The sequence below is a fragment of the Xenopus laevis genome, chromosome 3S, assembly GCF_017654675.1.
Source record: "Xenopus laevis strain J_2021 chromosome 3S, Xenopus_laevis_v10.1, whole genome shotgun sequence".
NCBI classification, from domain to species: Eukaryota; Metazoa; Chordata; class Amphibia; order Anura; family Pipidae; genus Xenopus; species Xenopus laevis.
The window spans coordinates 80,467,291-80,539,379 of record NC_054376.1 but is presented as its reverse complement, the minus strand read 5'-3'; the positions used below and the strand labels follow the sequence as shown (position 1 = coordinate 80,539,379).

Genomic DNA, 72,089 nt, shown 5'->3' with positions numbered 1-72,089 from the left:
AGGGGAAAACTCGATAACATTAAGGGGCCGATTCACTAAGCTCGAGTGAAGGATTCGAATGAAAAATACTTCGAATTTCGAAGTATTTTTTTGGTACTTCGACCATCGAATTGGTTAAATTCGTTCGAATTCGAACGAAATCGAGCGAATCGAACGAAAAATCGTTCGACTATTCGACCATTCGATAGTCGAAGTACTTGCCCTTTAAAAAAAACTTTGACCCCCTACTTCGGCAGGTAAAACCTACCGAAGTCAATGTTAGCCTATGGGGAAGGTCCCCATAGGTTTGCTAATCTTTTTTTGATCGAAGGATTTTCCTTCGATCGTTGAATTAAAATCGTTCGAATCGTTCGATTCGAACGATTTAATCGTTCGATCGAACGAAAAATCCTTCGATCGATCGATCGCAGGATTAGCGCTAAATCCTTCGACTTCGATATTCGAAGTCGAAGGATTTCAATTCGAGGGTCGAATTTCGAAGTATTTTTAACTTCGAAATTCGACCCTTAGTGAATCTGCCCCTTAGTGAAAGTCCGAATCTTATGATTTTTTCTGATTTTTTTCCAGAATCAATCGATTTTTTGGGCTTTCACTTGAAAAGCCTGGCTTTTTTTAATTTTTGCCCAGAACGTCAGAAATAGTTGGCATATCAGCTTAATCCAGTGCAGACCACTGAAACTTCCAAATAGGATAGGGACCTTTTCCATTGACTTATATACATCCTCTGCAGGTCTGAGATGGAGGATTTTTGGATTCTGACTTTTTGCAGCCTCGGTGTATAATAAATCTCAAAAAAAAAATATGTATTTTTTCCACTAAAAATTTGCATTTTATAGTAAAAATACAAAATTTTTTTAGTTTTTGTCATTCAGACTATAATAAATAGTAGGTTGGAACCTTCTTTTTTAAGGAAAAATGATGCCAATATGTCCGACCCCACCTTATAAAGGGGAAGAGATGCCAATATGTCGGACCCCACTATTTAAAGGGGAAGAGATGCCAATATGTCAGACTCTTCTTTTTAAAAGGGAAGTGATGCCAATATGTTGGACCCCACTTTTTAAAGGGGAGTGATGGAAATGTTGGACCCCACAATTAAAGAGCAAGTGACTCTTGCCCAGCATGTATAAAATCCCATTGCCTGTGTACCCACCAATTAATGGGCACTTACTAACTACAGCAATATATTTTACCAGTATCTTTTACACCTTCTTGTCTTTCACAAATAATTTGATTGTAAAAGTGATCATCTTTAACGCAAACATATAAAACACGAACCATTTTGAAGTGTCATTTTTTTACAAATTAGATATATAATATAATAATAAAAATATTATATAATAATAAATATTAAACAAACCTTTAAATGTATGTATGTAAGTAATCATATATAAATAAAGCATTTATATAAAATTTCCACAAGAAATAGAAATAGTTACCCTAGGCCTCTAATATCCCCCCTTGACTGCTAAGGGGTAGCACTTTAGAAAGGGTTACGAGGTTGCCAGCATGAATTTATTTCATGACACTTTATGCTCCCCGACACACAGGTTAGGTTAACAAGGCACGGTTCAGTCTGAACATATTTATTGTATAAAAATCTTAAACATCAAAAACAATACTTAACCTTTATGACATTTGTAAACATATTTGTTGTCCTTTTTCTCAACAGCCACAGGATACATGAGATTAGTGCTAGGCTTCTGATTTAAGCCCTTGTGGGCCAACCATTGTTAAAGTGCATAGTATTACAACATTTAGTTGCCTTTTAAGACTTAGACTTGCATTTTGGAAAGCAAAGGAGAAGAAGGATATTCAGGAGCTGCCCAGTGAAAAAAATAACACCACAAGAAGGAGGAGATGGCATTTAATCAGCTGCCCTTATGCTCAGTGCTGGGTTGCAGACTTGGGCCCTGGAGGAGCATCATTACGTAAAGTACATAGTAATGATAAACATATTGCATTTCAAAGCAGATATTTGTTTCCCCTGCACATTATATTGTAAAACAGAGGAAAAGGATTTAAAGCCAATGGCCCTTTAAGTCAGTCATTGAACAATAAGTGAGAAGTAGCCATGTCAGCAAAACACAAATGTGCCTTTTAACATACAACCTGCCCTTAGGTTTACTTAATACAATAGGCATACATTTAATAAGTAAACTGCAGTTCAGGAAATTGTGTTACAGCAAATGGAATTTTTTACTTTGGAAAAAAATGCAAACTTCATTGCATGGTTAAATAATAATACTAACAATATTTACCTTCAGACTGTATGGGCAGCTCTTCAATATCTACACCTCTTCTCCATAGGCCTGCTCTGCCTCTGCAGGAGACTGATGGGAGGCCACTCTCCTCTCTCTGTCTGTGGGTCCTTGTCGCTGTGCAGCTGGGGCTTGAGCTACAAGTTAACGAAAGGAAAAAAATGCTTAACAAGGCTTTTTATAATGTACAAAACCAGATATGTGTACAACAGTCAGGATTATACATTGTCGAAAAAAATGATGTCCAGAAATTAACATTGATTCATGTGTTCTGACATAACCACAAAAATGCAAATTAACAGCTGTAGATTCTCTCATACAGTTTAGTGGCATGTTGGGGGAACTACTACTAGAAAGAGTAATATGTTTTATACAAGCTGAAATCAATCACTATTAGGCCAGGTGACCTCCAGCAAGGGCACCTAGAAATTCTCCTCCTTGTCCAATTCCTCAGTAGCCCTTCCACTCCACACCTTCCACCTGTTCTGGCTGTGGGCCCAGATGCCCATTTTAAATTTTTTTGGGCAGTTTGCCACGTACTGTATGCCTCCTTCTCCTTTGCTTTCCAAATATCTCAGAGAGAACTACTATCAAACCAGAGGCATTCAGCATTTTGCTAAATCTAGTTTCATGTTATAGATTAAGTTCACATTTTTGTTCCGGCCCAAATCATTCCCACCTACATGAACTATAAGGATCCCAGGTTCAGGAAAAAACAGGAAACATGAAAAGGAAGATCCAGTTAAAATTTTCGAATTCCTCAAATTTTTTGCAGTTTTAAGAGTAATTTCCCAATTTTATCCAGTTAATAATCAGAAAATATCGCACAAGTGACCTTGAAAAATTTAGATATATCAGAAATAAACCACAAAAAATTCAGATTCAATGGATAACATTTACAATAAAGTCGTATGAACAACCCAAATTTATCGTATTTTTTTATAAATAAGGGTCAAAAAATTTTTTTAAAAATACAAAATTTTTTAATTTATTTGGAATAAATATCGATATAAATAACCCTGTAAACTTAGTATTTATCGTAAACTATTATTTACACATTATTCCTTTTTATCTGCTTATTGCCAAGCATTAAGACTGTACTGTACACCATTGTATAAATAAATAAATTGGATACAATTGTTCTCTATGAGCACATCTGCACTTTATCATGTTCTTTAGCATGTTCTTACTACTATCATATCACAATGATACACCGTCATGTCTGACGTTTAGCATTATTTACTTAACAAGTTACATAGCTGATGTGTTACATTTTGTTTTTGTGGAAAGTTCATTTTGCACATCAGTAAATTTGTTCTACAGAGAACAGAGGATAAAGGAGAATATAAGGGCATATGGATGGGTTGTAATACTGCCATATGCAATTTCTTCTCTTTGAAAAATGGTTATTGTAGAGAGAAATGCCTCCAATTCTCTACCTTGCTTCAAAATACCTTTTAATCAGATGGGCGAGTTTATAATATTTTAAATAAACAAGCATATACCTAAAGGAACATTATGTTGATGCTTTTCATGCTTTTCAAGATCTGATATTTTATTAGTGGCCCTTTCATTATTATCGATTGCCATTCAGGATTTATTGAATATCAGCTTTGCAAGCAAAAGAGACTACTCTCAAATAAGTTTGGTTCCAGGTTGTGTCTGCTCTTGGAAAAGAGTTAATGTGATCCAAAAGGCAATTTTGTGTGTTTTATGCCATCAGCGACACCCAATGGATTTTCAAAGGGAGGTAGAATTAAAGTGATACAGGAGGTAGAATAAAAGTGATACGGGAGGTAGAATAAAAGTGATACGGGAGTTAGAAGTTGCGGAATTGTTGAGGAAATTCATTGTCCTTTCCGAACAGCAAACATTTAAATACCTGCTGCTCGGATGAGATTAAGTTATTCTGCTACATTTTCCATTTATTTCTATAGTTCGTAAAAAAAAAAGTTTGAACATACTGAAAATTGTATTACCATCCAGATAAAATGTTGTCTTTAATGCTTTAAAATTGATTAACTGAGCTGTTGGACTGAAGAAAATCACCTATACCTCTGAAGTGCAAGGATTTCTAGTTATATGGTATTAAACCCCCAGAGGGCTGCACACAAGGAGATGTTTTAACTTACAACTATCCCTTACAAGGTGAAAGGCTCTCATATATGCATGAATTTCCAGCTAACGCTGATATATATTACAGCAAAGTATTTATAGATATTTAAAAGCTTAAATTTAATTTCTGAATTTTGAAGTTTTATTTCTTGGACAGCATATTGCAGGTTGACAGCAGTCTTTTCAAACAGGGGCAAACTGTTAGAAAACAGTAAGAGAAATATATTTCTGTAGTTTCTGCTATTCTTCTATATTTATTTTAATTTAGTATTTCCACATTTTGTTTAGCGGCTTAAGGAATTGACTTTGTTGAACATGTATTTTTTCAAACAGCTTTGAGTAAGATCCCCAAATCATCTGAAAAATGGATGCTCGGCTATGCTAATCTAAGAAAACAGACTTGTCAAAGCAATGATGTAAGCAATTACTTTTCATTTAAATTAGTGGTGTGTTCATTCAAAATATTCCTAATATAATGCTAACAATTCTTCTCCCTCTTTCCCTGCTAATTCAGTCCTTCTGCACAGCCATAAGGAAATCCACACCAGGTATTTCAACATCACCTTGGCTCATTCATTGTTTCTGATGTCAAGAGGCAATTTAGTTCAAGGTTGTTAAGAACATCCCAACAGGTACCTATTATAAAGGCTGGTATGAAAATGCATGTCGTATTGATATGTCTTCTATTTAAGGTGAATATCACAGGTTTTCTCTGTCAATATTCCAGGTTATTACAGGCAAGTGCTATGCTTGTTGTAGATTAGCACTAGTGGATGTGTCCATGGGATAATTCTTTTGAAATTAGCAAGCCTTTATGGAGCAAAGTCACGAAAGGGCGAATTTTCGCCAGCAAACAATCTGTGACACTTTGCGCTACGTCGCCAGATGAAAATTTGCTAACACTATGCTAATTCACTGAAATGCGAAGATGTGTCTGGGCAGCTGAACACTGGTGAAATTTCGTTAAGGTTAATTTGTCAGCACAAGCATTTCATAGTGATCTTTCACTAGCATTTATTTCTGCCTAGCGAAACTTCATTAGTACTCTTACTCAATTTGAATAGGATGGGTACATATAGGTCTTATATATGTTTTTATTAGTGATGTTGGTGCAAATGCTTGAAGTGGCCACTTTTTATTAAAAATGTCTAAGGAAGCATAATAAAGACAAAAGAGATCCTCTAATGCCCTAGAAATGAACCCATCCTAAAACAAATGTGGCATGGGATATGATGTCACTGACATAAGATTGACGAGGATGTAGCTTCACTTTATCAGTTTGCCAGGTCTAAGGTGGTGAAGGGAACTCTGGCGAAGATAATGTTCTGTAAAATTTGCACTTTAGTGAATTTACGGAGTAACAATCAATCACCTGAGCAAAAATTCACCTGGCGATAGGGCGCGCAACTGCGATAGCAACGGTTTCTTTCCCTAGTGAATTTTCAAGTATGCCTGTTAGTAAATTGGCGATGTTCCTGCCAATGATATTTCCGGTGAATTTTTGCTAGCGACAGCTACTTTGCCCTTTAGTAAATCTGCCCCTATGTATTGGTTCCTGACATAGGGTTTATGGGTCTCAGCCACCGTCCATTATATCTTTAAATATCCATTATATACAATACCGTAAAATAGGTGCAATATTTTATCACTGATTTTAGGTGCAATGTTTTATTACTGATTTAACTTTGAAACAGTCCTAACTGTTAAATACAATGATAAGTCATGTTTACACAATTAAATGGTTAGACAGATAAAAATGACCCAGATTCAATGAACCAAATATATACAATTTTAAGTTAACTTTTACTGGTTTAATGCAAACAGAATTAGGGGCCCATTCACTAAGTTCGAGTGAAGGAATAGAAGGAAAAAAGCTCGAATTTCGAGTAGTTTTTTGTGCTCCTCGACTATCGAATTGGCGTAAATTCGCCTGAGTAGAATGATTCGAATAGATCGAGCGCAAAAACGCTGGGACTATTCACTCATTCAATAGTCGAAGTACTGTCTCTTTTAAAAATACTTCGACTGCCTACTTCGCCACCTAAAACCTACCGAATTGCTTTAAAAACCTATGGGAAAGTCCCATAGGCTTGTTTTGTAAGTTTTTGATCGAATAAAAAGGCATTCCTTCGATCATTTGATCGAATGAAAATCCTTTGATCGAATATTCGATCGTGCGACTATTCGCCGGGCAAATATTCGCCCATTCGACTATTCGCTGGCGCATAAATTCGCCCCTGAATTGCCTATTCGATTCTATTCCCCAGTCGAATTTCAAGGGATTTAACCCCTCAAAATTAGACCCTTGATACATCTGCCCCTAAGTGTTGGATAAAAATAGCTGGTAAGGGTTACTAAAAAGTAACAGCGATTTTCAGAAGCTGCTTTCTTCCTGGTTTCTTCAAAATAATATTTTGTTTCTTTTTAAAACAGAGTGGCTAGATCTTAATGAGAGATAATCAGAGGTAAATGTTAAATTGTTAATTTTCTTCTCTAAATCTATGCTATACCTACCAGGAATAAGTACAAGCATGAGCAAACAGTACTCTCAACTTCATATTGTAGGTGGCAGCATATAAAATCTACAAAAACTAGACAATTCAGTTTTCCCAACAGCAGCAGAGGCCGAGAAAAAAATCAAAAATACACAATAGACCTTTCCTTTTTTGCCCACTGAAAAGTCTCGAAGAAGGATAACTGCAATGATTGTATTTTTATTTGTTAATTTTTTAGGGAGTGTGTGTCTATGGGGGCAATTAACATTCCTATTTTTTCACAACTTAAAGTTTTTAGAACTTCACTCTAACTAAGTAAATGGGCCCCTACATGTAATAAAACTACTTACTGAAAAAGTCGTTATGTTTGCTCCAAAAGATTATCACACCTTCAAGCGCAATTAAAATTCTCAAATGCGCAATTTAAATTTGCAATGTAATAACAGTTTAAGGGACAACATTACATTGTGAGATGTGGATTTTTATTCTTATTAGTGTGAATTGTTTTGCTCTTTGCGACTTTCATTACATTCCCCCGTAAGACTGCAGATTCATTAGACAAGCAAGTTGCATGAGGTTAGTAAATTCTTCATGTGAGGTAAACTTTTACTCAAAGCACTTCCCACCAGGTGACTTCTTTTAAAGAGAATAATGTAAACCTCAAATAAAGGAGAAAAATAGATACAGTCTATTTCAGCGCTAATGATACAGACTTCATGTATTTATCATACAAAAAGCATTTGTCAGGCTGATATTAGGAATCTGGTGTAAATCTCTTAAACCATATATTCAAGACGTTGGGAGTAATTTTGATTTTAATGCTATGTACTTTAAATTTAAATATATTGTACTGCTAACATCCTACGTTTCCACCATCTTATTAAAGCTGGAAGAAAGGTAAGATATTCATCAAAATGCTTCACTTCACTTTTCAGTTCCTGCACAAAAGGAAGACATTGAAATAATTTAAGTAGCAGGCTGTGCTATGTGGGAAATTATTGGTGTGATCACATACAAGTCAGCTATTTGTATTTAGTGGGAGAGGCTATTATAAAGAAGAAAAGCCATAGAAAATAATTGCAATTCTTCCCCTGTCATTGAAGAGTTAATTGCATGCTGTATTTCAATTCTGTTCATTTAAGAAACAGATTAAATGTTTCTATAAAAATCTTAGTGTTTCTTGAAATCCAAAAATGGATGTCACCAAACCTGAAATGAAGGAAAATGAAGAACAACCACCTGCAGATATTTCTGGGTAACCACAGTGCTAGGCCAAGTTAAATAATGTTTGACTTTTGGAGTGCTGTTTAAGAATAAGTAGTTGATAGCAACTAAAAAAAAGGCAAACTTTATTCTAGCATAGTAAGTGCATTTTATTACTTTTTCTTAATGTAGAAACATGTTGTCTTTTGACATTTTTCTCCTTTTTAGTTAATACATTTTCTTATACATTTTTAATGCAATAGAATTGCTCCAGACAGTGTTATAATTAAAGTGTAAATATAGAATAACTTAAAAAGGTGTTTGACATTTAAGCATATGTGTACATTGCTTCAAAATTATATCGCATCACCATCGGTTGTTATTTTAAAGCAAAATAATCAAAGGAGATTAGAAGAATCAGCAAATTATGAATAAACATATTTCAATTTACTTCTCCCACTTTATTTAGGCTCAGAAAGAGCTAACAGTATATATTTGTAATTTAACATTTCTTGGAGCTGTGTTTAGAATGCACTGCCTTACCAATATTTTATGAATCCATTCTCAGTTTGTTCTTTTACACCTAGTTTCATTTCACATGAATGTTTTTGCAAATAAAATATATAAAACAAAAGTATTGTAAATTATTCATGTAGAATCCCCCAAAAAAGCAATCCTGCTTAAGCTTTGGAAGTAGAAGTTATCATTTACTGAATACGTGAAAAAGTTATAAACATATGAGGGAAAAACTACTCAAAACAAACAGTTTTACAACAATAGTTTTCAAAATTGCTGTACTTATTTTATTCTCATTTGCTACCTTATAGTAATAGTAAATAGTAATAGTAAAATAGTAATATATAAAATATATATATATAAAATATATAAAATAGTAATAGTAAAAAAACTGTTGCTCCAATTTTTTGTTTGTAGTGCTATCTATTAGTTCCACATATTTTTGTTTAGTCTAAAATGTGTTATTTAACTGTAATAGTAATTGTATGCTGCAATCTGTTTTTTTCAGAATGCAGTTTGCAGATCAGCAGTGAAATTGGAGTGAATGACCTTATTATAATTATCTCTTTATTTAGTTTGACCCCTGTGTAAACCAGCTAAAGGTGGCCATACAGAGGCAGAGTAAAGCTGCCGCTACTGGTCCGATTCGGCAGCTTATCTGCCCTTGTGTGGGGACTTCCGATGGCTCCCCCCGGTCGATATCAGGCCAAAAAATAGCCTGATATTGATCAGGCAGGTTTGATTTTTCCTGTGATTGAGAAACACATTGGCTAGTTGATGCAGTCCTACTACCCGTCGGTGCCCATTCTCTTTGTTGCAATCCGATTGTTTGGTATTAGTGCCGAATGTTCGGATTAACCCAATATCACCCTGAAGGAGATAGACTCTAGCGGTACTTTGCTCCCTAACACCTGGCGAATTTGCGCTCTGGCTACTGGACGTAACTATGCAAATTCACTAAGATGCGGATTTTACTGAACGTTACCTCTTGCACCAGACTTGCCTTCGCCACCTCAGACCAGGCGAAGTGCAATAGAGTAGATAGGTCTTCCTCCAAATTTAGTTGAAAAACCAAAAAACGCTGGCGTCTTTTTATTTTTTCAGGGTGATAGGCTGCAAAGAGCATACATTTTTTGGGGGGGAAACCGCTTCCCCCCTACATTTCCTAACATATGGCACATAAACTATACACTGGATTCATGTGTAGAGCAATATAACAACTCCATTTTCTTTTATTAGGGTTTCCCAGGCTTGTGTAGTGTAATGTATTTGCTGCAACATATACGTCCATTCAACTTTAACTTCCTGCTGTATGCAAATTAGCCAACTTTGCCAGCATTTGGCACCCTGGACGCAACTTCGGATTTTAGTGAAATAGCGTTGTCCTGGCGAAGTGCTGCAATGTGAGCGAAGCCGTTGCTGGCGAATTTTCGGAGGTTAGTAAATTTGCCCCTATGGTGCGACAAATTTTAAAACGCACAACAATTTTTTTTCACCCATTAGCGTCTATGGGCATCATTGCGCAGCCAAATTTCACCCATTACTACTCATAAACAACCTGATATTAAAATTATTGCTATTTTTTAAAGTTGCTCTTGAAGTTTGGCTAACATTAAACTGAATTAATTGTCAGTGTGAAGCATGAATACAATTCTCATTGGGTACCACAAGCTAGCAGGTTTACAATAAGGAGTCCAAAAAGATCATGAGGGCTCATTTACAAGCGTAAGTGCAGTGTGCTAAGTACAATTTGAGACGTAAGTCATCTAGTGTTTTCTAGATATTTCAAGTGGTAATTCAGTACTTTTCACTATAATTACAGTGTAATTGGGGGGGTGCAGTTATTTTCAATGCAAAAAAAAAAAAATGCATCAATTGCACTGAAAACCCTTGTTATCATGTCATTTCCGGCACAAGGCATGATAATGTCGTTTTCGGGACAAGGCATCAAAATGATGTCTGCATGTGATTGGGCACAGGTATGTTACATCCATTGATGCAGGTGACTATGAAAACTCTGGAGATACTGCCACCATTGAGGCTGCAAGTTACCCCAGCATCAATAGGCATAGTTGCACACAATTTGCAGGGGTATGCAGCAGCACTAAAGCCAACTATGCAGACGTTTAAAGGAGAAGGAAAGGTAAAAACTAAGTAAGCCTTATCAGAAAGGTCCATGTAAATATACCAGTAAACCCCCAAAGTAATGCTGCTCTGAGTCCCCTGTCAAAAGAAACAGTGCATTTCTTTCCTTCTATTGTGTACACATGGGCTTCTGTATCAGACTTCCTGCCTTCAGCTTAAACCTCATTGCCCTGGGCAAGAGCATGCTCAGTTTGCTTCTCTCCCCCCCCTCCCTTCTCTACTGTAATCTGAGCCCAGAGCAGGGAGAGACTCAGGCAGGAAGTGATGTCACACCACATTAATACTGCAGCTCCTATCCTAAACAAACAGAGAGCTTCTAGAGCTTTTTACTCAGGTATGGTAAAATATTCTACAGAATAAATATAGCATTCTAGCTTGCACTATTGCAGCTAATCTATTGGCAATAAAATGCCTCCGTAGCTTTCCCTTTTCCTTTAGGGAGAAGCTTTGGATACAAGTATCTGAGTGTAATGTGTGTTCTCCACAATTACAATAACAAAATGAGGGCAATCCTGCAGGAGTTCCTTTGTTAAAGGGATACTGTCATGGGAAAAAATTTTTTTTTCAAAATGAATCAGTTAATAGTGCTGCTCCAGCAGAATTATGCACTGAAATCCATTTCTCAAAAGAGCAAACAGATTTTTTTATATTCAATTTTGAAATCTGACATGGGGCTAGACATTTTGTCAATTTCCCAGCTGCCCATAGTCATGTGACTTGTGCCTGCACTTCAGGAGAGAAATGCTTTCTGGCAGGCTGCTGTTTTTCCTTCTCAATGTAACTGAATGTGTCTCAGTGGGACATGGGTTTTTACTATTGAGTGTTGTTCTTAGATCTACCAGGCAGCTGTTATCTTGTGTTAGGGAGCTGTTATCTGGTTACTTTCCCATTGTTCTTTTGTTTGGCTGCTGCTGATGAAAGGGAGGAGGGTGATATCACTCCAACTTGCAGTACAGCAGTAAAGAGTGACTGAAGTTTATCAGAGCACAAGTCACATGACTTGGGGCAGCTGGGAAATTGACAAAATGTCTAGCCCCATGTCAGATTTCAAAATTGAATATAAAAAAATCTGTTTGCTCTTTTGAGAAATGGATTTCAGTGCAGAATTATGCTGGAGCAGCACTATTAACTGATTCATTTTGAAAAAAAAATTTTTCCCATGACAGTATCCCTTTAATAAGGTGCAGCTAAATGGCTTTACTGGCATCTCCAGGGTTCCCTTGCACCCTTAGGCACACTTGCTTATGACTCTTGATGATAAACCAGGTGCAACACTGCAGAAGTATAAGGAATGTGGTTGGATGCAGGTACCTTTACTCAAAACGTTGCTTTTGTTTTAGCATGACTTCACTTGCACTTGTGTTTGTAAATGAGCCCTATAGACGTTAAAGCTATACTGTCATGGGAAAACATGTTTTTTTCAAAATGAATCAGTTAATAGTGCTGTTCCAGCAGAATTCTGCACTGAAATCCATTTTTCAAAAGAGCAAAAAGATTTTGTTATATTCAATTTTGAAATCTGACATGATAGACATGATGGGGATAGACATATTGACAATTTCCCAGCTGCCCTCAGTCATGTGACTTGTGCTCTGATAAACTTCAATCACTCTTTCCTGCTGTTCTGCAAGTTGGAGTGATATCACCCCCTCCCTCCTCCCCCCCCCCAGCAGCCTATTAACAGAACAATGGGAAGGTAGGAGATAGGAGCTCCCTAACACAAAATAACAACTCCGTGGAAGATCTAAGAACAGCACTTAATAGTAAAAGCCAAGCCCCACTGAGACTGATTCAGTTACATTAAGTAGGAGAAACAACAGCCTGCCAGAAAGTAGTTCCATCCTAAAGTGCAGCACAAGTCACATGACTGGGGCAGCTGGGAAACTGACAAAATGTCTAGCCCCATGTCAGATTTCAAAATTGAATATAAAAAAATCTGTTTGCTCTTTTGATAAATGTATTTCAGTGCAGAATTCTGCTGGAGCAGCACTATTAACTGGTGTGTTTTGGAAAAAAACATGTTTTTCCATGGCAGTACCCCTTTAACGATCTTGGCAGCATTCCAAAACTATGTTTTCACATTTATGGAAAATACTTTTTCTACATAAATCTAATGTGATAAGGAAAAAGCCTTATTGGTATTTGCACTTGTTCCATGACTGGAGGCTTAAAAGTATCAAGAGTTACTACAAAGGGGAAAAAATTATCTGGGCCTCTTTACTTTGTAACTATCATGGTGCCATACATTTGACCCTGTTTATCTCCTCCTAGGAGGCATAGTGAAATATGTCAACATATTGGGGTCAACAGACAAAATACTAAGAAACACAATTGACACTCTTTATATTCTTGCATTGGATATACTTATGAACAAAATATTCCTATCTAGGGACACCCACAACCTACTGTAAGCTGCTCAGTAGTCATTTATTGAGGGGAACAGCATTGAATCTCCTCCAACCATATTCATTTTTTCCAACTTTAAGCCCAAGACAGATACAAAATGAGTACATTGTAAAGAGGACTGTACAACTTCTGTACTGTCCTGTGACCTTTATACAAAATATGAATGCTAGAGATGAGTAAATGATTCAGGTTAATAATATTTTTATTATGGTGCAATATAAAAAGACTACATTATTCTCCATTAAAAGCCTGGTGAACACAAGGATGTCTATGAAGGGGACAAGTTTCAGATACCACCCCCAGCAATACTACTCCGCATTATAAGTTCTCCTTCTGCTTCCACTACAACATCCATTCAAAAATTAATTTATAAAAAGAGAGATAAAAACTGGCAGAAAACACAGATATGGCAGTGATAAACACATAAGAATACACTGGAAAAGTGACAAAATAATTGTATTCTGAAATGTAAGGAAAAAAACAAGTACCCCAGTGTACTCCACTCTGTAGAGCTTGTCCTTCATTAGAAGAGGTAACACCAGGGCAAATACATTTGTTTTTGCAATAGAACTATTCTGATTATATATTTTAAACAAGACATTAAACATGTAAATAGAATCCTTGTTAGCATGGCTTGTGTTAGATAATTGTATGTGTTTTGCAAAAAAAAAAGTTGATTACAGTCTGATTCTCTTTATTTTAATAGTTGTCACTAACAGAGTAACTAGGAGTATGCAACAAAACTGCAACAAAAGAACTGAATGAAAAGAAAAATCTTCTAAATTTTGTAGGCTGTGCTATTGCAAAAAAAAAGAATCTGTATGTACAAATGTAGCAGGCTAAATTTAGCATGTCTGATACCTGCTTGGCATGTTTTCACATAATGCATGTGGTGTTTAGGGTGCACGTGGTATAGGACCTGTTATCCAGAATGTTTGGGACCTGGGGTTTTCTGGATAACAGATCTTTCTGCAATGTGGATCTTCATACCTTAAGTCTACTCAAAAAAATCATGTAAATATTAAATAAACCTAATAGGCTGGTTTTGTTTCCAATAAGGATTAATTATATCTTTAATTATATCTTTCTCTCTATTATTACAGAAAACTTGATTCTTTGCATAAAATAAAATGGAGTCTGTGGAGACGGATTTTCCATAAATCGGAGCTTTCTGGATAACAGGTTTTCCGATAATAAATCCCATACCTGTACATGAATTGTGGTAAAATTATGAATACTCTGAATTCTGTTTTATAGCAGGCCATTATGCCAAGTCAGCTCATGAGAACATTTTTTGCTGCTGGAAGTATTTTACTATCAAGTTTTACTTAGCTCTACAAAAGACACATAAAACTATTTTTACAGTGTTGCAAAAGGCCCTTATTTGATTATAGGATTTGTTTTTTGAGTGGTACTAAGTTTACACAGTAGCATTGCTTACAAAAAAATTGGCCCGCTAGCAATATATATTTATTGTCATCTATGTATCCCTATTTACAGTATAACTAAATTAAATTATATCCATGGTCCTAACATATGTAATTTAGATGTGCTTCCTGTATTTATTACACTCTATGAGAGGTACATTTCTGTCGGTCTATAATAAAGAGGTACACAAGAAAGTTAAGGTACTTTATTAATACAGATGTGGAAATCAATTCCTTGGTACTAGTCAGTCATCCTTTGGGCCCTTTTAGCTGTGCTGGATAGCTTACTGGTTTGATGATGGTGAATTGGGATTTCTGGCTTTGGGAAATGTTCCTATAGACAAAGAAAAAGGAAACAAGTCTACCCATAGGTAATATGATTATAATCCAATAATAAAGTATATTGGATATTCATTAAAGACATTTCTGTTTATATTGTCAAACTTTTCATGTTGCATGTTACAAATGCTGTCTATAACTGTAATTACCATTAGTACTATCGGTTTCAAGTGAATTAGATCTCAGTTTTATTGACTGAAGGCCTAACCCTACATTAAATTGGCTTCAGACTCTGCATATTACCATGATTTTTTTTACAATCGATAAGCCAAGGTACATCTTGAATCTTCTTCATAGCTAACTCTTTAATATGTCCAAGGAAATATCATTAGGCTTTATTCCAGCTCAGACATAGGTTGTCATAAAAAGCAAGGCAAGGAGGAGAGCAGAATATCCACAGGGCTTTGTGATTTTTAGCAGAAATGAATGTGAGAAAAACCCCTCCCATCTAGGTAAAGATTAAACAGAAACTTCATTTCCATGAATGAATGTGTGAGATAATGACAGAAAAAGATGTGACTGAAATAACTATGGAACTTGCAGATGTTGTTTAGCAAGACAGAAAACAGTGGGGTTTTACTTTCCTTCTTTATATAATTTATCTATCTATAAATAGATATACAGTTTTACTCAAGGGCTATGAATATCTTGTAAATAGTGCTAAGTGATATCATCAGTTATAATTGGTGCCACATGTCTCGATAAAACTTGCATTGTAAAAATTAATGTACTCCCTGTTGTAAAATAGGAGGATATTTGATATTTGATATTTGGAGGATATCCCCGACTGTAAAATATAAGAATATTATAGTCAAGAGTGCTGTGACCATATAAATGCTTAGTGCTTTTATACAGATAATTATCTTTATCTCTGTAATGTACAATAGTTTAGAAGCCTTACAGGCAGTACTGCAGGTACTGCAAGGTCTGTCAATCCTTTAAGTACCTAGAACTAAAAGGGATAATTATAAACTGCCACTAGAGGGGGTATTCTCTTTTCTGCTTATCCTTGCAAGGTAATAAAGACTGACAATGCTAATTGGGAAAGAGCCAGAATAACTGAAGTATGCAAGCACACCTGGCAGATTGTGACTGTGTAAGGGACAGCGTTGACAGAAAAGGGAACGTCCCCTTGGAGAAAAGAGTAAAAAGTCTCTATTCAGATCAGTGCAGCATAGTCCCCATTGAGATTCCTCTGCTTACTTAAGGCTGGATTTGATAGAAATGGTTATGAAAAAGATTAATTAATGAAGAAATTAATATTATTTCACGTCTTTGGTGGCTGCTTTGACTAGAAAAAATAGACTCAATAACTCCACGCAGAGACAGAACAAATCCAGGCTCGAAAAGGGGGAATTGGGAATGCTTGCCAGATCAGAGCTGAGTGCAAGAGAACATGAAAAAACGGACGAGGTGTAATGGTTCTGTTGAAAGTTCTCTTCATTTCTGTATGTCGATAATTATTAACTGAAGTTGCACCCAGTTCACATATCTAAAATAGGCTTAAACGGAGCTGAATATTATTTAGAAAATTAGTAGAGGCTTTGCTATAAACTGATTACTCTTACAGGAATGGGATTTATTATCCTGAATGATTATATTGGGGTTTTCCATATTTTGGATCACCATATCTTAAAGCTGCTACAAACATTTCAGCATTAAATAAACCCAAAAGGATTGTTTTGCAGCCAACAGGAATATATGTAGTTTAGTTACCATAAAGTAAAATGTACTATTTTATTATTACAAAGAAAAATGGAATTGGTAAAAATTTTAATTATTTGCTTAAATATAGATAGACTATATAGAGACTATAGAAAATGACATGCCTGTATTTCAGAGCTTTCTAGATAATATGTTTTAGGAGTCAATGCCTGTATTAACCCTTCGTATAGCAAATATGAAAGTTTCTGTTGCTAGGAGGTATATCCTTGCTGCACATGCTGACTGTGGGCAACAGTAGAAATTTAACCCCTTTGTTGAGTTGTTGCGTTGCCTATAGGAGATATTTTGGCACAAGTTCTCAGAACTTATACACCTTATTCGCCAAGCGTTCCTTTTTACTTTCCAGGCCTGTTCATTCATATCTCGTCACCTGCAATAAAAAGCTAGAAGTGTGCAGAAAAATTCACATTTTCTTATTTCTGTTTAATCTTCCAGTTGCATTGGTTATTTATAGCTAGAGACATTGCAATATGCAGCTACTAAAAATTTAATCTGACAAATATATCATTTTGATCAAGTTTGCTTGTTTCAGTTTTGACAGACTTTGTAGTTAATTGAAATTCTTTTTCAGAGTTCTTTGAAAGCACAGTTTGTATGCAGTCCTAATACTTCACTTTTCATTATAAAAGGATCGTCCTGTTTTTATTTATATAATTGATGCACTTGTTTATTTCTTGAATTAATTGACCACAATAAGGCTCTTTCCTATTTCTTTTTGCATTTTTTTGCTAAGCATCAAACCTTCATCATTATTTCTGTTATGGTCACATTTGTTTATTTTAGTCTTTCTGGATTTGAAATTGAAATGCTTTTGCCTGTCATTTTTTTTAAAGCGTTCTATGACTTTAAAAGCATGGTTTCACGTTACCCTTACTCTGGTGTATTATGGCTGAACAATGAAAGGTTCCTTCTGATGCAAAAAAATACACATTCATCTGAATAAAAATACCAAGAGAATAATGCATCTGATATAAATAGTAATAACAATAATAATATAATTCTGTATGTTTTTCAGGCCTTATAAATGCTATCACCTGCATTTGTTAAACCTTTGAATAGGATGCCTAATTGTAAAAAGGGCCAAGTAATCAAATAAATATTCAATGTGGACAATTTTCTTGTCAGTGAATATTCTATTTGCAGCGAATTGTACCATCATCTAAAAATGGATCTCGGTGATGACCCTTGTCATATGAAGTGTTCATTTAAGTCACTTTGTAGATCATTTGATTTCTAACCCAGATGATTTCCTTGGTATGACAGTGGAAGTAATTTTCTCAAGTAAGTCCTGTACTTTTCCCCCATCACAGGAAACTGCAGCTGTCAATCTTCCAGAGATTCTGTTATTGTGTTAGTAACCCATCCCTATCTTAGTGCTACTTGGTGCACAGAGGGGCACTCAGTGTTATGTCAGGGATAAATCATTATTATGCAGTATGGCATTGTTTTGGCCACATTCTATTACCAAGCTTGTCTTGTCCTTATAAATAAGGTTTCAGCTCAGTGTTTGATGTATCTTTAAAAACATGGGGGATGAACAACAACAAAACCAAATATTACACTTACAAAGGAGCAATGGATCATCACTGAAGAGTAAAACTGGTTATGCCCACTAAAATGAATATGAAAGCTTTCTAGCTTGCAATGATATGATCTAAGTACATATATTGGATCCAAGGTGTTCTTATTCTTCAATTTCAAGTATCATGCTGGTTTGTCTCTATCAAAAGTCACTTTTTACTAAAGCGTGTTGTTCTATCCGGTCAAATCCCTAACCTTTTGGAGACAAGGTGAAAGCTCAAACTTTTTGTAAAGTATACCTATTCTTTATTAAAATATCTAAGATGATTTATTCAGGCAGACCATCATCTACTCATCAGCAGGAGAACAAGGTAAGGAGGAATTATATCTTTTCTAGCATAACACTTAAAGTGCAGCATTTTGATCTAAGAGGAAGAAACGTCCCTTTGAGTAAAATAATAAAAAAAAAGCCTCCTGAACTGAAAGTTGTTACAAGAGAGACCTCTTGTGGATAGAATATGCATGTATTCGAGCTGTTCTTTGTTGCATTATAAGGAAGGTCGGCTTTTAATGGACAGTGTCTCATTTATGTTAAAAATCATTAAAATATTGTTCAGGTACTAGTCTATAATGTGCTATAGAAATGTTTCTTTAAGAAGTATTGCATACAATTACTGGATGTAAAAGAAAATGTTACCCTTTGTATTGGCTTCTTTTTATTTAATATTATTTTTTATAGCTTCTCTGGAAATTGTTTTAATGTACACTACATGCACTAGGTTGGCCATGTAAAAGAATGAAAATGGAATTGAAAAGAAATAAACAAATTGTACTTGAAACGTAAGGCACTGTTATCATGATAAATAAAAATTGATCACAAGAGTTTATTTAAGATTACCAATACCAAATGCATTTTAAGCTTTGCTGGTTAATTACATGATGTAGCACACTCAGGCCTTTTGTAGGAATGTACAGACACTAAAGATTGTTTTGACCCCAAAACACAACATCATGATAAATGTAAGTTGTTTGAACACTTGAAAGAAGTCTCTACTTTGTTTTGTCCGGGTAATTTTTTATTAAATAAAAAGCAAATTTTTAAAGCACAGATCAATATGTTTTTCCTTAATCAGATTTAGTGTACACACATTCACTTGGCAAGATCAAACAAAACTGCAGCAATGCAGAATCCATACCAGCAATATTTGTTTTAATATGTAAATAAGTAATGTATGTGTAAATATATATATATATATATATATATATATATATATATATATATATATATATATATATACATATGTATTTTGAATCAATGTGAGAGTGAGATCCAGTATGCCAATAACCAATTGATTTTTGCTACTACATTTATGATTTTTTGAAGTAATTTAAGACTGATCTGTCTGTCCAGGATAAAATCATCTGCCATTGCTCAAACAAATCTCCTGAGCCAGATCCACCATGCAAAAATATGTAACTATTATAACTAGTAAGATATGACGAAAGAAAGCCTCTCTGTGTGCTTGACTGTTTTTATAGGCACGATAGTGAATTGACAGGTAAGCACAAACACACACCACACGGTTCTTGTCTGATAAAGAAATGGATTATAAGAGTAAAACAAAAAAGAAACAAGCTACATGCAGTTCCATACAAAAGGCAGAAAACTGCCAATCGAGTATAACAACAAAAGGTCTAAAATGGATTCAGAAAAAACACTTCCTTGCTAAAAAAAAAAATAGATATGGTATGCTTTAATTGTACCAAGGGATTTATATTTAAGGTACAAGCCTATGTGGTAAATTCGGTATCATTGCTGTAGACTGTGACTAAGTAATCTAATATAAGTACAAAATATAAGAAGTGCCGTCTAATAATCTAATGAAATGCAACATATCAAATTGTATTAGCCACATGTTATCATAATGGAAAGAGTACAAAACCGGGTAAGTAATGCTAACTACTCGATTTCAATGACTGGAAAAATCAATGCACCTGATTGACACAAATCAACGCACCAAACACAGCAACCAAGCCAAAAAAAGGTAACCCAACTCAGACACAAAGGCACAGGAACAACCTGTGTTAAATTTGGTGAAGCAAATTACAAAAAAAACCCTTATCTGGAAAACCCTTAGGTCTTGAGCATTTTGGATAACAGGTCCCATACTTGTACTTTAATTTGGTTGGCAAAGTGAATAATTATAAAGCAAGTGACTAGTTATTGATTTAAGATGGCCAATAGATGTTGAGATTTTTAAAAGATCCGATCCTCATCGCGAGACCACGATTTTCTCGGTACGAATTGACCATCAACTAAAAAGACCAATTTGCCAGGAAAACAAAGGGGAGCTGCCTGCTTGGCCCTGCAAACATAGACAGATTGCACTGGGACCGTCAAAGATTTTTTGACCTGGCTGATCAATTTCCTGACAGATGTCGGCCGAAAAATTGTTAGATGTATGATCATTCGAATCCCACTAACCGCACGATAATTTCGAAGGATTGGTCGGACTTCCCTAAAATCGGTCCTTCGGCAAGAAGAATCGTTGCATCTATGGGGAGCTTTACTGGGTATTTTTGTCTGTCTCTTCACATAAGGCAAATACTGTAACTGAGAATAACTTAGAGGCAGGTCTGGACTGGCAATCTGTGGATTCTAGCAAATGCCAGAAGGGCTGCTGTAAGATGAAAGAGAGAGTCACTATTAGTGGGCTGGTGGGCGACTATTTGGGCCTCCAAAACTTTAGAGTCTATTTTGATTCCCAGTGCAGATCTGGAAAAAGTCAGACAGAAGCACTGATGAAAGAGGAAAGGGAACAAAAATTAAAACAAGCTAATCTAATAAGATTAATTTTTTATGTGTTAATAGCTCTTGAAATTCTCTTGTGCTTATGCCAGGTATGCTTAAAGGAGAACTAAAGCCTAAATAAGAAGTAGGGCAGAAATGTTGTACATTATGTTTTGGCTTCTGTACCAGCCCAAGGCAACCACAGCACTTTAGCAATATGGGTTCAAGCACACTGGCAGATTAGGGGAGATTTAGTCTCCCCGAACTGCCTTCCGCCTGCTATAATGAGAAACCGCCAGCGCCAATGCACTAGTGGCACTTAGATTTCCGAAGTCATCCGAAGTTTCCTCGTGAGATCACTGCTCTACAGTGTACTAATTGAACAACAGTCTGTCTGTCTGAAACAAAATACTACCTGCCACTGCCTCTCCTCTATGTTTGTATGAAACTTGATAAACAGTAATATCACTGCTTTTGGGATGGGCTGGAATTTTGGATATGTCTGGATATTGCACTGTGACATTATTCTTCACTTCAGGGTCATTCTATTTAATTTGTCTTTGAACTTGGTTATATTATGCATTGATACGTGTAATTATTATATACAGTATATATTTTAATTCAATGAAACATGGTGATTTAGGGAAAATATACATATATACTAAATTATTATTTAATACATGTTTTTATACACTGTTATATGCATACGTTTTATTCAGTGGAGCATTGTTATTCACTTAAAGCTGAATCTGCAATGGAAAAGCTAACCTAATATTTTTGAGTTACTCAGAAATTCAACTTACACAAATGGGCCTTGCATTGGGTGGAATAAGTAGTTGGTGCACACATCTCTATTTATAGCTCAATAGTTCCCTAAACCTTTGCTTCACAAACTGCATTAAAATAAAAATGCATAAGAGGTAGACATGAAAAAATGGACAGTATGAGACTTTGAACGACTGCATTGCATTACAGTAGAAAGACAAAGCTCAGAAAGCAAAGCATGACAAAGAGGGACATCATAAACTGGCAGACTACCTGTGAAAAGGCTTTAGAAAAATTACATGAAAGGCAACACGGTGACTGAAAGGTTGCTACGCTGGCTAATTTAAGATGTATGACAAAAAGCAAGATTTATGTGAATAATGGTGTAAGAGAGGAAATACCTGTGAGACATTGAGACGTCTCATGTAGAGATGCTATAGGATATAGAATTTAAAAACTAGTTAACTTTATTCACCCTAACAGGTTCTTAGTTCAAAATGCTTATCAAATAGTTACAGTATATAAATCAAGGAGGGGCACTCACAGAACAGGCTCAACAACTTTCTCAGGTGCAGGCAAAAATGTTTTAGTAACAGCAGGATTGCATGCAACAATCCATTCCTATAGCAATACATTTTCTGGAAAAAGGGGAACAACACAGGGTAGATATATGGCAAGTTTAAAATATATACCAAGTTTAAAAGGGGTTAAAGGTAGGGGCATTAACACTTAACACATCAACTTGACTTCACTGGGGCCAGGTTACACCCAAAAGCAGGAATGGGCTCTGCATTTAAATATAGAGAGAGATAGTTATAGGCACTGGCATAGTTCCTACAAAGTAATCTGTTGGAAGTACAGTCATTTGTGATTGATATGTTATTGCACATGTTCATGTTCTTTTAACATTAAACTTTAAGCATGTACAGGTATGGGATGCATTATCCGGAAACCCATTATCCAGAAAGCTCAGAATTATTGAAAAGCCATCGCCCATAGACTTCATTTTATCGATACAATTTCATTTTTTTAAATGATTTCCTTTTTCTCTGTAATAATAAATTAGTACTTAGTACTTGATCCAAACTAAGATATAATTAATCCTTACTGGAAGCAGAACCAGCCTATTGGGTTCGTTTAATGTTTACAGGATTTTCTAGTAGACAAGGTATGAAGATCCAAATTACAGAAAGATCTATTCTCTGGAAAGCCCAAGCTCATGGGCATTCTGGATAACAGGTCCCATACCTGTATTACTTTAAGAGAGTGGATAGCTTTAATTTGAAGATCTGTCATGTACACACAATAATTGTAAATTTTCTCACCACCGGTTATGGTAGGCCAAAGTAATCATTCTAATATGGTTCATACTTGGCATTATTTCCACCACACATAAAGAATGTAAGAAACCAGAGTCTGTAAGCTTACTTTATGGTTAAGGGTGAGGCATTATGTTTCTTATCCTGTGTCTTCCTGCACTGAGCATTGGTCATTCACAAATGTAAACCACATTGGTATGATATGATCATCAGGCTGTTCAGCCAAAGACTAAATCCAGCTGCAGTCCTTTACTAATTGAATTTACCATCTAGACCAGTTTATAGCTGGCTGATCCCCAAGTAGATATTAATCAAGGAGGGACTTGCTGTAGGCCCCTTCAAGGGTCAATAGGCACAAGTCAAGAGTGGTGGAGTCAGCAAACAGGGACTATGTTTTTTGTTTCAATAGAAATGTAAAAAAACAACAACAAAAAGGGTTCCACTAACCCTACTCAAACTACTTCAAATTTTCCCAGTGTCAATAGGTGCACTTGCTCATGATCCATCAGAATAGACAGTGTCAATGCAGTGGAAGCCAAGGCAATTATATGCAGAAGAATAGAGTGTATAAAGTACTGAAAGTACTTTCAATTAATGGCATAAATATGCTTGGCCGCAATTGTGGTCCTAAATGATTCTTATAGTGCAGTTACCACTTAGAATAAGTAAAATATTTCTCTGAACAGCATTTCAAACAATGGCAAACATTAATTAGCTAAAAGGCTTTAAAGGAGAAGGAAAGCTGCCGAAGTAGTTTATTGCCAAAAGATGTGCCACAATAGTGCAAGATAAAAAACTAAATAGGTATTTATTCTGCAGAATGCTTTACCATTCCTGAGTAAACAGCTCTAGAAGCTCTCTCTGTTTGTTTCGGATAGCAGCTGCCATATTTTCTTGGTGTGACATCACTTCCTGCCTGAATCTCTCTCTGCGCACTCATAGCTCTGGTCTAATATAACAGCTGGGAGGAGAGGAGGAACGGGGAAAACTGGAGTGGGGAGGGAGAAAGTAGCAAACTGAGCATGCTCAAGCCCTAGACCTGGAAGTTTAGGCTGAAAACAGAAAGTCTGATACAGAAGCCCATGTATACACAATAGAAGGAAAAAATGTAGTGTTTCTTTTGACAGAGAACTGAGTGCAGCATTACTTTGAGGGTTTACTAGTGTATTTATATAAACCTTTCTGATAAAGCTTAAATAGTTTTAGCCTTTCCTTTTCCTTTAATTTAATATATTGTTTATTAGTTCTATAATATGTCACATGTAAATAAGAACTCTATTTTCAGCTGGCACACCTTGTGATGCACATGCCTAGGACATTAATGTTTAATAATGCATCTTAAAACTTTTGTTCTACTTTAAGTCCTTAAAAATGTCATTCTTATTTTATATTAAAATTCATTTATAACTTTGCATCTGTCATTTTCAAGGACATAAGGTACAGATGGAATTATGAAACTTTAGCCTGCATTCTAAGAAGGAATGGATTTGCATATCTTTGTGAAGTTGCCTGTATATTAAGGAGCTTCGTTCACTAGTAAAAAAATCTGTTTCATGCACTAGTCATCCCCCTTTGCTTAAATATTAAGCAAGGTATATGACCTGTGGCCTAAGAGATCAGTTTGATACAGAAAGAGTAAAATCTATTAGCTGCCAGTGACGTGCCATGACCACAGCTCTCTCAAGACACCTATTTATGATCATTATTATAATAACCTTTCCACCAGGCATCCTAACGGCAAATAACCTTGGGCTTATCAGGGTCAGTCTGAAATTCCTTGGAGTAACATGAGGAGAATTTCTGGTTTATGTCAGTCTGAAATCAACTACTAGCAGCTGTCATATTTTCAAGATAAGAACTACTGTATCCTAACTGTCTTAAAGATTCAATACATTGGAAGAATGTATGATTGTTCATGACAGGGCTCTATATTGTTGTAAATCAAAAACATTTTATATAAAAACCTGACAGATCATGGACACCTATGTTTGATACAAACACAGTTATTGAGAAAATTCTGTTGTATCCAACAAAGAAATGAGCGATTATAATCCTTACCTATTTCTTTCCCGTCAAATGCAATAAAATGCTATGGTTGAGATTGCAAAATGACATTAACCCTAAGTATGTAATATGACTAGAAAAATAGAAGCAGAATGCAAAATTAATGTACCTCTAACTTAAGTACCTTCTATTCCCTAAACTTTTACCTTGGAGGATTAGTACATGAATCTGCAGGTTCTGAATGTGTGACACATAAAGAAAAGTGGCATAACTGTTATCCCAAAAGTATCATTTCATGTAAATGTTTGCTTCACAGATAAAAGAACAAATGCAATATAAGTTTAAATGGCAATAGATGTAATATGAACAGAATTACTTGAATCCAATTCAATGCCTGTATTGCACCCACAATGTTGCTAGAATTCTAGGGGGGGTGCATTGTTGGAAAAAACATGGTGATAGCAATCAAAATTACATTTGCAAACTGTGTCAAGGTAAGTAAATGCTCCCTATAGTCTACAGAAAATGAATTTGTGTGAAAAAGATAAAGGGTCGGACTGCAACATGATATGGAGATGGTGGCCAGATCCACCTATACAACTTATAAAGGAAACCTTTAGCCATTTTGGGGTTTTAAGTGGTAGGTTGAGTTGGTTCCTTTTAATGGTTTGAATAACCAGATCCTAGTGGGAAGGTATCCATCCTATTCTGCCAATATTTGATTCCACAATCTTTGTAAAAATGAGATAACATTAGATTGGGGAAGCAATTATTGGTTTGTATAGGCAATTATATAAAACAATGGATTCTTAAACTTGGTTTCTTATTCTTCACATAGTAGCTGTTAGACCAGTAAAGAAAAGAAAGACAATAAAGGAAGCCTAAATAAGAAAACAGGAGGGCAAAGAGTAATGGGGCAAAGAGACAATGATCAAAGAAAGAAGGTAGGTAGAATGTGTGGATGCTTATTTGTAGTTAGAGAATACAAAGAAGTAAATAAATGTGGGAGACATTGGACAAAAATATACCGTATATACTCGCGTATAAGCCGAGTTTTTCAGCACTGAAAATGTGCTGAAAAAGTCTACCTCGGCTTATACGCGAGTCTCTCCCCTGCTGCTGCGTGCTCGTTCCCAGTGCCCAGTATCAGACAAGCCGCCATAACTCCCAACTGTCCCGCGGGACAGTCACTATTTCCTGTGCCTGCGCATAGTAGCAAAGATGTCCCGCAGACCCGTGCCGGCTGTTCTTGTTGTTGGATCCGGCATGGGCAGCGGCATCTTGCTACTTCCGGGTTTTGAGTTCGGGTACTTCCTGCTCTCTCCCCACACATCAGAGACAGGGGTTGGGGGGCGCTGATTGCCGGGAGGGACGGAGATCTGGAGGAGGCGGAGGGTTGGTGAGTGGAAGTTGATCTATTGCCTCACATACCTGCCTGTCACAATAACAGCCGAGCTCTCCGCACTCCATCAGATTTCCGTCCTGCCCCCAGTGTCAGTTTGTGCTGCTCGTAGTGACAATAAAGTTTAGTGACTGGGTGGGGAGAGACAGAGTGTGGACGTCGGGACAATTATGCACGCCCCTTCCCCCGTGGCTTTGCTGGCTGGAGTCGGACTCCAACTATGTGCCTGCTTTGTGTGGGGAGACTCTGAGAGAGGGAGAGACTGCCTGCTGCAGTCTGCTGCCACCCACCACGACCACATGGTAAACCTTCTCTTCTCTGACTTCTTCTGCGCTCACACAGGCTCACAGAGGGGTGTAGGAGAGAGAGAGGGGAAGGAAGCTGTTCTGCTGCAGAGCAGTGCTTTTGACACTAGGAAGAAAGAGCTGAGGCTGAGCTCAGCACTGAGAAGACAGTGTGGCTACTTTTTTTGCAGGGGGAGGGGGGAGCAGCTTTTAGTAAAATGTAGCTGTGCAGGCAAAAGTGTAGTATAGGCTTATACACGAGTCAATACAGGTTCCCAGTTTTCCTAGGTAAAATTAGGTACCTCGGCTTATACTCGGGTCGGCTTATACACGAGTATATACGGTAGTTAAAATTAGGAAATTATGAAGAAGAGAGAAAGAGAGAGGTTTTTATATGTCCATATAGAAAGCCCATATTTTAAGGCAGGGTCGGACTGAGGGCCTGTCCGCCCCTTACATCAACTCGCCTCTCAGTGCATGCGCTGACGCCGCTCGGCGTGCATTACCTTGACGCCGCTACGTGCACCAAAAAAAAAGGGTTTTCTTGTAGAAAGGGGTCTTCGGGAGAAGGGATTTGATTTTTTCAGGTGTCCCACCAGGCCAGTTCGACACTGTTTTAAGGCCCAAAGCAAATTAAAGCAAGAAAATAATCACATATACATGGAGACTTGCATAGGTTAGTCCTACGAATAATAAAACAGGAAATTTAATAGTCCCATAAATATTGTAGAGGCTCAGAAAGTGGTGGTTAAACATGGCCACTACTGAACTCTATGTTGTGTTGCACTGCCAAGCAACATTATTATCAGCACCAAAAATGCTGTATAACTTTGGCAAAGATGGATTTTGCAAAATCATCCCTTACACAACTCCCACCAGTCTTAATGTGTTTCCCACCCTGTTTCTCATATAAGGTTAATCAGTGCATTCGCTCCTGCTTTATTTTTAGCAAATAATATACAAAAGTAGAATCTGAGTATTATTTGAAGATACAGATTTTCTATGCTTATTCTATAATCTTAAATCATTTAAAGCATCAGAAGCTTTGCGTGTTCCATTTGTCAGCATACAAAGCTAGACAGGGTCACTTCTGAATAAAAAAAACAAAATGAAGAATCATATTCACATAAAAGTGAATGACCTTGAAAGATAAAGTATTGGTATGATTAATCTAGATATAAGATATTAAATGTTTGCAAAGCTTGCCATTATCTAGTGTAATATGTAGTAACAGTTAACCTTGGCCTAAGCATTCCCAACCACGCTCACTTTTCGTGCCACAACAGACTATGCAGTCTGCGTTTAATGTTCATCTTACAACCACATTTTGATTCACAGGACAATACATTGCACAAATCTTAATATGAGAAGTATTTTAAAGAGATCATAAATCAGGAAAGGTCTACTGACAAAGTTTATGAAGAGCAGTAAAAGTCTGAACCTGAACTGCATCATTAGAATCAGGTGCCACATATTGTTATTTATAATTCTACAGGATTCCTATTAACTTTTGATAAGGACTTCATATTCTACTTTGATGATTACGAAGACTTAAGGCTCTGTTGCCTACAGCCTCATTCGGTATGTGTTGTGCCAGATGTGTTTTATCATAGAAAAGCAAATTCTGTACCCTCAGCAAGTAATGAAACATTCTGCATAGGGGGAAGAAAGGGTTTTGCAAAGGTGCAATAATAGTTATTTTAGATTACATTGTTCATTTCTGATATTAAACCATCATTAATTCCAGTAATAGAAGGAAATTACCCACTGCTGGCTCATTTGGACTGTTTAGTTTTGAATGTTAGACTTTATTATACTGTACATTTTTTTTAAAAAAACTACACATTTACATTTATATATAACAAGATGAATATGTCATTTGTTTCGAAAGTTGGCTCACTGTGCCTGGTTCTTTTGAATGTTACAGCAGTTGGTGTGATAGTCCTTGGCCACCTAATTTTCAGTGTGTTGTGATTTATTTTGCATGCCCACTGTGTTTGCAATGTCTGGCATTCAGAATTAAAACAGCTATAACACATTGTATCACTTGTTATGTTATGTATGTAATGTATGTTATGAATGCAGGGCTGCCATCAGGGGGGACAAGGGGTACAAGTATCCCGGGCCCGGGCCCCCCTTGACAGCGCCAAAGTCTTGTGGCCATTTCCGAAGTCCCGAACAGCCAAAACGTAGAAGTGGCAAAAAGTGGAACAGCCAATGTACAGCCAAGACCAGAAGCCACAAAAACAGCCAAAACCGAACTCCCGAATCAGCGAAAAGACCCGAAGCCACGAAAATAGCTGAAGCCGAACTCCTGAAGCGGTGAAAAGACCCAAAGTCTAAATTGAAATCCTGAAGCGGAAGGACCCAAAGTCACAAAAGGAGGTGAAGTTGAAGTCCTGAAGCCATGAGTTCAATGCTACTGAACACCAATTTGTGTTTTATTTTATTTTTTTTTAATTCCCTGGCCACCAATGTTTTTTTAAAAAATATTCTTTGGGGCCCCAATTTTTTTTAATTTGTAAGGGGGGCCCTGGCGCCAATGTTTTTTTTAATAAAAATATTCTTTGGGCCCCAATTCTTTTTAACTAGTAAGGGGGGCCCTGGCGCCAATGTTTTTTTAAAAAATATTCTTGGGGCTCCAATTTTTTTTCACTTGTAAGGGAGGCCCTGGCGCCAATGTTTTTTTTAGAAATATTCTGTGGGGCCCCAATTTTTTTTAACTGGTAAGGGGGGCCCTGGCCCCAATGTTTTTTTAAAAAATATTCTTTGGGGCCCCAATTTTTTTTTAACCTGTAAAGGGGGCCCTGGCGCCAATGTTTTTTTTTTTAAACTTATAGGGGGGCCCTGGTCACCAATTATTTTTTTTAACTTGTAGGGGGCCCTGACCACCAATTTTTAAAAAACTTTTAAGGTGGCCCCTGGCACCACGTTTTTATAAGGGGGTCCTGACCATCAATAGCTTTTTATAACTTGTATGTGTGGGAGGGTTACCTTTTTTAGGACTGATGTCTGTGTGGTCTTTTAACTGTTGTGTGGAGTGGGCGGTATCTGAGGTAGGGCTTGTTGGTAGGGGTGGGCAGGGGCCTGGCCCCGAAAATTTGTTGTACAGGGCCCCGTGATTTCTAATGGCGGCCCTGTATGTATGTAACATTGTTATGTATGTTGAGGCTATGTTGACAATATATTTGTTGTTGTAGGGGAAAACAGATGCCAAGGACTATTAATGATGTTACTAGTTATAGAGAGCTGACAGATAGCCACAGGGGTGTGTGGGTAAAGGTCAGCTACAGCTTTATTTTATAAGAGGAGAGGGAATCAGTCTCCACAGTCCGAAGGCAGAACATGCAAGCGCTTAGAAGTTGCCACATTCAGCTGCCACTGGCCAAATGAAAGTTAGTTATTTAGGTATTAGGGCTCTTCCTGTTACAGGTCCAGCACAGCTTTGGTGATGACACTGTTCCACTGCTGATACAGGTATGGGACCCATTATCCGGAAACCCATTATCCAGAAAGCTCCGAATTATGGAAAGGCCATCACCCATAGACTCAAATAATCCACATTTTTAAAAATGATTTTCTTTTTCTCTGTAATAATAAAACAGTACCCTGAACTTGATACAAACTAAGATATAATTAATCCTTACTGGAAGCAGAGCCAGTCTTTTGGGTTTATGTAATGTTTACATGATTTTATAGTAGAATTAATGTATGAAGGTCCAAATTACAGAAAGATCTGTTATCTGGAAAACCCCAGGTACTGAGCATTCTGGATAACAGGTCCCATACCTGTACAATACTAAGCAGAACACCTGACTAGATATTAAATCTGCTTTTCAAAGAAGGCCTGCACTTAGCAGTTAAAAATATAGACCAGAAATAATGGTAAACATTGAATGGAATGCCAGGGCTTTTTTAACCTCTGAGGAAGCGTGTGGTATTCATGAAGTGTATAAAGCAATGTATCCTACTCCCTATTGTTGTTTATGTTGTTTATTTTCACATGGATTGGTAAATATATACCAAATGTTTATATTATAATGTGTCCTATTAAAGAATCTTACCACATTGGCATATACATATCAGTAAATATTGCCCTTTACCCCTGAGCCTCCATTTTTGTGATAATCTGTGTGCTCCCTCAGAGATCACCTGACAGCAGGCCTGGACTCACAATCTGTGGATTCTGGTAAATACCAGAGATGCTGCTGTAAGATGTCTCACTATTTGGTGGACCTGTGGGGGCTGTTTGGGTCTCTGTGTACTTGAAATGCAAGGGCCTATTTTGAATCCCAGTCTAGGACTGCCTGATAGGAATAATGCAGCTCTAACTATAAAAGGGAGAAGTGTGGAAGTCAAAGGCACAGCTCTGTCAATTCATTGGCTGATGTAACCTAGCATGTATGTGTGCCCTTGGTCTGTGTGTGAGCACAGTTAATTGTATGAGCCACCAGGATTCACCTTTTTCAGAAGGATTCATATTTAAGGAATTCTGTTCAGCCAGGCACTTGAATTCAAGTCATTTGACACATGAATCAGGATTTTTTTTCCCATACACAGTTCTTTTTAACCCTTCCTTGTTCTAATTTGCATATGCAAATTAAGGCTTGGATTCAGTTTAATATTCAGACAAAGCTAAAAGATTCAGGATGCACTGAATCCACTGAATGAGTGCATCCCTTATTTTTATAGAGACCTGCAATGTTTAGGGGTATAATTTTCCTTTAAAGAAACGGTAACACCAAAAAATAAAGGAATGCAAATATAATGTTAAAGTATTGTAGGGATGTGAAAATCTTAGACACCCTTACACATTACAGACAGGCACATCCCTAGTTATATGGACCCCTAGAAGGTCCTTATGGGGACCTTGTGCTTATGTAACCCCTGCAGTTCTCACAGTGTACACCAGATGGCACTGTGCCAGAGTATAAAAGGTTTAGGAACCATGAGGTCTGGGTCCATTACTTTAGCCCAACCAAGCAGGCTGGAAGGGAATGGGTAGTGCCGACCCTAGGCGCCTTGGCCCTAGTAATTAGACAGCTATACTCAATTATAGATCACTCTAGGAGTGATAGAGAGGCTAGATAGTGGAGCAGCTCAAGGCTCCGCCGAGGAGTTTAGAGGGATTAAGATACCAGGGTATTACTGACCCGGAGTAAGGACTAAAGTGTTGAGGTTAGGGATGGTAGGAGTTCCCCATGTCTGCCACTGGAAGATATCCTGAAAACTGGGCAATACCCCTCACACGCTGCCAACTTACTCTCTGCTGTGTATTCCCTAGCCTGTGGGGATTCAGCCTATACGTGCTGTGAGTATATGCTTCCTTTATGCTGCTGTGTTATTCTATGCTCCATTGTGGATCAATGTGCTGAATGATCTATGTGCTATTGTTTAATAAATACAGTTCTATGTTCAACCGTTAAAGAACTACTGGCGCCCATCATTGTGCTATCGCACCTACTTACAGTAACACTACATCCTGCCTCCACCGCGTTGCGAGGGCTTACCCCTGAGAAAGAGAGCTCATCTGTGGTATCAGCCCACAAAGGAAAGTAGCTATAATTGCTTAATACAAAGCAGTTTACTATAGCGCTACAGTATTAAAAATAGTTTAAAGTAATGCAAATATAATGTTCTGTTGTGCTGAACTGAAAACGGATATGTTAGCTTCAGAAACTCTACAATAGTTTATATAAACAAGCTGCTGTGTAGCCATGGAAGCAATTATTCAAAGCTGAAAAAAGAGAAAAAGGCACAGGATACACAGCAGATATTTTCAACCCAACTTAACTATGTATGTAAAGGCTATATGACTGGACCGGCCCACTTGAAGGGCATGAGTCAGTTTAAATAACAAGTTACTGGTTAATGGTTAAAGCAGTGAACAAGGCTGAGTGTATGAGATAGGATTATTAGCTTCCATTTTGCACTTACTATATATTTTGTTGTGTTTACAGTATAATAAACAGCTGATCCATTATACTAGACATACTACATTACAACTAATATTAGCATCGGTTGAGCAAAAAAAACTTTGGTTGAGCTATAAGGTGCAGGGTCTCTTTTATGAAAGCTGGACACAGCATGATAACATTTTTCACAGCTTCATCTCCTTGAAATTATGTAGTTAATTTACTAAATGCTCCTCACAGCACCAAAGAACATGTTAACTACTCTGTGATTGTAGCAGGAGGCAGCTAAAGGCCAGCTAGCAGAAATGACTGGCAAACCAATATTTACAACAAGAATAACCACCGACAAGATATAAAAAAATGAATAGACCATTAAATAATAATGATGGCATGTATATATATATATCACAACACAATGTCCCACATGGGGACATTGTGTAGCAGTTATCTTTTTATAGACCGAATCTGAACTTCTATAGTAACTGGTCAGACTGCTATCAGTACAGTATATCAGTGGAATGAACTCTCTTTTACATATTTCATATATATTTCTGTAAACAGAAAAGAAAAAAGGTGTGAGCGTTAGCTAAGAATAAAAAGTGTATTTATAAAGCTCTGTTGGATTTATATATAAAGTAGCATTGTGCACTGCAATAACAGAGAAATGTATTATAAAGTACTAATTGGATTAGCAAGAAAAAAAAAATGAAAATAATGCTATTGTTGTACACCACTCTAGACCTGGCATTACCTATTGATGTTAATGGACAAATTAAAAGTTGCACAACATTTGCATGAAATCATTACGAAACTTGTATTGTGTATTATACATTGTATACCCTGGTGTTAAAATTGCCATGTTTGGGTTGTTGGTTTTTTTTAAAAAAATTTTTTTAATTTTTTTAATTTTTTTACACGCCTTCATAAACGTATTCTAAAGTGAGAGTAAAGTAATAAACTCATCAGGAACATTAGAGATCTAAGCAAATGTAAGCAACCAGCACCACTCCAACAGAACTACTACTACATGTATGCACTTGCCCAGCATAGTATTCAGAAGAGTCATTGGGGTATATTTATCAAATAGTGAAGTTAGAGATTACCACTAGTCCACTAGTGTGAAATTACACCTCTCTCCATTCATTTCTATGGGATTTTTAAACGCATATTTATCAAAGGGTGAACTTTCAGTAGGAGCAAGCACCACGTCATACACAGACAAGTGCAACTCTTTGTGCTCCATTTACTATGCACTGGGTACAAAGACACCCCGTTTCCCTGGATTTTAAAATAGCTACTACAAAACAAATTACTATAGATAATAAAAAAGGCACCCATTGACAAAATTAGAACTGAATGTGGACTAAATGTATTTTCTTTAAACATAACCATAACATGAAAATCTAAGTCAAATGTACATTATGAAAAAATAATATATATATATACACTACAAAATAAAAGAACAGTGGAAAAGCTTTCCTTTCATTGAATAGATATAATACAGTTACAAGAAATGCTTTCTCTGTGCTTTCTGACCAATATTTACAAAGCAAAAAAGTTGACTTATAAAATTGCTCATAATTAGAAGATGACATATTTGGGCTTCTTATGTAGTAGGCTAAAGGTGCTACAGGCAATGTCTCCTCTGAGGATGTAAAAATATAAGGACTGGAAAAAAAATACTTTCAACTGAAATACAGTTTTTGTGAAAAAGCAATGTAGTCTTTAATTTTCATTTTTTTATTTAAAGATCATCCCCATCATCTGTGCTGAAGCTGCTTCTTCTGCTGCTGCTGCCTTTGGACAGGTCTGGTGATGTTGCTGAGAGAAAGGGATCAGCTCCATATGGTGACATTTCTTCCAACATTTGTTCTTTTAAAGCAGCACTAAAGGATAGATCCGTGAAATGTGATAGTGGATCGGAAAATGATGTAGAAACATCACACAAGTCTGTGGTTTGTCCAATGGAAACTGGAAGCTGAGAAGCATAATCCAGAGACATATCGTCCCCATATGTTTGTTGTTTGATAACTTGGGATGCTATTTCCACTGTACATAATGTTGGCATGGGAAGGCCATGAGCTCGAGCTTGTATTTCAAGTTCCTAAAATCAGAATATGAAATAATTAGCTATCATTTCCACTTTAATATTATATATATATATATATATATATATATATATATATATATATATATATATATATATATATATATATATATAATGCTTATTTAAATAAAAAAAATATATACAGTACATATATATACACATCCCTACAGTGGATATTAGAAATGGTGTCACTAGGTAAAGGTATAAGACTTTAGGCTAAATACTTTTACACAGGTCATTTTGTCACCTGGTTTCTACTATGCTAAAGATTTTTGTATATGTCAACACTGGGAAAGTAGTATATACTAGTCAGGTATCACAATGGAAAAAGGAAAGGAAAAGCTACAGCAGACATAGATGTTCAGCCATCTTGTAGTCAAACATCATCATCAATCATCATCAAATTTTATTCCCTGATTTCTTTCATATCAGTAAAACAAAATTTGATCACAGATCATGTCCAAAATGTACAGCAACAACCTTACATTGAAATGATATTTGCTTCTTCCTAAAGGAACCTTATCTGGGAGCCATTAATCTTTTCATCTCAGACTAAGTGCATTCTGATATAAGTTAAAGCAAATGACCATGGTTAGACAGAGTAAATTCTTTATATCTGAATATGTACATTTAAGTGATCTATGTAGTAGGTTAAGCACCCTTTGGAAACTGAAGATGGCCCTGGTGTTAAATGGGAACAATAAATAAGTGATATCGTTAGATAAGATTGATGGAGACAATTTCTATAACTTTGTAGTTCATTCTTATCTTTCACAAACCTGAATGCGAAGCAGCAATCTTCTGTTAGCTTGCTCTAATTTTTTCTGTCTGTGTTCTAATTCTCGACCTCTTTGTTGTTCTTTTTGTAGCCATTTGATGTATTCTACCGAAGCTTTTAAAATAGTTCCTTTGTTCCAGCGCATATCACTGCAAAATGGAGAAATAACCTTTCCTCAATTGTGCACATCAGCAGAACTTACAAAATCTTTTACATTAACCTGAAATAATGATTTACATGACCATTATTCACTCTTAGATCCTATTGCTTCTGAATGGAAATTTTAATAGAATAGTTAAGAAGCCCTTGTATAGTAAAATTGATCCTAGAATGAAAATATGTGTCAAAAGTAACTGATAGAGTGACTTTTTGTGGGAACAGTAAAGGCATTATCATGATTCCAACATTAAAGTTTTTATATTTTTATAATTTTTCAAATTGCTTTTAGTATTAACTTTATGATAAAAATCTATGTGCTGGACTTACATATTAATAGAATAAAAACTGTACATTGCTTGCAATTCAGGATACTTTTATTTAAAGATCATTTCAAATATTCAATTTTTTATACATCATGGGATTCACATAATGGGTAAAGGGAGGGAAACATTTTCTAAATACAAATAGTTACTGAATATTTGTTAGTGTAGTTAGTGTTTTAAAGGAATTGTTCAGTATAAAAACTGGGTAAATACTGGGTAAATAGATAGGCTGTGCAAAATAAAAAATGTTTCCAATATAGTTAGTTAGGAGCAATTGTAAGGTATTAACACTACTTCCTGCTTTGCAGCTCTCTTGGTTTCCGCTGATTGGTTACCAGGCAGTAACCAATCAGTGACTTGAGGGGGATGCACATGGGTTATAATTGTTTGCAAATGATACTTAGAATGCAGGTCAGATTCAAATAAATATCAAATATAGTACATACAAGTTTTTGAAAGTGTGTGTGTGTGTGTGTAGGTATGGGATGTATTATTCAGTGTGGTAGGGACTTGGGGTTTTCCAGATAAGGGATCTTTCCATAATTTGGATTGCCATACTTTTACTAAGAAATAAATTAAACACTAAATAAACCCAATAGGATTGCATATCCATCCCTCAGTAAAAAAAATTTGTTTATACTCACGGATCATTGGATTTTGGGATAAGTGTGCCAAGTTCTTTAATTCTGTAGTTAATATTGTATCTCCTCCGTCGCTCAACTGTTGGAAAAAAACAGGCACCTTTATTGCAAACAGATTTTCAAACAGTAATGGCATTACTCCAGTAGTGGAGTAAGTACTAATGTATGTTTTCACAGGGTTTTCAGTGGCCATAGGGCACCCCCTCTCTATGAATGTATCCCTGTATTCCATTAATCAAAATAGGTAGAGTACCCTGTGTATTCTAGAATTTAAAAAAGCAAACTTCTGTATACTTTGTTCTTACTGTTTCACCTCACTCACTGTCATCAACAGGGTTGGACTCTAACTTACGCCGCCTGATCCCCCACCCCATGCATGTGTTTTTTTTCTGCAATGGGCAGGAGGTTGGCAGCAGGAAGAATACTTGTGCAGGGAGTGGGTCTGGGCCAGTGGGACCCACAAGAGCTGGGGCCCATCAGTTTTCTTTCCCGGTGTCCCGCCAGCCCAGTCCAACCCTGATCATCAAAGGATGGAGGCAGGATTCAGTACCACCTCCTTATACTTGCTCCTATTTATCTGCACAGAATGGAACTAGGGGCAATATAAGATTATGTCAAACAGAGAGATTACTAGCTGCATAATTGAGGGGGGGGAGGGTTGCCATCTACTAGCCTATAGATCACAGCAGCCTGCACAGGCCTCTATCTAGGTCTAAATGGAAACAGTCTATAATATATAATACATTATATATAATACCTTCTAAATGTTTTCAAGTAGTTAATGAGACCTGGAAAAATTTATATGGGGCACAAGCAGTAGCTCCAAGATTTTTTTCGCAAAGAACATAGTTGCAGTAGCGCTTGATTTGGAACTGAAGTGAAGAGGAAAACAGTAGCACAAAGTGCAACTGAAGTGCAAGTAGTGCATGTTGGTACAAGTTTGTTAATGAATCTGTTCTTTGTGCAACTAATTGCTGGCAAATCGGCAGGCCAGCAACTGCATTTGTGATTGTCAATAACTCCTCAGTTGTTATAAAAAAAGTATACTTACTAAGATTATGACTGTCTTTTTTCTGTCTTTCTTTCGCCATGGCTCGAGTATCTGTGTCTAAAAAAATAATGTGAGTTAGTGGAGAGGCAATTAAAGTCCAAGAAAAACGGCATTAGTTATCAATCTCCTATATATAAAGATGCCGTTGCACCTTTGGGGCAGTGGTACATGGGCAGATTTTGGGCATTTGTCTGTGATGTTTTTACTTACGCAAACATATGATTCAAAATGCCCACATTTCCACTTATTAGACATTTTGAGAACTGCATAATAGTCTAAGTTGTATCTTTATAAATAACAGATGACACATTGTGGGACATTCACTAAGATTCCTTGTTGTGCCAGCGTCTGCTTCGCCGCACTTCGTCAGGCGTATTTTCGCCAATGCTACGCAAATTCACTAAAATCTGAAGTTGCGTCAGGGGAATCGTAAGGTTGCGAAGTTGCGCTAGCGTTAATTCGCCAAGCAAAGCAAAGTTACGCTAGTGATGGTTAATTTGCATACGGCGCCAAATTCAAGTTACAATGGAGGAATATGTAGCATCACTACACAAGCCTGGGAAACCTTCAAAACAGCAAATAAATTTTTTATTTTGCCCTACACATGTGCGCACTGTATGGTTAAGGTGCCATGAGTTAGGAAATGTAGGGGGGAAGGAGGGTAGCCCCAAAAAAATGTCCGATCTTTTTCAGCCTATCACCCATAAAAAATGAAAAAACGGCAGCGTTTTTTGGGACTTAGAAAAAATTTAAACTTTTTTTGAAGCAATCCCTATCTACTCTATTGCACTTCGCCTGGTCTGAGGTGGCAAAGGAAGTCTAGAGTAAAAGGTAGCGTTCAGAATAATTATTACGTTAGTGAATTCGCGTAGTTACGTCCGTTGCACAAATTCGCCAGGTGTAAGGGTGCGAAGTAACACTAGTGAATTTAAGCCAGCGTCCGTTAGTGAATCAGCGAATTAACGAAAATGCAGTACGCTGGCGTATTCACGCTAGCGTTAGGCGCTTCGTCGTTTAGTTATTGCACTTCTCCTGGTCTGAGGTGGCAAAGGAAGTCTAGCGTAAAAGGTAGCGTTCAGAATAATTATTACGTTAGTGAATTTGCGTAGTTACGTCCGTTGCACAAATTCGCCAGGTGTAAGGGTGCAAAGTAACACTAGTGAATTTACGCCAGCGTCTGTTAGTGAATCAGCGAATTAACGAAAATGCGCTACACTGGCGTATTTACGCTAGCGTTAGGCGCTTCGTCGTTTAGTGAATTTGGCCCATTGTCTGTTTGTTGCTTGACTCATATATAACATGTCATTGTAACAATGAAAATTTGTAAACATATATTCCACCACTGACAATATATTCCACCACTGACAGTTTCTTAACTTGATTCTATGGGACAATCTAGAATTGAATTAGAATATAAACTTTTAAATCTGGCCCAGTAATGGGTTCTATATTAGTTAGAAATATATTTTAAAAAAGTGGGTGTCAGTATTGCTCAGCATATTGTCTGTATAGCAATTAATCATTTTTCTATACAAAAAAAATCTTTGCCACTTAGCAGTAACTTCAGCTGTTTGCATTCCCATACTTAGTAAACTATAATCAGATTTCCTAAATATTCTACTGAAAGAACCCTGTGTTTCTTTCTCCTGACATTAACAAACAGTAGAAGGTTTTTGGATTCAGGCGACTAATTGAATGTAACTTTTCAAGCTGTTAATCCGTTAATATAGATGCTTGTTGAATAGAGTTTCTGTAAGCCTAAAAAAAAGCCATTTGTTCTAGCATGAAAAAAAATAAATAGGAGATAATTAATTTATACAGTTCAACCCAAGCCAACGTTTCAATGAATCTTGTGTTTTCCCAAAATAATTTGATTTCAGAACTGCATGATATTCATATAGATCACAATAGCAACAGTGTCTGTATGTTTCTAAATTAAGTGTACAGTATAAACAAGTCTGTTGCTCTTTACCCTCTTGTTACTAAAATAGAGTTGAACTAACAGAAGTGGGAAGATAGGGTAGCAATGTTTTACCAACTGTAACAGGAAGAAATATATTTATTAAAATCTAGGACATGGCTATATACTGTATATTATTATAAGTGCATTACCTGTAACTTCTCTTTTCAGTCCCAGACTAGGGCAAGTATTATTTGAAAGTCCCATGTCTGAGCTTTGGTCACTGTTGTAAATATCCAGAATACTGCTTGAGAGTGCAAACTGAAAGACATAGATAAAAAAGAATATAATTTAATGCTACTTGTACAAGAATGCAAATAATATTAGATAACATGAGAGAACTTTTATTTGCAAAACACAAATCCCAGCAGCCACAGCCATACTCTTTGTCTAGAGTTGTTGTGGTGCTAGGGGCACACTACATAACACACAAAGTATTGTAGTTGCTATCCTGCTACATGTCAGATATTAACTACAGAAAAAATTAATTGATGTTGAAGGGACAAGGCTATACCAGCTACTGTTTGCTGTTGTATATATTGGGATCAGCCATCAGTACAGCAACCAGAGTATTATTGGCTAAATACCTATGCAAGAGGTATTTATAATCAGCCTCCCTTTACAGCTTGCTCACCAGTTTTGCTGCATTGTGATGGGATGAAAGAGTTTTCACCAGCCCAGCACAGCTTACAAGTCCTCTTTCTGTGCTGTATTGAGTCATTTCTGTTTTCCCAAGAATTTCATCTTATTGATAGTAGCCATTATGTGTTTGATCACTCACTAACATTACTCAACAGATTAAAACCACAGGCTTCTTCATAAAAAATGAAGACCAATTGGAAGGTTACTTAGAATTGGCCATTCTACAACATACTAAAAGTTAACTTAAAGGGGGGGTTGCAGAATCATTCTTTAGAATATAACACATTAAGGGAATAATGGCATGTATACTACACAGGAATGTTCCTCAATGCCAAACAAATTGCATAGTAACCTATGAGCTGGCAGGCACATGGGGTTGTATAATTGGCAAATGTCCTACTAAAGGGAGCTAGGCTGGAAAATCTAAAATAACTTAAAAAATAACAAGAGAGAAAAAGTGAGACCACTTTTAGCACTATTAATTTAGTTTTGTCAGAAAGGGAAACTTTTTTAGTACTAATATCAGTAACATTTCACAGGGAATGATATTATCCATAAAAAAACACGTTTGTTTTGCAATGGAAACCTTGTATAACTGAACTTTGCATGAGAAAAGTGTATAGTTCTGCACATATTTCTACACGTGATCACTTGGTGGGCTGGCTTAAACAATCATGTATTAATTAGCATTTAAGTGTTTCAGCACATTTTTCAACTTAAAGTTTAACAGTCTAATTTATGGAGCTCCCATTGTACGCTAAGTATAAAATCAATGTGTTTTTTGTCAATGAGATCTCATAAATCATTAATGGATGAAATAGCCTACCCAGAGAACGTATTTAATTAAAAGGCTGGTTTACAATTGAGTTCAATGAGCGTGTCCATGTGCCCTTTGTTAGCTCATGCTAAAGGTTTGGATAGCCAGGATAGTTACACTTCCAGTTCATCGACATACATTGCAGCAATAACTGTATACCACTAGAAATGGATCACTTGCAATTTTAAGGGACTTTACTTACTGGTGTCAGAAAACTAGGTATTCCAGGATACCCCATAACTCAACCTGTGTCACCTAATGATTTGTCTTTGATAATCATCAAGTAACAGGACAATATTTAATCAGTGGGTTTAGCAATAGCAATAGCTGTAGGGTTGAGGAATATAGACAGTTCCATGTCAGTCCTCAGTTTCTACAATGCTGATGATTTTCTGGCTAGTCCTAAAGAGATTTTTGCTGTGAGGCCCATTCACTAGTTATGTCACTAATATAGATCCAACAGATGCTGAACTAAAGGGAGCAGCAATGTATATCTGTATGTATTATTTCATTAACTATGTGATTATGGCCCTGATACCTGTGCAACATTAATTTCAAACTTCTTACATATTGAACATTACCTTTGCATTGTTTCTAAAAAAAAAACCTGCATCGAGCAAAGCAACTGTTAGTGAACTGAATCTTCCAGCATGGATTGTGGGAGTTGTAGTTAAGCAACAAGTAGAAAGCCATAGGTCAGAAATCATTGCTCTAATTTAAGACATATGTCAATGTGTGTATCTGCAACATAATTTCATGTATAGGTTTATACATAATTTTAAAAATGTGTTTGTTTGTTTCTAGTTTTTACTGGATTTATAAAAAACTAGCTAGTGCAAGTGGATAACACTACATTGTTTAAATAATACTAGATAGGAAAGGGACAAAGCATTTTCCTCTGTAAGATATATAAATAATGAAGGGTTAACATTTACCATTTATAATATAAACTATATTATATATATATATAAATATAATAGCAAATATAATATCAAAGACAACAAGGCAACCCATTGTTTCTACTAATTCCAATCCAAGCCACAACTATGTATTTAATAACGAATGATGAAATAAGGTATAGAAGAATATGAACATAAAGGTTTGCCCTATATAAAGCCAAAGCAGATTAAGTGCTTCCTTACCTGGCAATTTCTCCCCAGATTAAACTGTCCTGCAACAAGTCTCTCCCCTTCCTTGTTACACTCACAGCCCCTAGTCATCTAAATGGCCCTGGAGGTTAAGAAGAGCTATCATTTGTGCAGCCAGATGACCTTTGTTTCTGCTTATAACTTGGTATACTTGTTTGGCAGTCTGTTTTTCTCTGCGCTAGCAAACTGTGATGTTAATGTTTGTTTTGTTACTTCCCAGCAAAGGCAGATGTCCTTGTAGGAATTAGGCACCCACTTCTATTGTTTGGACTAAGGCAATTGGATGCCTGTAAATCACACGGAATAGGGGGGTGATAAACATGCTGAAAATGGCAGATTTATTTTAAAAACAAAGCTAATGTATATTTATAAAACATTCATCTACAGTTTGTTAATTGTGTAAACTACTCTCGCAATTTCATCAAAGCAGAGTTCTGCAAGTGCTGTGTTTGTCTGTTTATTTTTCTATCTGCAGCAAAATTGCAGAATTGGTCAAAGTTATTTCTGTTAACAGCTGTTTACAAAATATTCACCTTTTCCATGAGTGAGGGATGAATCTGGCCCCCACATCACCCTGAGTATTGTGGATGCCACCCCCCAAGTCCCCGTACTTATAAGTTTCACAGCATGCCTCATCGCAGTAGCACCCCTGCCAGGAGTAACAGAGGGGTCAGGGTGGGATGCACACAGCTGAGCTCATTTGTCAACACTGGGCAAGGTTGCACCTAGGCCTTGGTACCAATTTGTTCAATTATATGCAAATACACAATGAAACAGACTACATGATTGGGTGTCATGGGTAACAGCCCATGCGCAAATTTAAGATGATAAATGAGCCCTGAGTTAGAAGAAATATCTGGCAAATGCAGAACAGAATTCTCCATATTGCAGTAAAACCCTGCTTTTTTTTTACTAACATCCAAGGATCAGTGAACTTTTCCCAATAAAGACTAGCGGGAAATTTGCAATTTCACTAACATCGACTTTTTTTCAACTCCATGCTACCATTTCTTCACGCAGTCTGTTTCATTGTTTAAAGAACCACAAATGGCATTCTCATTAGGAGAATTTCTGGCCTGAGCAACTAGGAGAAAGATGCCTTTATAATATTAATATAGCTGTAGCTGTAGCTTTATGACCATGTTATAATGAATAATACTCATTTAAAGGATGGAACTGTGTGAGTTTATATATTTCTTTCTTTTACTACATGTAGCATTACAGTAATCATTTTTATTCTAACTACTTAGGTTGCATGCACACAAACCTTCATGATACATAAAGCTGGTTGTATTTAATAGCCTTGGCTGACCAGTTGTACATGTTGGGGAGGACCACTCTATCAGTTTTAGCACCCAAAATCGAATTTGACTGAAATATTGGGAAAACAAGGCTGCTTTTCAAATTGTTCTTTAAAATACAGGCTGCAAAATATGAGAATATGAAAAATCGGATAATATTATTTAACAAAAAGTGTATCCTAATAAAACTCCAAAGAGAAACTTACATTGCTTGACATCAAAAGTGTGGGTTCTGCACAGTTCAAGCCATCATCATTGAAACTTGATTCTAGGCTAATTATGTCATCAATTACTTCTTCCATCTGTTAAGAAATAAGAAAAAAATGAAGAATGGGAAAAATAAGTTATACAAATGGAAACAGAGCAAGCCAAGGAGCTGCCTTAGAAATAATAATTTGAATTTACTCACAGATACAGTACAAGAAATGACTATTATAACCTTTTACATTAACTTTAAAAAAATCTGTCAAGCCCCTTGATGGCCTGGGCCATACTTCAACATGAAGATTACAAGATTATGGACTGATTAAGGTCATGCAAAGGCATTATCAGACAACTTTTAGATCGTAACCTTCAATACACAGAGACTGATTTACTAACCTAGTTTATTTACCAGCTTGTAGTAGACCTAATGAAGCTAATGGCTAACTAGTTGCCAGGTTTAACTGCACCAGTGCAATGTAGCACCTATGCTAGTAAATGATCACAATACTCCTAACTCAACAAAGAGGTTAGTTCTTTCCTTGATATCAGTCCCAATGCGTAGCCAGCATCAGGGCCATGTCCTTACCACCTGCCCTAAGACAGTAAAATCAGGGCTGAGCTGTACCCCTTAGTGCTTTTGTACTTGTATAAATTACCCCTTATGTTGTGATTTAAACTCTCCTGATAAAAACAATGAATTATTTCAAATGATTTCATGGTTTTCAAATGATTTCACTACACTTTTTGGGGGTGTCAAGCATAAGAACACGGGGCAAAGTTTGGAAACTTCCTTGCAAACAGCTGTTTTAATAGGGTGAACTCCTTGGCTACAATCTGGGCATTGTGATATTTAAAAAGGCGTTGCGAGGTTAAATGCAGTGTTTGATATTCTGAAGTCAGTTCTTGTTTATTCGTTTGGTTCTATGCACCATTTTGCACCCATCTGGCCTTGAATATTGAATAGGGATCAGTAATAACTGATGTTCCTACTTGCATGCAAATATATTTGGGCTGTGTGAAATATTAAAAGTATTAAAAGTTTTGTCTGAGCAGCCCCATAATCAAATTATTGTTCAAATTGTGGCATTTTCTGCACTCATCAACTGTTCAGATGACTGATTCTAATTTATATATCATTGATAGCATTTAAAAACAATGCTATATTTTAAAGAAAGTTACCCATTTCTACCTTATCTGCTAAGGAACTCTTCTAAGGACCTACAACCAGCGGCAATTCCGGTGAAGAAGCCGTCTGAGGTGGCTCCTCAAAATGCCGCCCCCCTCTCGCCGGCTTACCCATCTGCAGGGGAGGCATCCAAGGCAGGAACACTAGTGCGGAGAGCGCAACTACGCTCTCCCGCACTAGTAAAGCCAAATTTCCAGTTTCAAAACTGGAAATTCGGCTCTTAAAAGTACAGGAACGCCTTTTTGCCGTCCAGGAAATGTATCTGGCGCTGCCGCCTGAGGCGAGCACCTCAGGCTGCCTCATTGTCTGAGCACCCCTGACTACAACTCATAGGGGCAAATTCACTAAAGCGCAAAGTGACTAACACTCGCGCAAATTTGCCAGTGTGACGTCATTTCGTTACTTCGCCAATTTACTAACTGGTGCTGGTGTAAATTCGCTAGCGAAGTGGACCTACTCTAGTGCTACTTTGCACCCTCACGCCAGGCGAAGTTGCGCTATGGCGTAACTTGCGCATTTTACTGAACGTTACCTCTTGCACCAGACTTGCCTTCGCCACCTCAGACCAGGCGAAGTGCAATAGAGTAGATAAGGCTTGCTTCAAAAAAAGTCCCAAAAAACGCTGGCACCTTTTACTTTTTTAAGGGTGATAGGCTGAAAAAGATTGTAAATTTCGCTACATTTTCGCCTCCCTGAGCACAACTTCGGTTTTAATGAATTAGCGGCACCCTGGCGAAACTTCGTCTGGCGAAGTGCAGCAAAGTCAACGCTGGTGCAACTTCGGAGGTAAGTAAATTTGTCCCCTAGCCTTCATCCACTAGTTTACACTGATGAGATGGGTGGTTCATCTGCCACACTGTTGCTGAATAGCTGAAGTGTGCCTAATCCCTTTTCTATTACACAAACACAGCATGTTGGTTGAATATCAAACAATTGGAATACCTCATTTTCCCTGTTGGCTCCCAAGGGCATCAGTTTTGTGAATGGGCTCTCTGTTGTACAGTTGTCTGTATCAGGGGACATATGTCCATTTCGTAAGGTCGGCACAATTCCAGTTGGCTGAACTGCATGTGGGTGGGAATATGCAAGTGTCTGGGTTGAAAATTTGTTTCCAAGGGTGAGATACTGTTTAACTTGTTGACTCTGTGACTGTTGCAAATGATACTTTGTTGGATTCTCCAGGTGAGTTTGAACCTGAAAAATAAACATGTAAAGGTTTCAATCCATAAAACATTTGAAAACTAATTTTCTAAGAAATATTATTCAGCGAGTAATTGTAGACTAAACAGCAATAATCGCTTCTATACCTGCCTGCAGTAACACCAAACAAGTCTACATGACAGTGTATAATACAATGGTTTCATTTTTACAGAGGATGTTAAACAGAGGTCATATCTGCCATTCAGATGTCATTCATGAAGGAAGGAAACCTGCATTGTTTTAAGAAATAGGTTATGCATAGGTTCTACAGTATATCAGCAGATGCAAATTTAAAAGTAAAAAAAGTTTACGTTTGTATAAATTGTATTACTTCTCTCTTAAGGTCAATGGCATGCCATGCTTTTGGATTACCACAACCTTACTCTTGGGGAGTTCTGGAGATCCAGCAATTGGTACTTTTTGTTTGCCTATTGGAAGACCCTGACATATTATATGCCTCAAGGAAGAATCACACAGAAATACAGCCCCTAATTCTGGAGATATTCTATTCCACAAAGTAGTCTCTGCTGATATCAAAAGTACATAATCAACAGCAGTTTCCCCAGTGTACTGCAACCATATTCCTACAGTAGACAGACAGCCATTAGCTTGAATTTGTTTGAAAAACTGCAACATTTGTACATTTCTTGATGCTTCTGTGATAATGGGTAAATAAAGTAGTCATAAGTAGTCATACAGTAAGTAGTGATGGGCGAATTTATTCGGCAGGCGCGAATTCCATAATAAATGCACAAAACCGCCACGAAAATTTGCGAATTATTCGGTGAAGCGAAATGCCACAGATTCGCCCATCACTAGTCCTAAGAGATATTAGGTTCTGAAGAGAAACCTTAGCTAAAAAGCTAAAATACAATTTTTCTTTTACACCCACCACATATCTACTAAACGGGTTGTATCTAATATCTCTAGTAGATAGTAGTAGATATCTAGAAAAAAAACCTTACCTCACATTAAACTCAAAGCCATAACCCAAATAACTGTATCTGCTTAATTGTTGCAATGAGCTCAAGAAAATAAAAGCTATATTTTTAACCAGGGCATAAAACAGCTAATTTTTTATGGAGATATAACATGCAATAAAAGACCAAACAAATATCAATGAACAATTCACTGTTCTTCCCCACAATCCCTGCGTAATTGCATACCATGTATACCTTTCTGTCTGATGCTGGAGGCAAAAAGAGTTGCGCCAGAAATGAGCATCATGTAAGGGTTGGCATGGGAGCAGGAAATGAGGGTAGACTTGTTCACCCCTATGTAGGTTAGACACAAGTTTCAGTAAGCACAACGCACAGCTAGGAGTTCTATACAAAAATGTCTTGTGGCCAAATGTGCTGCAGGTACAGTACCACAAATCTTTTATAAGGGAGCACATAGAAACACAAGTGCTAGGTCTGTAGCATTAGAATAGTACAGTTTTGCACCTATTACTAGCCCCTAGCACCACATCCATCTATAATAAACAAATGCTCTTTGTTTATAGATTTTGGCTGTGAGAGGCAATTCTCATGAGCTTGAGGATTGCCAGCTGGACATTCAAATACAGTTTTTAATAAAGTTAAACGGAAGGCAATGTTAAAATAATTAACAGCAGAAGCACTTCCAACTTGCTAATTATGGACAGTAGGGTTGTACATTTTGTGTGTGCTTGTTACTGAGTAAGAAGGAAACGTCCCGCTGTCCCTGATTTGACAGAGTGTGTAGAATGTATGCAATGCAGCAGCGTGTGACAGCAGAGAGAGCAGGAAGCTGCTGAAGTTTTTCCTGCTGAGAGACAGCCCACACTGGGATACATATCTGGAGGTTTCCTACCCTTTAGCAACTTGTTCTTTTTTAACTAAACCCCCTTTTTCTACAATATTGTTGTTGTGCTAATAAAGATGCAGATATGTTTTAAAAATCAAAAATACATGGGTATGATATGGTGATGTAAAATAATGCATCAATTATTTCAAACATTTTCAAGTATTTACATTGATCTAGGAGCTGTACTCCATAGGATTGTACCTACATAAAACAGCAGCCATTTAAATCCTGTAACAATCAAAATGGAAAAAATGGCAGCCGTATTCAAATTTCCACCAGCAAACATCAATATTAACTGTATTTATGGTAAATATTAATTCAGTGCACACGTATTATACATTAAGTATTCACAAATAATTGAAAAGTATTCACATACTCAACAGACTAGTCGAACTATATATTCGAGAGCTAATGTAAAATAAATGGCAAGTGTTTCTTAATATTCTCTTGCTCTAAAACTTGCATAGAAATACAATATTCTCTCTCTAAATTCATTGTACTTACCTCATAGTAGGAACAGTCAGTTAAGTGAGGCATTGTGGAAAGCTACTAAGAGAAAAGAGTTCAGCCTCAGCAGTAGATGTGTGAGTAGGTAGTACCGACCAACCACTCCGGCGGGACTTCCAATTCAAGAATGACAATGTTTGAACTCAGTAGGACTTTATAATCTTACTAAGCATGATAAAGGATCTAATTGGTTACGACGAGGCCATCCTTTGATTACAATGACTGACAGTTACTTCAAATAGCTCTGCTTCTTGTAGATGTCACATTCCTTTAATTTAACCACGACAGGAATACTAGATACAACATAAATCATATTGTCCATTGATTCTTGCATTTTTTTTAACTCCATTTGGGTTTGCTGGATGGTTAATTGCAAATGCCTAGCAATAATTATCTCTTAAAATCCCCATGAGTCGGTATTTTTAATGTGTTTTTAATGCTCAACCACACATTTATGCCTGATTTACAACCCACAATTATACAAACTATTTAGAATTCCCCTACCATACATTAACAAGCATAAATAATCCACATTAAGTCTTATGCATATAAATCACTGCTATTTACCAGCATTTACACTGCTTAATTGAATATTAACATATATGCAAATGACAGTTTTAACTTTGCTCTTTTTTTTTTTTTATTCAAGTATGAGTGAGGAGATTAAGCAGTCTATGATCACTAATAGAAATATATTTCACTAATCAAAAAGATATAACATATATATTTAAAAAGGGGCATTTTATTAATCGCAATAGTATTTTTAAGCCAAACCCTTTTCTTGTTAAGAAAGATGCAAGAAAGTCTGGAATGTGTCTAATGTGTAATATACACTAATCAAAAAGATATAACGTATATATTTAAAAAGGGGCACTTTATTAATCGCAATACTATTGATTTTTTGTTAAGAAAGTTGCAAGAAAGTCTGGAATGTGTGTACATTTCTCATTTCTAATACTGTTTCTATCAAAATGTAATTTCCAAGTATAAAGGGCATGCTGGTAATTACTGGTACTTTTTGTTTCTTTAGTGTATTTGTTTTTCCTTAAGACTTGTTTTTGCTTAATTTCACCCCCATTTTATAACTGATATACATGGGTTTATATTGCGGATGACCCATAGTTATCTCATCATTTATTAGTTTTGGGCAGATTGTAATTGTTGCTTTTGTTTACACTAAGTTCAGCATATTATAGAGTAATTAAAGAGTATATATTCTAATGCAACAGTCAGGACGATTTGGTAAGAAACTATAAAAATAGTATATCACCCCAATGCCACTGTGCTGAGTTGTGAACCTTAAACTTCTGATCTTAGGGACCCTGAAATCATATACATTTCTACATACTGCAGAGTGACAATTTAACACAAAACAAGATATGCATTTATAACTAACACAACACAACACACATATCAATATGTAATACAGGTATGGGATCTGTTATTCAAAATCCTGCAGTGTATTTATCAGGAGTAATAGACTCTAGTATGTCACCCTTTAGTACCATTTGCACAAGTGTAATAACCATTCATTTTACAAACCCCTTACATGATCTCCTCCACGTATTCTTTTCGACCTGCAAATGTGGGCTGTTCTTATACAGGTATGGAATCTGTTATCTTGAAACCCATTATACAGAAAGCTCAAAATTACAGAATGGCAGTCTGTCGTAGACTCTATTATAATCAAATAATCCAAATTTTTAATATTTTTCCATTTTTCTGTAGTAATAAAACAATACCTTGTACTTGATCCAAACTAAGATATAATTAATCCTTAATGGAAGCAAAACCAGCTTTTTGGGTTTATTTAATGTTTACATGATTTTTAGTACACTTAAGGTATTAAGATCCAAATTACAGAAAGGTCTGTTATCCAGAAAACCCCAGGTCCTGAGCATTCTGGATAATAGGTTGCATAATTTTATATACAAAAAGTAAAACATATTTTTGTTCATGGATTTTAAATCCATTAAAATGCTCAGAATATAAAATAAATTCCTCATATTTTTGTTCATGGATTTAAAATCCATTAAAATGCTCAGAATATAAAATAAATTCCTCATTATTATATTATTATTTTAACCAATTACTTTACTCCACCATTAAAGGGGTTGTTTGACCTTCCACACACTTTTTTCAGTTCAGTTGTTTTCACATTGTTCACCAGAAATAAAGACTTTTTTCAATTGTTTTCCATTTTTTTATTTTTTACAGTTTTTATAAAAATTCAAAATTGTAATGTTCCTGTCCCTGGTGTTTTAGTCTGGCAGCTCTGTGGTTTAATTGTAGCAATTGTTACAGTTTGCTACATTTCTCAGGTGCATCTGTTGAATATTACAAACTATTGTATCAATTTTAACAGCTTTAATGAAGCTCAGGTACAAAAATAAGGTGAAACATTAACCCATAAACTTCAATATTAGAAAAACAGTTGCAACTAGAAAATAGAAAGTCATTGGAACTATCTGAAAACAACTGAACTGAAAAAAAGTGTTGGAAGGTGAACAACCATGTTTAATCTTACGGTAGTATATAGCTATAATTCACAGAGGAGAGCACAGCATGCATACTTTTAATTGGTGTTCACTAATATGGCCTTAAAGGAGAACTAAAGCTTAACTAAAGAAGTAGCTAGAAATGTTGTACATTATGTTTTGGGCTTCTGTACCAGCCCAAGGCAACCACAGCCCGTTAGCAGGGAAGATCTTTGTCTCCAAAGATGCCCCAGTAGCTCCCCATCTTCTTTTCTGTTGATTCGCTGCACATGCTCTGTGCTGCTGTCACTTACTGAGCTTAGGGACCCACTCACAATATACAGTACACATAGAATAGAAATGTCACACTATAAGGTTGATTATTAATTAATACAGATAATTAGTACATGGCAGCACAGAAACCAGTGCAACTAGCACAGGAATTTAATAATCAGCCCTGTAGCATCAGCTTAAAATACAGGTCAACCTCCTTTTCTGCTTGATACTTTGCAACAACCCCTAAGTTTAGCTTCTCAACAGCTGCTCAGAGCCCACTGAGCATGTGAGCGTCGCAGACACTTTCCAAGATAGTGACCCCCTTTGTCAAGTTTGAAGTCCTGGATCATTGCTGCTATTGAGAAGCTGAAACTTTGGGCTGGTACAATAAGTTCAGTATATAAAAATAGGGCATTTTAGCCATATTCATTTTTAGGGTTTAGTTCTCCTTTAAGTAAACTTTGCCAACCCCATGGGTATGCCTTAACCAATAGAAGTACATTTATTCCCTGTCTAAATACAGTTATTTACATATCAAAAGTGCACCCTCAGGCACACTGACTACATATCCTTTCAGGATGTTTATTGCCTATTGCAAATCGAATATTTCTCAAACTGTAGTCAAGCCTGTCCCTGGGAAACCCTGCTGTTTTATGATCTACATATTGTTTAATTTACGTAATCTTTATTTACATACACAATATATACATATATATGTGTGTGTGTATGTGTGTGTTATTATCCTTTATATTGCATCAACATAGTCCACACTTTACAAAGATTATAAATAAACATCTGCATCACATTCACACATACCATGAGTATTTTAATCAGGAACCAACTAATTTGCCTTTATGTGTTTAGAGTGTAGGAGGAAGCTGGAGTACCCAGAGGATAACCCACATACATGCTCAAGCCTAGGACCCCACTGCTGCAAAGCAGCCATGTCAATCACTAATCAGTGATTCTGCAATACATTGCATAGAAGTCCTTGTGTCATCCCCTCAGTGTATGGGGTGCTTATTATTAAATGGCATGCAGTGACAGAGAACAGGTACATTTTGACCACCACTGTTTTCCAGTTTATGCCAGTAGGGGTAAATATGCCTTGTTTGGCATTAGCATGGCTCTCACTGATTAGAACTGTCATAAAAACAAAGGCTAGTAACACACTATCAAAAGTCAGAAACAACAGTAACAGATCATCAGTGGTGAATTACAAAAGAAACAGGTCTTCTTTAACTCAGTTGTTGCAAGTCCAAACTCATCACTCCATCCTTACCAGCCTGTGATCTTTAAAACATAGCTATTAAGAGCAATGACAAATGAAGAGCCTAGTTCCCCCTGTGATAAGCCCCCTTAGTGCATCCTCCAAATGCTCCCCCAGTGTCTAACATGCAAATCACTGCTGGGGAAACTTGTACAGGTATGGGACCTGTTATCCAGAATGCTCAGGACCTGGGGTTTTCTAAAAATGGATATTTCTGCCATTTGGATCTCCATATTTTGGCTACTAAAAAAACTGAATACATTAAATAAACCCAATAGGAGCGTTTGCCTCCAAAAGGGAATAATTATATCTTAGTTAGGGTCAAGTACAAGGTATTATAGAAAAAAATAATAAATTAATCCTTGACAGGACCCACTGCATCAGAGCCCATGATGCTATGCATGAAACCATATTTGGAGAATTAGGCTTAGTATCAGTTAATAGGTATGTTTTTTCCCTAATGAATGTCCAAAGTTATATCCTGGCTTTCTCAACCATAATCAGTTGGTTATATTGCATCTTTCAGTGAATTCCAGACCATCTTGCAGCACTGTTTTTTTATATTTCCATCAATCTAGGAGTCGTAACAAAACTGAAAACCCAGTAACAAAATACTCTGAATCACCCCCATTAAATAGATTTTTTTTATGGAAATTGACTGGACCTAAAGGGGCAAATGTGAGACAGGCAATGGCCACTCAAAAATGCAGGAGTGAGCATTTTCAAGCTACAGTTTTGCACCCACAGGTCAGGTGTTTACCACCAAAAGGAGGGAGGGATAATTCTAAGCATTTTTTAGTCTCTTATCTTTTAAGCTGAAAATTGCTCAAACACCAAAACACCCTAAATCACCCTGTGTCCCATTGCCCTAATGAGATGAAGTGGTAAGGCTCTTATTTAGAGAATAAAAGAGCTGGTTGTGACTTTTGGCAAGTTATTCCACCACCATAATAAAAGCTGTTTTGCTCCAAACACTATGGGACAAATTTACTAAAGGGCGAAGTGGCTAATGCTAGTGAAAATTCCCCAGCGTGACGTCATTTTGCCACTTTGCCGATTTACTAACGGGTGCTGGTGTAAAGTGGCTAGCGAAGTAGACCTACTCTAGCGCTACTTCGCACCCTTACGTCAGACAAAGTTGCGTTCTGGCGAAGGGATGTAACTACGCTAATTCACTAAGTTGCAGATTTTCGTAAACATTACCTCTATCGCCAGACTTTACTTCACCGCCTCAGACCAGGCGAAGTGCAATAGAGTAAATAGGGATTGGTCCAAAAAAAATTGACATTTTTTCTAAGTCCCAAAAAAACCGCTGGCGTCTTTTACTTTTTATAGGGTGATAGGCTGAAAAAGATCGAAATTTTTTTTAGGGTACCCTCCTTCCCCTCTACATTTGATAACATATGGCACCTAAACTATACTGTGGGCACACGTGTAGGGCATTAGAACACATTTATTAAGGTTCCCTGGCCTTGGGTAGTGTAATGTCTTTGCTGCTGCTTATACGGCAATTGCACTTTACCTGCACGCCGTATGCAAATTTGCCGTTGCTAGCGTAACTTCGAACCGCTGATCGTAATATCGCTAGCGCAACTTCGCAAATGACCGGTAACTTGTGCGCAACTTCGGATCTTCGTGAATTTGCGCAGCCCTGGCGAATCTACGCCTGGCGAAGTGCGGCGAAGACAACACTGGCGCAACTTCTGAGGGAAGTAAATTTGCCCCTATGCCTGTGAGCTATCTTGTGTACAGGGCATTGTGCAAAAAACAGGCACAAGTGTTGCCATAGGTGTAATTTATTATCAGGGTATAACAAGAAAACAGTTGCAAGCCACCAATGCACAATGCAACCTGCTCCTCAATGAGCAAAGGTCCTAGTGCTCTAGAATGGATCTGCACTTTCCCAATGAATACAACGCAGCAGTTTAATTATGAGGGCTGGGCTGGGGGAGGCATGTTTATATGCACTAGAAATCACAATTCATTATGAAATTTGACATTTTAAAATGCTGACATAGAATTCAGATTTAGTGAATGAATGCAATCATAGAAAATGTCATTCCCCCCAAAAAAATTCCAGCCTTCTGTTTGATGTTGTGTTACTTGTTTCCAGTATACCTACAATATGGTATATAAAAGAACTGACACAATCAGCACAATCAGTTCTGCGTTGAGTAGCACGTAACAAGTTAAAATTCATTCTTTCCTGATTACCAGTTCAATGCTGAGAGTAAACTCTTGTAAGCTGTTTAGTTTGCCTATTCAATTCACATTGTAAATTAGCCTAAATCCTTGTCAATCACATTTCGCAAACCAAAGAATGTCTTTTATCTACCAGGTGGATCAGTGGTTTAGACAATACTTACAAATGCCCCAAGTAGAACATAAGTTTAAGCTGATTTGCATCACTGTGGTTGAACTATAGAAGAGTTTTTAAGCAGGATTTATGTGAAATACCATTGCTCTAAATCCACACATCATTGATATCTAAACACGTCTCTGTTGCTTTGCAAATGCGATTGTCACTAAGTGAAAATAATCTTTTTTTCTGTTGTTCGTTGTTGTAAATACATATTATTATTATTATTCAAAAAGGACACTCTACTAATATCCACTGTACATTGTCAAGCCATCTATTGCTGGTAACAGTGACAAACAGTGCACTCTCAGAGTGTTCAGGCAAACGGCCTGCTGGCTGTTCATTTCGCTTTCATACTCTTTGGCTCAATGCATGCATGCCCACATTCTCCCCATTGTAGGGAAGTACAGTGATCCCCCTGTGGGGATTCATTCTAAATATCTGTGTGAAAACTTTTTTACTTTAGCCTTTGATTATGTGGCTTTGGGCACCATTAAATGCGTAAGGCTATTAAAATATGGCTGTTTGAGATATGTAACAATAAACTCGATTTTCTATACTACAACAGCTGCCACTGAATCCTCTACATTTCCTGGGAGCCTGCATATTACTACTGTGGTCAGTACAGTTCCCAGTCAGCCAATGACCTGTTCCCTTCTTACCTGAATTTCCATTTTTGTTGATTGATGAAATATTTGTTCCTGTGTAGTCACTATATATCCTTTCCAAATATACAAGTTCTGTTTTTATCCTAAAAAAAGGTATGTGAAATAGAGCATAGAAGTGTTGCTACGTCCATAAGTTGCCAATCCCATTTAGACTGTAAGCCCTATGGGGTAGGGTCCTCCATCATTTTCTTCACACTGAGCACTTACTCTGTATTGTAATTATATTTCATATTTATGTGCATTGTATTTCTAATAATACACTTATTGTTGCTTATTATTGCAGTGACCCTTTGTTTGTAACTACTAATTTATTGTTTGCTGTACAGTGCTTTTCCCTCAAAAATGCTATAAAAATAAAAATATACATACATACATACATATACAGCTTCCCATATAGTTTTCAGTTGTTTAAGGATAAGGGTACACGTGGCAGTTGAGTATTCACCTGAATTTGCCCTATGTTGCAGAAACACTGACAAGAATATCATCCTCCTGTCAGTTAGCACATAGGATGGAATTCATTGTGAAAATGCAAAACTATGTGGATGGGTGTTTTCTCCTCCATGTATGCCATTGTGGAACACTGGAGGGAGCAACTACTCTGTGCAGTTTACCCCTGGAGGTCCACAGCGCTGAGGCAAAATTTTATTGGTGATAACAATTGTTATTGATGAGTCTCAAGATTTTTCTTAATTCCACACGGAAAACATTTATGTATATAACATTTGTTAAAAGAGTATTAAAAAAAATCTTCTATTTAATTATTTTCCATGTTGTCTAGGGTTCGGAACCCTACTTTCCAAAAATATGCAATCCTCAGCTTTAGGGAAGTAAAAATAGTACTCCCTCTTATTAACCTTTGTGTAGATTCTGAAATGCTCTGCTCGCCCTTAAGGTGACAAAAGCATTGCATAATCACACATGACCCAAATAAAGCTATCCAATAAAATTGCAAAACTAGTAGATTTGTGTTAAAGACCTCTTGTTGGCCATATTAGAAGCCTAATGAGCTGCTGACCCTTTTGTAGATCCTTATTCATCAGTCTGAATGGGCCTTTCATATTGTTGAGGGCCTTTCACATTTTATGATATCATTAAACAATTATGGAAAATTCCCTCTTGTTACTGAATGACATGGACATAAATAAATCTCAAGATACCATAAATAATGTCATAGTACACACCTATAAGTTTGTATGGGCCCTACACTATTTTTGAACTATGTTAGTGTTTTTATACAACCTTTACATAGTTATATAGTTAAGTTAGGTTGAAAAAAAACCAACGTCCATTAAGTTCAACCCCTCCAAATGAAACCCAGCATCCATACATACACACACTGACCCCTCCATACACTCACCTAAACTATATATACTCATACACTAACTATAGATTTTACTATCACAATAACTTTGGATATTATGCTTGTCCAAGAAACCATCCAAGCCTTTCCTAAAAGAAGTAATAGAATCAGCCATCTGTAAGGGAAATTGGAGGGGAAGGACAGCGACATGGGAAAATATAACCATTGAGGAGCACCTGTGGATTTGCAATGCAGCATCAATCACTGAATTATTTGTAGACACAGGACTGCAGCCTGCTTCATGTGACTTAAATTTGTATGCATTTCTCTGCATCCTCAGAGGCATCATACTAAGGGAATGAAGGAATTAAAAGTCATTTTTTTCAAGGTGAATTTGGTTTCATTTACTTTTTTTTTGCAAACATCATCAAGCATCCATTCTACACTAAGTTTATATGAAGACTAGTACTTCTGTGGCCTTTAATAAGATAACAGCCACATGAGTTTATATCATTTGCACCCATACAGAAGGTAAAGAGGGCCATGCTCATTAGAGCTTATAATATAAAAGACAGACAGGAATTCCAGTGGTATAACTAGATATTAATGGGCCCCACAGCAAATTATTTTTCAGGCCCCCAAAATATCTAGAGGGTGACCTGTTTTACCAATATGTATTGAAATTATATATGAATTAGGGTCTCATGGGGCCCCTATACCAGTGCCAGGCCACGCTGGGCATGCACCCTAGGCAGGCCGGGCAGTCGCGGCGCCTGTTTGGTGTGCGCATGCGCGAATTTACGCTCGTGTGCACATGCGCGCATTTGCAATACAGTGCGCATGCGCAGAAGCGCAAAAAAGCGTGAAGAAATGGGCAGAGAAGGGAACCGGACTTGGGGTAGGCGACAGAGGAGGTATGTGCCTGGCGCCATCCCAGCTTTGCGCCCTAGGCACATGCCTACTCTGCCTACCCTTAGTTCCGGCCCTGCCTATACTTCCTGGGCCCCCTGCAGCAGCACGGTCTGCTTCCTCTGTAGTTACACCCGGGGTCATTACTCAGAAATGTGAGAGCGCTTTCAAAGAGCATCCCTATGTGTCTATGAGGCAAGGACTACATAAGAAATTAAGTTGCCCATTGTGTTCATATGAAGAAAGGCAGGTTTAGTAGGGGAATATCAATTTTTTGACCACTTGATTAACTATTAGGGATGGACAGGGGTGTGTTCTGGTAAATGAGATCAACGCTGGCATTGGAAGGCTTTCTGTAGTCTCTGTACGTATTAAGGTGCAATCAGGTCAGCACTTGCCATCAGCACATCAGATCTCCCTCACTGTCTTTTGAATATTTACAGTTACAGGGAGATAAATGGTTAGTCATCTAGATGCTTCATCATAGGCATATGTTATCTGCACCCTTTATCCTTTATTTTTAATATCCTTGGAAAATAGTCCTGTTTAAATTCATCCGGCACTTGACATTTCCTTCTATGCCACTGCAATATATATATATATATACACATATATATATATATATATTTTTTTTATATATATATATATATTTTTTTTTTTTAAATAGACCAAATTACAGAGCACATAGGTACCATATAAGCATGTTATAAGGAAATTATAGCTCTAGTCTGTACAGGATTCTAACGATTAACAGGGATTAGCAACTTGTTTCACATCGAAATTCATGGGTGGCAAAAAATTTTGCTTCACCATAAAAAAAACATGGCTACCAAATGCCAATTTACTCTAACAAGTTTAGCCAAATTTTTGTGACGTTTTACCATTTGCTAAATTTTGGAAATGTTTGCAAAGTTTTCAGTAAAGTGAAATAGGGCATTTTCACTAAACACTAACACTTTTTCTTAATACACTTCATATACCCTGGCTATAGTATACTGTATATAGTATAATTTAGGGAATAAACAAAGACTAATTGTATCTGTCAGTGTTCCCAAATATATTAAGGAATGCGTATTACTATACAGCAGTTCTGGTTGTCAAATAAATGTAATTTGTATCCTATATTATTTAAAACAATGTATGCAAATACCTTACCTCTACCCAGAGTATAATTGAGCAATAAATGTGGAATATGGCTTCAGGAACTCTATCTATTTAGACAACATATTTCAAACACAGTTTTTTAAATACATGGATGCATTTTTTCAGTTACCATTTCTGTTAATTAATACTCAAATTCTGTAGTACCAGTACTTCATTTGTTTCCTAACAAAATACATTTTGACCAGAAATGTCTGCAACAAAATCGTTCATAATATACAAGTATTCATCTCAGTTTGCTAAATGTGAGTCCAGGTGCAAAAGATTCTGATTAAGATTCTGATTTAGATGTGTAGAATAGATTTAGAATACATACATTGCAGCATTTGTCACACTGACAAGCCACATACATTTCAAAGAAAAAGCTTTTAGCTGTTCGCTGTACAAATCTAACAAAAAATATTAACAAGAGGGCAGCAAACGTACAACAAATTATTTTACAATAAGAAGGGGTTCAGCCTTTTGGCGCTTCATTTTCTACTGAAGTCTCATAATAACTTAAGACCTGGATATTTATCCAATGAATTGGACACTACTCAGCATTTCTATTTAGCATATTAAAGAATGTGTTATATATGTGATTTCCATAAACAACTTTCCACCCTACTCTAAGAGCATGAGGGCAATTCAGATTATTCTGCATGGACTGTTGTGTAATTTAACCTTTTGACATGTTGTCCATTGAGAAATGATGTTCTTCACAGAGCAGATAAACTATAGAAGAATCAGACGCTGTCTTAGGTTCTTGACAAAGGTCAAGCTTTAAATATCTCAGATATTCTCCACCGCCTCTATTTTTGTATATGAATGGTCTAAAATAAGCGTAACCACTATAAATGAACAGCTATGGCATGCCATCTTTACTTACCAGTCAAGCCTGTGAAGGGTTATTCTTAAATATAAAACTAATGTATTTATAGGTTGCCATTGCAAGTTTATTTTTAGATGTCTTATTTATATCATATATTCTCTATTTGATACTCATGTCATGTCAAGCATATTCCTATTAATTAGCATTTCATTTTTCATGGATAAATTAGAAGATGAAAACTATATTTGGTTCAAAGTTAAGCTTTCCATTTATTGTCCAGTATAAACAGCAATAAATGGTCAAAAAGTACAAATGTGCCATTATTGTTTTGCAGCTGTTTCTGTTACAGAGATGTTAATGCAGGAATGTTTCTAGGCACTCTGTAATCTGGGCTGTAATTATATTTTTATCTGTTGGCACATCATGGCTCAGTCAGCATTTGCTGTTCTAAATTCTTTTTTCACAACTTCTATCCATAAAATAGGAATAGATGTAGCCAAAAATATAAGACTTTAATGTTTTCTATTTGGACATAAATGGATGAAAAACACAGATTTTAAGGAAATAAACCTATTGAATATTATCCTTAGAAAAAAATCCTTCATGTTATTTCTTCTTATTATTGCCTATAATACCAACATCTTTAAAAACTTTCCTTAACAATGTAATTGTATCCTTCCCACGACACAATTCACTCTTCCTATTCCCTAATTTATATATTTTGCAAATTCACACATTTGCAATGATTATGGGTCCCAAATTACAAAAACCAGGAAATCAAATGCTAGAGCACTTAGAGACACAAAATTACACCCCATAGCCCCCATTCACTTGTGTAAAGGGTGTTGCTGTGCTCTGCAATGCAAGCACCTAATGGTGATCCTAACTTAATTCAGATGCACCAATTAGTAAATTGGGTAGGTGGACAGCTGGAGGATGCCTAGGTGCCTCCCCAAGCCTGCCCTCATGAGTACAGTTATGCTGAATGCCAGCAGCACTGCACTGACGATTGCAGTACAGTTTTGTATTTTTAAGTCAGCATTACCACATATAAGGACAATTATACACAGGGAATGCTATTGTATTGCAAGTAAATAACAGTGGAAGAAAAGGCATCTGATTAAAAAAAGAATTAACACAGGTCTGTAGTATGGAGCCTGCAACAAGATATATGTTGGTCCTACTTGTTACTTGTACCTAAAGGGCAGGAATATGGCAGTTAATTCAATAATAATAGTTATAATTACAGACAGAGTGAGTTGAAATCCTGGGAAAAAACGTATATGGTGTAAGGAACTTAAGATGTTCTTAATAAGCAATAAGGTGTTCCCATATGGGCCTGCTAACAATTCAGACAAGGCTCTAATGTTTGTTTGCATAATATATAATACCCCTTGGTGTGAAACTATTTGAGCCATAACAAACAGTTACCTGGAATATTTGGGAAATAAAGGGTGTTGCTACATTTACATTGCATTTTATAAAATGCATCTGAAAACAACTAAAGCCTTTATCAACATACATATATTTACTAGAATTATTTACTTACCCTATTCTATAGCATCTATAATACAAGAGTTTAGAGACCTGCATTGGTCAGGTACCCGCAGAACACCTGCAAGGTATTTGGGTAAAAATTTTCTGATTCTTTGACCGTGTGGGTAGTCTGAGGAAAACCTGTCCGAGGGGTACGAGGATAACATGAGGGATTGGTCCCCCAAACTTAAATTTCCGCTATATTTGGTGGATCCAAACTCTGGAGTGACTTTACTTCCGGTCCACTGTGATGGCACCTCCGGTTTCATGTGCCCTGGATCAAAAGGAAGTTGACTTATTGCAGACTGGGTCAAGTAGTGGATCAAGGGGGGCAAATTGTGGGTTTGTGGATGTGGGTCGAGTATGGGTATCAGAAAATGGACCTGCACAGGGTTACCTGACACCTGCTGTGCACTGCTTTACACTGATATTAACTGGAGGTGCCATAGGTCACCCTACAAGTGCTGATATTGCCAGTGCACTTTTTCAGACAAGCAGGTTTCAGGTTTTCCAGTCACTTTTTATTTATTTTTTATATCTATACATAGAGCAGTTTTATCATGTATCAAACTGAGTAATTCTGAAGGATTCCCATCAGTTTGATATTTTCCTCATTTATCCTGACAGGAAACTTTTTTAACAAATTGACACACAACAAGTTAATAATACATTAATAAAGAATTAATAAAGAAGATAGAAGTGGCCACAATGGCAACAAGCATGGCAACTCAGCAGCATTTATTACAGGTAACTGCATCTAAACATGCTCCTTTATTGTAGTAAACTTTGCATATACATAAAATATGTGCCAGTCTCAAACTATATTGGCCTAACATAGTCTATATGCAAACACATTTGTGGGATTATTAGTAGGCTGACCTGCCTGGAACAACTCTAGAATGCCCCTTGGTACAAAACCAAATGATGGCCATACATGGCAGATTTTATTGTGCGAAATGACACATTGTGAAAATTCACAATCGTCTACTTTTTGTTACATTGACGGTCTGCAAGAATTCTGACCACATTGTCCCAATAGTCCATTGGACAGTTTTAGTCTCGAAATTACAAAATTGGTCAGTGGATGGGACTACCAGATAATCATTGTTAAACAAATATTTATTGTGCATGGTTTTATTTTGAAGGGTTTGGTTAAATGCATAAGTAAACAAAGGAACAGATAGCCATTGGTTAATATATGTATTATCCAGCAGCAAACACGACAAAGATACAATAAAAGTCTCCTCCTCACGTATCATTAACCACTCAAGGATGAGTCATTTGTTAAACCCAGTGTCGGACTGGCCCACCAGGATACCAGGAAAACTCCCAGTGGGCCCAGGTGTCAGTGGGCCCTTGTGCTGCAAAATATTTTTCCTATTCCATGACTATTTCCTATTTCTTTTAGAACAAAGAGGCTAAATAGATGGAATAATAGATTATAGTATGTAAAGAATAGAGACTAGGAGAATAGAGGTAACAATAGAGAAAAATAATAATAGTACTGAGAGCGGGCGCCTGGTCTATGGTTCTTTGGTGGGCCTCTGGTCTAAGGTTTTTGTGTGGGCCCCTGGTGTCCCAGTCCGACACTGGTTAAACCGACCATTTAGCCGATAAGATCAATCGCAGGGTACAACACAGAAGGCAATGCACAAAGAATACAAAATGCTAAGCCTCTGAGCTTGAAAATACATTGATGCAAACAATTAGCATGATGGGAAAACCTCCAAAATGTCATGCTGCTTCAGAATAAAAGAACTCTGTGCTCCACTAGCTAATAGAATTATTGCTTGTATTTTGATATACAGTGTGTCCTAAGGGCAACTGGAAAGTAGAAACTGCCCAAACCAGACAAAATGAAACTACAAATAAAAAACAAACATGATAGTTTCAGTTCTCAATCTCAAGTAATGTGTGAGTTTTAGAAACCCCACAAACTCAGATTTAGTAGAAGCAGTGCTTTTCCCCAGTTCTTGGAACAGGTCTTGCAACATTTTGAACCACTCAGTATTTAAGTAAAATCTGCAAAGCAGAGAGATAAATCCAACCCCAACATGATTTTAAATACAATTAAACTGTTACATAAGGGTTAAACAGTGCATAAATGATTTTGCTTAGCTTTAAAGAAAATAGATGGGACACATAGCAGTGCAACATGCTGCCAATACCTTTTAACAACTAGTGCTTGTTTAACCCATATTTAGAGGGCACAATGGCAAACATATCCCAATTTCTTGGAATTGCACGTGAGTTGAGTTGCCTGTACAGGTGCCTCATGCATACCAGAAACAAATACAACTTACAACCCTTTGTCTCATAAATAAAACACACATATTTCTTCCTGGCAACTCCATTTTAACTTAACTTATCTTAACGTATCTTAACTTATCTTTAACTTATCTTAACTTATTTTAACTTATCTTTAGCCCACACATCTCAGCAGGTACAGAATATAGAGGTGAGTAACTTGTAAATAAACAAATTGGCTCTTCTTAATTTTAGAAAATTCGAAAATTTAGAAAATAAAGATTTTTCAATAAATGGTTTCTGTGTCCGACTTTCATTCTAACGGGTGAGTTATCTACTGTATTATGGAATATAAATGGTGGCAACTGCCTTAGTCAATGCTGGCAAGTAGCAAAGCAAGATAGCAACAGTAGGGCAGAAATGTAGAAGTTACCCTTTATATCTGAGTTATCCAGGTTGTCGTCTTTGAGCTACTGTTCCCAAAATAAATTCCCAATACCCACTTACAGCCAAAAGCTTTTGAGAAGGTGCAAGAACCTCCTAAAGGGTCATAGATTACTTAGCCCTACTTTTTATAATGGAGCCCTGGCACACCTACTATATAGATGGACTTGTCTGCCAGGTAAACCTGGATCGGTAAAAATAAATATACATGATTAAATACTATTAATATAGGATGATTTCTTGCATATATCATTTGGAATGTGAACAAGTCCCAGATCTCATCATTTAAATGGGCTATTGAAAGAAAATTCCTTTAGTCCTGTTATGCAGTCTAAAAAATGTAATAATATTGTGTAATTCAGTGCTTATTACACAAAGCATTCCATTACCAGACATGTATCTTACAACCACATGTCACATAGGTACATAAAAGAGTGGATTATATTTCTCTCAATAAAACGTGTGTTTGGCTGTACATTCACAAACACCATTTTCTGCTTTAGTATCATCAGCTCATTGTGATGCCCAAATCATTGATATTATATTCATATTTATGTAAACAGGTTTTATTCAGAATAGTCCTAAAGCCTTACAATTTGAAAATCAGGCAGTGTTAAATGGGCTTGTTAGTCCTCAGAGGGGGTGCATATATAAATGGAAATTGCATCCATTCAGTTTCAAGCAGACTTAATATGATGACAAATTTCCAGATAACAAAACTCAAGCTAACCCAGCCAACATGGTTTCCCTAACATCACTAATGATCTACTTAGTATATATATTGGTATGGGATCACTTATCCTCAGGGTCCAGAAAACTCAGAGTAACAGAAAGTCCATTTTAAAAAAATATCTCTCTTTTATTTACTACTTTATTTTACTTCTCTGTAATAAAACAGGAGCTTGTACTTGAAGCTCACTAAGCTGCATGAATCCATATTGGTTATGAAAATTATGGAAAGCTCCTATCAAGAAAACCTCAAGGCATTCTAGATAATAGATCCCATACTTTTATTGCATTATTCTTCAAATAAATATGGACAGATACCATTAAAGCTTTGCTACATACCGGGACGGAGTGGATTTGTATCAGTGTTACCATCTTTCTGAAGTGCATCAGCTCATGCCTGGCAAACGGAATGTTGTTGGGTAAACTGACAATTAACTAAAGACTGAACAAGAGGGGAAATAAAGAAGTGAATCACACAAGAACCACATGTATGTACTTCCTAAAATCTGATTCTAGTAACACTTGGAAGCAATGACTGAGCATTATGTGGGGAAATAGATTGCAAAGATAAATAGACTAAAAGGTCAGTCTGATTTAATTGCTCTGCATCACTATGAAATCAAGTTTAGAATATTTCCCTAGATATTCTGGGATAATTGTGTTTTGTTAATCATTTATTGAAAAATTATAACAAAGAAGGTTGACTACTAAAAGATTCGTAAATAAACTATATAAACCCCTCAATTGTGTAATTTTAGTCCTAAATTATGTTAAAAATGTAGAATTAGCTTTTTTAAATTTGCTTTGTTTTTTTTGAGAGGAAGTGAATAAATACCAATCACAGTTTCCCCAGTGTTCATTGAGAGCCAGAAGTGTAACCACCACGATTTGCAGCTTGCAAGACGCCAAACTGTAACCCATAAAATTCACTGGAAAGCATTTGGAAGGTTTTATTATTTTCTGCTGGGCTTAGATTAGTAAGTGCTATAAAATAACGTACTGTGCAGCCTTTATAAGTCCATGCATGCCAGCGCAAAATCAACCTCCAGTACTGTCTAAGCAATTCTTTCCAAAACTGCTAATTAGTATTCAGCATTTATTAAAGGCCTGCTAGCAGATGTAAAAATGGTACACATTGATGAGAATGCAATTTCTATGGCATTAACACTTAGGGGCCCATTTACTTAGCTCGAGTGACGGAATAGAGGAAGAAAAACTTCGAATTTCCAATGTTTTTTTTGGCTACTTCGATCATCGAATGGGCTACTTCGACCTTCGACTTCGACCTTCGACTTCGACCTTCGAATCAAACGATTCGACTAAAAATCATTCGACTATTCGACCATTCGATAGACGAAGTACTGTCTCTTTAAGAAAAAACTTCAACCCCCTAGTTCGCCACCTAAAAGCTACCGAAGTCAATGTTAGCCTATGGGGAAGGGCCCCGTAGGCTTTGGTAGCTTTTTTTGGTCAAAGAAAAATCGTTCTATCGATGGATTAAAATCCTTCGAATCGTACGATTCGAAGGATTTAATCGTTCAATCAAACTATTTGCGCTAAATCCTTCGACTTCGATATTCGAAGTCGAAGGATTTAACTTCGATGGTTGAATATCGAGGGTTAATTAACCCTCGATATTCGACCCTTTGTAAATCTGCCCCTTAAGGTTGAGTTATAGTTGAATTTTTGTTTTAATGTATACTCTATTCTATTGAACTCCATCTGGTCTATTAATCTGTTGTTTTGATGTACTGTGCTGTGTAAATAAGTATTACTATATAAATATACACATAAATACATACCATATTCCTTAATAAGTGTTTATGACAGAATTAAAAAGTAGGGGGCACTCAAGGGAGAACAGGGAGAAAGATTGTTATCCTTCTTCTATATAGCACCAATGTATTATGCTGTGCTTTTCTCTACCCCACTGAAGAATGTCACTCATTTGATTCAGGGCTCAAGTTTAGTAACTTAAGCTACTAAATGGGCAATTTGTAAGAAAAATGTTTTTGTTTTTGTTTTCCTACAATTTTCTTTTCCTACAGATAAATATCGATTGTATTTCAGTTAACAGATCCCTTTAAAACCTCTAGAATCTCATCCAAACAATGACCAAAAGTAATGGTCTAGACTACTGAAAAAATAAGCCACCCTGATCGCTAACTAGAGTGGCAAACTGAAATCTCAGACACTACAAGATAAGACTTTATTGCACAATGAGGATTTCATCGAAGAACTGCAAAAAGTTACAAATGGAAACCAAAAAGAGGAATAAAAAAAGAAAAAGGGAAACATCTGTCATTGATTCATAAAAAGTCATCTACCACTTCTCTTATCTGTATTAATCCAAAGGCAAAGCGGAATACTGTATACTGTTTATAGCTTGGACAGCAATACAAAGGACACACGTACATTTTTTTTCTAAGGCAGAAAGGTCAGAAATAACATGTGTGATACTCAGCAACAGATATAGATTAAAGTGCACAGCAGGACACTCTGGAAATGCTCATGGCACATTCAGTTAATGGGACTTCAATTCTACATGACTCCCATTTTTAAAGAATGTGTTGCCTATTTATAAAGTGTTCATATAGGTTTCAGCATTTGAAAATAAATGTGCAGAAGGGGACAAAAAGCATCAAGTCTACCTTATGTGACAATTGCAGCTGGAACCTGCAACTGTGTTTGAAACACCAATTATTTTTAATTATAGGTCAAAGCAGCAGCAGCATATAATGGAAACATATTTAAAATAGTTACCGGCAGAACTCACCGTTTATAAGGATATAATTTACAAGATATTTATGGCTTTTGTGTACTATATATATATATATATATATATATATATATATATATATATATATATATATATATATATATATATATATATATATATATATATATATATATATATATATATATTCATGACTAGTATGATGTTCTATGGATTATCCAATATGCTGATTTATTTCTGGATACTTGTAAAAAATTCCAGTACACCTGCTTAATTTATACATAACTGTACTACATAGATGATTGCTTCTTTTAAATCTGAATCAACAATAAGGTTAAGATATTTTTTGACTGAATAGTTAACAGAACTACCACATTTACCATAAGTTGAAGTAAAGGTCCCCATAGACGCAAAGATTTTTCTTTGGTGAACAGCCGATTTTAGCAAAATCCGACCAATCCGTCAAATTATAGCGAGGTTAGTGGGAATCGAATGATCGTACATCTCAGAGCCGGGCCAACCCAGCCAGGCGCCCTAGGCAACCTGTCGGGCCACGGTGCCGGCTCAGTACTGCGCATGCGCGAAAATTGCCTCCAGCGCGCATGCGAAAAACTTGCCTCCAACGCGCATGCACGAAAGTTGGATTCATCCAGAAGCGCATTTACGCGAGAGATGACACCGACCGTCGGGGAGAGACGGGACCGGGCACGGGGTAGGCGACAGAGCAGGTACGTGCCTGGCGCCCCCCCAGCTTTGCGCCCTAGGCACGTGCCTACTCTGCCTACCCCTAGTTCCTGCCCTGGTACATCTTACGATTTTTCGTCTGACAGAAAATTGATCAGTTGTTATCGGCCCCAGTGCAATCTATTTATGTTTGCAGGGCCAAGCAGGCAGCTACCCTCAGTTTTCCTGGCAATATCTCCTGAAATGGTCTTTTTAGTTGATGGACAAATCATAAATTTAAACAATCTTTTCGAGATAATCGTGGTCTCATGATAACAAAAAGATCTTTTAAAGATCTTTACATCCATGGCCAGCTTAAGTGTCCAGAGAAATTCTTGGTCGAGGGGAGGGATTGCTGTATGGACTGTATTGCAAAAAAAAACTGATTACTGATTCTTTCCCCTTCTCTGTATTGTGAGAGCACACAATTGCAACAAGGTTTGAAACACAGTTTGTTAACAAAATAACCTTTTGTCCATAACTATCACAGAGGAATAGCTAAATTACCAATGGAGCTGTAATCAGTAATTTTATTTTCATTCTGCTGTCCTATACTGGTCAGGGTATTTATGCTAAGTTAAAGTTATGCAGGCAGAAGCATTTGATACCCCATGTAAAGTATAGTAAAAATGGGCTCTCCAAAAGTGATTTGCATTGGCAACACCTTCACACTCAATACTCACATGGTATACCTGCAAGTTATTTTTTCCTGTTTAGAAATTAAGTACAGGTATTTTGTATTTGTAATAAAAATGTGGTAAAGTTATAAAGATTAATGTTTTGATTGACAAAAATGCTTTACAACACCTACTATAATGATATGTGTACCTTACAGACTTTGCATAAGAGAACATAACACATTTCCCTTTGTGTGATCATGCTAAATAAGCTAGATTTAGCCTTCTAAATAAAGCCTCTGAATTCAACAGTTCGCATGATATTCATCATTATTCCTAGTAAGGTTTAATAAAATCTGCCGATTCAAGGAAATTAAGTTCAACTGTGAAATTATATTTTTTAAAAAGAATGAATTGATTCATTGATTGTTTGTTAAACACCCTGAAGACAACAGAGAAACAAAAAACTAAGAATCAAACTTATCTAGAGCACACTGAGTTTAATTTAAAGTACACTCAGTGACCTGCATGGTAAATTTTGGAAGATTGCTATGGGATTGGTTGCTCTGAGAACATTGAATTAACTGCATACAAAAGCTTTAACATGGTTTCATGGTTGTAAAGCAATATATTAATTACATATCAGCAAAAGAAAGGATACTTTGTAAAAAATGCCACCGAAAAAATACAAGATGAGTTTACTAGAATTAACAAATATTTACAATACAATGGGCCTTATACATATATACAGTATATATAGAAAGCACAATATAATGACAGCAAAATTGCACAGCTTTAGTTAAGTGCCTGGAAGCCGGATCTGAACTCTAGTTATCCTGAGCACAAGTATGCATATGCATTGAAAGAGTAATGAATAGCCATTACTTAATTCAGTGTTCTTGAATATACTAAGCTTTGTCCTTTGAACCTTCTCTGTAAAGCAGACAAAGACACTGAAATAGTGTGCATTATACCTTTTTCTGCTGAAAATCAGCATCACTATATCTATGTCAAGAAATTACCAGGTTTGAGTCAATGCTATGGGCGACTTCTATAAAGAAGATCTGCCTGACCATCCAGGAAGCATTTTTGACAGGGTGTCCTGAGTCCTCTTTTTAATTTTATTTGGCTTAAAAAAATGATATTTGCCAAGGCCTTTTCTCGTCAGGTTGATCATATTAATGGATCTGTTTTATTTAAGTTTGTTGATTTGTGGCTAATGATCCAGTGGACTAGTTAATTGCCATAAAACAATCCAGAGCTGACTGTAACTTCAAATTGCTTCCCCTACATTTCAACATAATATACTCTATGGATAATTATGTTTAATCAGTAACAGGACTTGATATAGATTGGATTTTTAGGTCTCACCCTGTTTGACTTATGTTGGTTACAAAAGAATTTTCCATGAACACTAAATTTACAGTTACAGATATTTATCCAGAAATTTGGATCGCTTTACCTTAAGTCTACTAAAAAAAAGTATACAATAATTAAATCCAATGAAGTCCAATGGCCCTTTGAGGATACATGTTTTAAGCATCTGTCAGCACTCACAGACAATGGAGAGACAGACAAGGCTTCTCTTGGGCATCATATTCTGTGATCATCAAGCAAAATGAGATTATATGATGCAAATGTATTGTTATGTGTAAATGTGCTATGGTCTAGTACTCAGTGTAAATTATGATTAAACCAAAATACAGGAATTTGGGTAATTGTGAACAACACAAATCAAATGTACACTTGGAATAAAACAGAATAGAAATCAGGGTTTTAAAACCCATACATAAAGTGATTGCAGACCGTAATGAATAAGTACTCGAGCAGGCTGGCAAAATTCAGTATAATTATACTTGTGATCTGTCAACTTCAAAATGATGAAACGTGTTGTACATGTAATTTAAGACATATAATTAGCATAAAATGTAATAAAAAAGGGAATAATAGACTTAAAGTAGGTAAATGTAATTTAAAATTACTCACCAAAACAAGTTAGAATTGATTGATCTTTTTAGGGATCTAATAAGTAGAAAAAGGCAAATAAAGGACAGCAGAAATGAGAGATAAACATATGCTAAATGTCTGACTATCCCAACAGTAAATCAGTTTGATATGTCTGTGCTTCAACACAGTCAGGAAAGCTTTATATTAACTTTTTATAAAGTTTTCAGTTTTCATGATTTTTGAAAAAGTAGCCTTCCTTCCTTGCTTCATAGAAACATGTTAAATATGTAGTCTTGCAATCAGTCTGTTTTATGGTTGCCCCCAGGCCCGGACTAACGATCTGTGAGCTGTGGCAAATGCCAGAATGGCTGCTGTAAGTTGCCATTAACAGTCATTATTTAGTGGACTGGTGGGGAATTCCTTGGGTCTCTGTGTACCTGTAGTGCCAGTGCCTATTTTGAATGTCGGTGCAAACCTGGTTGCCCCTGTGCTGACCCCTTACAATTAGATCACATTGCATTATTGTCTTTTTTCCCCCAATCTGCCTTCTATGCTGCTTCCTAGTTGGTAGTGCAATTTAAATTCCAAGCTTAGTAGCTGCACAAAAATGTTAATAATTAAAAAAAAATATAAAAAAATTAAAGTAATTGCAAGTCATCTTAGAATACAAATGTCTATGCCATACTAAAGGTTAGTTTTAAGGTGAACTACCACTTTAACGCTACACATTACATGTTCTCATTATTTTTATTTCTTTTCTACCTGCTTAGCCCATCTTTATTTGTAACAGTATCTTCTTGTCATGTTCGGTATCTCAAAACTCAGAACAAATGCCAAGATTCCAGTCTCGGCTCATGCATCTGCCTATAAACAACCACCTTTTGCTTCGGGGGGAGTCCTTCACTACTCTAATGCCTCCAGGTCTTAAAGTGAGAGAACCAAGGCGAGGGTTCTGGGAAGGCAAGGAAACCAGAATGTCTGAAAGGATGAATGGGGAAAGAGTAAGTGTAGTCGTGGAACAGGCTGGGGTCAAATACCGATCAGTCAGCTTAGTACAGAATCGGAATCTGGATAGGTAGACAATAATGAAGCAAAGGTTGATGCAGGCAGCGATTCAGCAGTGGTCAGGGACAGGCAAGGGTCAAGAACAGAAAACCAGACGACAAGCACACCCAGGAACTATCTCAAAATAGTCCTACATTAGGCAGTGAGAAATTGTGTGCGGCACCTTTAAATATTTGAATTTCATGATGTGTGATGATGTCAAGAGAGACGCAAGAAGGGAGGTATTATCACACCCCTATTTTACCTATACAAAAAGGTGGCAATTTACAAATTTGCCCGTTGAACTCATTCCAGAGTAGTTACATCAAAAGGAACTTCAGCAGCCT

The 72,089-nt window shown here is 36.6% G+C and overlaps 1 protein-coding gene across 3 annotated transcripts; it reads right to left on the bottom strand.

The window, feature by feature from the left end:
• Nucleotides 1-33,277: 33,277 nt before the first annotated feature.
• LOC108713110 (transcription factor EC) lies at nt 33,278-65,093 on the bottom strand. 3 transcript variants are annotated; one of them, XM_041588540.1, is made up of 8 exons: nt 65,014-65,093; nt 45,893-46,144; nt 43,767-43,862; nt 39,805-39,913; nt 37,693-37,749; nt 36,645-36,720; nt 35,520-35,667; nt 33,278-34,737 (listed from the first exon to the last, which is right to left on the bottom strand). In XM_041588540.1, the coding sequence occupies exons 1-8, from the start codon at nt 65,059-65,061 to the stop codon at nt 34,378-34,380; spliced, it is 1,146 nt and encodes a 381-aa protein (XP_041444474.1). In that variant the 5' UTR covers nt 65,062-65,093; the 3' UTR covers nt 33,278-34,377. The 3 variants fall into 3 exon arrangements, with proteins under 3 accessions (XP_041444474.1, XP_041444475.1, XP_041444476.1); XM_041588541.1 differs by lacking the exon at nt 65,014-65,093 and adding an exon at nt 48,482-48,600; XM_041588542.1 differs by lacking the exons at nt 43,767-43,862; nt 45,893-46,144; nt 65,014-65,093 and adding an exon at nt 42,254-42,454 and having other exon boundaries at nt 33,280-34,737.
• Nucleotides 65,094-72,089: the final 6,996 nt, after the last annotated feature.

Coding starts and splice junctions, on each gene's coding strand:
- LOC108713110 (XM_041588540.1), bottom strand. CDS start 65,061: ATGCACTTCAGAAAGATGGTAACACTGATACAAATCCACTCCGTCCCG. Junction 46,145..65,013: donor TACAAATCCACTCCGTCCCG/GTATGTAGCAAA, acceptor TTTATTTTTCAG/GTTCAAACTCACCTGGAGAA. Junction 37,750..39,804: donor ACTGAAAAGAGAAGTTACAG/GTAATGCACTTA, acceptor TTATTTTTTTAG/ACACAGATACTCGAGCCATG.